This window comes from Zea mays, chromosome 6 (genome assembly GCF_902167145.1).
Source record: "Zea mays cultivar B73 chromosome 6, Zm-B73-REFERENCE-NAM-5.0, whole genome shotgun sequence".
NCBI lineage: Eukaryota > Viridiplantae > Streptophyta > Magnoliopsida > Poales > Poaceae > Zea > Zea mays.
This window is the reverse complement of record NC_050101.1, coordinates 111,818,431-111,890,519: the sequence shown is the minus strand read 5'-3', so window position 1 is coordinate 111,890,519 and position 72,089 is coordinate 111,818,431. Positions and strand designations below refer to the sequence as shown.

The 72,089-nt window shown below is 44.8% G+C and overlaps 1 protein-coding gene, 1 long non-coding RNA gene and 1 pseudogene across 3 annotated transcripts; 2 read left to right on the top strand and 1 right to left on the bottom strand.

Annotated features, from left to right (window-relative positions):
* The first annotated feature begins 20,014 nt into the window (after positions 1 to 20,014).
* Positions 20,015 to 20,494, top strand: LOC103629765 (uncharacterized). The gene is made up of 3 exons (XR_554615.2): positions 20,015 to 20,160; positions 20,288 to 20,345; positions 20,435 to 20,494. It is a non-coding gene; the product is annotated as an uncharacterized lncRNA (long non-coding RNA).
* Positions 20,495 to 20,903: 409 nt separating this feature from the next.
* LOC109939400 (inositol-3-phosphate synthase-like) lies at positions 20,904 to 22,912 on the top strand (annotated as a pseudogene).
* Positions 22,913 to 40,043: 17,131 nt separating this feature from the next.
* Positions 40,044 to 44,236, bottom strand: LOC103629764 (uncharacterized). Of its 2 annotated transcripts, none has more exons than XM_008650878.2 (12): positions 44,117 to 44,236; positions 43,713 to 43,963; positions 43,418 to 43,577; positions 43,275 to 43,299; positions 43,049 to 43,135; positions 41,896 to 42,058; positions 41,708 to 41,781; positions 41,525 to 41,591; positions 41,354 to 41,419; positions 41,115 to 41,245; positions 40,928 to 41,001; positions 40,044 to 40,727 (listed from the first exon to the last, which is right to left on the bottom strand). In XM_008650878.2, the coding sequence occupies exons 2-12, from the start codon at positions 43,884 to 43,886 to the stop codon at positions 40,231 to 40,233; spliced, it is 1,518 nt and encodes a 505-aa protein (XP_008649100.1). In that variant the 5' UTR covers positions 43,887 to 43,963; positions 44,117 to 44,236; the 3' UTR covers positions 40,044 to 40,230. The 2 variants fall into 2 exon arrangements, with proteins under 2 accessions (XP_008649100.1, XP_008649099.1); XM_008650877.2 differs by having other exon boundaries at positions 43,713 to 43,960.
* Between the last annotated feature and the right edge of the window lie 27,853 nt (positions 44,237 to 72,089).

Here is a 72,089-nt window from a genome sequence, read left to right as displayed (position 1 = left end):
TCCAACCGTAGTAAACTAGGACTTTATGGAAAGCTTACAAAGTCCACTATACCCTTGGTATTATCATCACCACAAGATTTGACACTTAGAAAGGACAAACAATGCGAAACGTAAATTTTGTCCAGACTTGGACAGAATTCAACTACTCACTTAAAAAAATCCATAATTGGAGTCTCAGTCATCCAATTTAGGCGCTCCTAGACTTTTTTGAAAGCCAGTAAAATTGTCTATATTTCATTTATAAACATATCAGGTTAATTCAATGCATATCAAGGTCAAAAGACATAAGAAAGGCTTTGCTGTCCAAATTTGGACAGATTCAAAGATTCCACTTAAAACAGCTGTAGCTTAACTTATAGGTCACCAAAAAGGGTGACCCAATATTTGTTGGAAATCTTAAGGAAAGTACTCCACTTCTTTATAATTTATAAGAACTGATTCAAAGTTTAACTTGGGCAAACAAGGTCAGTTTCAAAATCTGTACAGAATCTAGACAGATTCCAAGACTAGACTTGAGAAAATCATAACTCCCAAACTACTAGACCTATGGTCATGAAATTTTACACAAGTAAGATGAAGAAGTTGGCTACAACTTTTATATACAACACCTCTACAGAAAACATGGTTTAATTCATTGAACTAGCTGCATAACCAAAACTGGTCATGTAGTCCCAAACAGCAAGCAATAGATTTATTCAGGTTCTATACTCTTCTAAGATTAAGCGTTCATCGAAGGACTAATAACTTTAGGTTCTTCATTACGAGACACTCAGAGCCAACATAAAGATAGAAGCCATATGCTAACTTTTTAAATCATTTTAAGCCTTATCTCACATCATGGAAGCAAGAATCGATTTAAGCATACTACGCCTGCCCATATATCCATCCAAGCATATTCTATACATTATATCATTCCATCGAAGAACACTTTTTTTTAATTATACTATGCATATATATCCATCCAATAACTCACCCAATCTGCATCTAACAAAATTTTGCAAATACAAACTCATTGGAAAGGTTATAACATTCCCTAAAACTTTTATTATAATGAGTGTCTCAGAATTGGTTTCCAAACCGATAAAACAATGCAACTGCTTTGTTGCAGAACTGATAGGATAGAAATATTGGACAACTAAAATTCAAAATCCTATAACTCCTGCTATACTCAACTTAAAACTACAACGAACATGCGTTGGAAAAGTTTGGAAATTGTCCACGACTTTTACAATAAAGTTGCACCCAAATTTATCTTTATAACCCTCAACTCTGCATGACCTACAACTAAACTCAACCTGAGATACTGCACATCAGAGATTCGACTTATATCCGGACAACCACCTCTCCCAATCTATTTAATAGGCAATTACAAGTATATACCCATTAAAAGGTACTTAGAAAAACTAAAAGTTTTTCTTAAAGAGAATTCCCAAATTTGGGCTCTAAAACTATCAGAACACGGTCGATTTATTGGTGGTTTTAACGACACCTAAAGTTCAGACACAACGGTGTAACAACTTCAGAGTAGCCTAACTCCAATTATATGCAATGAAAATTACAAACCAATAATCTTTGGAAAGATCATGAAATTACTAAAACTTTCATAATCCAACAAAAACCAAAATTTACCGTCTTCAATGTCTATACTTCCGTACAAAATTAAGGCTGCTATAGGAAACCCATAACTCTCCAATGTTTAGACCAAACTGGGTGATTGAGCATCCTATGCAAAGATGAAGAAGCCTACTACAAAACATTCTAGATAAGTGAAGCCTGATTCAGCCTCCAACTAATTTAAAATGACTCCCAAAACCAAACAACACCTTACCCATAATAAAAAAAAATAATATAAAATAAAACCCAAGGCATTGGCAGGTGCGATCAACACTAGGATTTTCCACTACCAAATGGGGATGCAACTCCCCAAAGCCTTTAAGCAACACTTTACCTAATAGGTTAGAACACTAAGCACAACAATCAACGAATTAAACAACCTCGTTTGTTAATGCCACTAAGGTCAAACATCCATGTATCGACAATGTATGAAACACCTGACATACCCGTCTCCAGCTCTATAAAACATGGTTGTTATTACACTAGAATCCAACTACTAGAAATCTCCAAAACTATTCTGTTGACGTGAAGCAAATGGTGCTCATGTCATATAACATCTTTTCCCCCTCTCAAAAGAGATAAAATTTGCAATACTCATAAAGCAATGGAGGGATAACAACAAGAAAAAAACTAATGTACTTCTTGACACAGACTCATGCAAAAGCTTCATAAATATTACTTTCAACACTAAAATAATAACACGATACTATGCTCAACAGGAGTAATTGGACTTCAATAAGATAATCCACCTAACCCAACTACTTTGATTAACCTCACATACAACAATACCTCCTATTATTGCACTTGAACAATTTGTACCTAGTGATGTCATAGGATGAATTCAAAGTAGTAGACATACATGATCTATCAAACCATCATTCATATAATAAAAATCTCCATCTAATGCAACAACCACATCATTATAGAGATAGATTACTAACAAACATAAGCAACTCCCAGTTAAGCATTGACTTCGTTTAAGATAAAGCGGTCCAAATAATGATTCAACAAGCATGCATAGAGAAACTGATCATAAAAAAATCAAACTACCATACAATGTTGGCAAATAAAAAAATAAAATGGGTTGTCAATATCGTCCACATGACTAGCCTGCAACAACTAAAAATTATGCATAACCTTTATGGCTATTGAAACAAACCATAGAAGGAAAACATGCACGACATAAAATCCACTTGAAACCACCCTATTTATTGTTAAAAAATAAGGTTGCACATAATAAGAAAACCTTTCAGGTAAACATGGTTGGACTTATCAATCTACGTCATCTTACAAATTCACTTGAGTTCTACCAGTCTCAAGATTTCATAGACATTACAATGTTGCCTTTGCTCTATAGAGACAAACCAATTTTATACTAAGATCAAGTTAGCAAGTAGCCACACTAGCCAAAAAAGTGAGGTGCAAAGCATTGCACCCACGGAAATATTATATTGATAAGTTGGGTTGTAACCCAACAGTCAATCAAACTCAACAACACCATAAAACTACATTATATAGTGTTTTCACACTACACCAAGTCGGATTAGACCCACTATAGACAAGCTCAATAAACAATCGGTCCTACAAGTACTAGAACCCAAGAATCCTTTTGGAAAAAAAACATCCACAGTCAAGCATATAGAAATATATGATAGTAATAGCTCAGAGATTTGAAAACATTGCATCAAAAAACATCATGACAATATGTATATAAAACAAGTACAGTAGTAGCTTCACTTGCATAATATCTTCAATAACAACCACATCAAGAAACCAATATTAAATAGAAATAACATATCATATCAAGCATTACGTCATTAATGACGTACCCCATCAAACCATAAAGGAATTTGGAGTAAGGAAGTTCTAGTCATCTATACAATAAAATACTAATATGAAAGATATACGAACCCATACCCTTCCTATATGTGCAAGTGTGTCAAATTTATCTTCAAATTGCGTAGAATCTAAAGCCTATGCTCTGATACCAACTGTAACACCCCGGGGTCCACAAACACCCCGGAATGCTACTGAACTACACTTCTGACATCTATATAAAATTTTGGCAGCATCCCCTTTGCAAGATTGCATAAAAGAGGGAGCAACAGAGTATAAACATATATCATGACTAAAACATACTAAGTATTATTACTCGGCTAGCAAGGAAAGATAAACATACGACCTGAACTGAATTAACCAGTGCGCACGACCATATAATAAAAATAAACAAACTTCCTTTGACAATAAGTTTCTAATTAAATCATGACTGCGCCTGGGCAGCGTTATTGTGAGAGTGAAAGTGGACGTGCTGCTACTCCCCTCATTCCCAACATGTATCAAGTACCTGCATTGAGTAATGCAAGAGTGAGATGACACATCTCAGCAAGTAAAATAATATCAAACAGTTTAACCACATAAGAACATTGTTTTACCACCACTTAATTCCACAACCTTCTTATTACCAAGGTGCAGCACGTATACAACGTACAACGCACCTAGTTACCACACCTCGCAGGTAGAAACCACAATAGTAACATAGTAATGTCACACTTCAAATATTCCTCATGAGTGCAAATGTCTGCAAATGCAAGGATGACTTCTGCCTTCATACCTCTAAGGATATGAAGCCGCATCGTACCCCTCCTCGGGCAACGTACGATGCTAAAAATGTACCGGTACGGTCGGACCATAAGATCACGACATAACTTCAAAATGCAAGATGGATGATGCGATGTGCATGTCATGCCTACAACACTTCATATAACAGGATTCAAAAAGACACTTCAACTTCATCCAGATGGGAATCAACCACATATATCATTACCAAATTATGATCATCCACAATATTAGACAATTGAGAATTAATACTTCCAAACAAATAAACTTCATCATAGAATTCAATGATTAACATATTTAAAACTTATGCATACTCAATGACAGGGAATAGGATGCAAACCAAACGGTAGCAACCACCACTGTATTTACTTGCCTTTACCGGAAGTTTGGGCAAATCCCTAAGTACGATCCGGAAGTCCACCACCTGTTTTTGACACACAACTTAGTGCACCAATTTCACATAACCAGGCTCATAAATGACGCCGCACCTACGCACAAACTCAAACCCCGCCGCGGGTTACATCTCTCCCCAGACCCACCAAACTGCAGCGGCGCTGCTTAATAATTTCAAAACTTCAAAATTATGACAACATTGGTAACAAACAAAAACTCCAGAGGCATCTACATAGAATTCCCCACAAGTTTTGTATACAATTTATAATTAAATTCCAACATCTAATTAGCCCAAAACAGTTCACAAGATGAACCCTGTAATCTGTTTTTTTCTCTTTTGGACAGCGACATACCCGGATTCAAACAGCGATATCTTTTAAAATATAATTTCAATTCAAGCGCATAAGTACTCATTGGAAAGATAAGACAAAGTCATACATGATTATCATACTGGTTAGCACTAATTAACCACGAAAAATTCCCAGAAATTGCTAATACTACTGCTGTTCACCCACCTGAAAAATCTGTTTTTTTTTGACAGCAACATACCCGGATTCAAACAGCGATATCTTTTAAAGTATAATTCCAAATCAAGCACATAAGTACTCATTGGAAAGATAAGACAAAGCTCTACATGATTATAATACTGGTTAATACTAATTACCCACGAAAAATTCCCAGAAACTGCTAATACTACTGCTGTTCACCCACCTGAAAAATCTGTTTTTTTTGGACAGCAACATACCCGGATTCAAACAACGATATCTCCTAAATTATAACTCCGAATCGAGCGCATAAGTACTCGTTGGAAAGGTATGACAAAGCTCTACATGATTATCCCACTGATTCCCCCTAATTACCCCACGAAAATTCCCAGAAATCCCTAGAACAACTGCTGTTCACCCACTCACAAAAATTCCTGGACAGCACCTCTACCGATTCGCAAAGATAAACACATAATCCAATTGATTGCAGCACAAAAACAACAAGAGTTAATCACAAATTCACCTTAGGTTCTTCCCTTCCTCCTTCCTTCTTCCTCCCTCCAAACTCCAATTGAGATCGCAGCCACACGACGGAGAACCACACGGGAGGGCTGCACCTTGGAGGAGGGGGGGAAATGGGGGGGGGGGGGGCGGCTAGGGTTTTGGGTGGTGAGAGCTGCAAAGGTTTGAGGAGGAAGAAGATGGGAGAGGGGGGGCGTCCAAGAGAAAAGGGGAGGGGAAGGGGCGGCTGCAACAACCCAAGGGGGAAAAAGGGGGGGGGCGGCTAGGGTTAGGGGAGGGTTAGTGGGCCGGATTGCGATTCACGGCCCAACTCGCTTGCACGACAGCTCCCGACCAACCACTCTACTGCTATACTGGTGAATGTTTTCCACAAATTCTAAATTCCCAAAGCGCGACACCCGAATAAGAGAAAAAACAAACAAAAAGAATAACCTTCAACTTCTCTTCTTTGCAAACCGGGTATCACGGGTATCACAAGAGGTCTACCCATCACATATTGTTTAGGCACATTTTTATAATCTGCCTTAGTTGGGATCTTTATAACCTTGATGGCTGTGGAGAAGGTGGTGGTGTCCTAAATGTTGATGCTTGTGGCGTAGACGGTGGATTAGAAAGAGGATGGGGAGCAGCATGGGAAGATTGTGGAGGTGATGATGGATGTACAGGTACTAAAGTTTGAGGAGGAGGAGATGGTTGGGGATGAGACGCCGACGGCGTTGGTGGATCAACCAATTTGACATCCCTTCGAGGATAAAGGATGAAATTTTTGATGGCTTGTCGAAGTGTCTCGATTCCTTCGGGCCCAGGGATGTCTAGCATGTAGTCACGGAATCCTTGGACGACCGTCGTCACTTCTACCCTGCAATAATCATCTGGTATGTCGCTTCCATGAAACTTGCATTCTGGGATCACAACGCCTGTTCTTACTTTCTTCGTGTGATTATTGTTAATACCATATCTTATAACTAGTGTGCACATCACTGGCCTTGTTATGTCATCAAGTAGATAATGGACCTTATTTGCCGTTGACGCGATAGAGCTTGGGACGGTTGTACAATCGGTGGAAGCTGGTGGTTGAGCTGCTGGAATTATTTGCAGATGTGGAGTGGTCATCTGTTGAACAGACATCGCACTCGCCAACTGCTACATCAATTCTGGTGGAGGATTTGATAGCATTTGAGACATAAGGTCTTTGAACTCTTTCTTTGCCTCCTACTAATAATAATCCAACAACTCTTCTTTGTATCAATCACGTTTCTTGTACAAACCTTCTCACTGTGGTCTGAATCCTTCCTTCCATCCTTCCTTAGACGAGATTCCTCGTACACGGTCAGGATGCTCAGGGTTACCAAGACAAGCCGTTAGGATGTCTCTCTCCCTTTATGGCTTAAATGATCTTGGCTCTCCTTAGCTGCCATTGTATATATGTTTTTCTCAGCTTCTTTGAAATTTGGATCATCAAAAGATACATCCGCCTCAGTTTCTCTGGGTTTTCTAGCATGGATCCAATTAGCCATCCTTTCACCAAGTTGCTCGGAAAGCGTCGGCAACCCTGCGGCCTTCTTCTCGGTGTCTTCTTGTCTCCATTTAGAAACTTGACGCTTGTAACCACCTGTGCCTAAGTGGTGGTGGTACTTGTTATTCTTAGATAGTTCTGAATATGCCTCGCTTGTGAATTCAGGGCTGCTCCTCTGCTCTAGAAATACTGCCCACTGACCTTCTGAGATTTTATATTTTTTGTCAGGTCTAGGCCTTTCTTTGCAAATTTTGTATTCATCTCAGACCTCCAGTTTTGGAAATTGATTGCAAGTTGCTTCATCGTGTATTCCTTCACGAGTTCTTCTGAACCTCGAGGTAGAACAAACCTCGTTAATAGCTTATTCCATATTTGATTCTTTACATCAACCGACACATCTTTCCAATGTCGGATTGTGATGTCAAGATTATCCCTAACTAAGAACCCAAGTGCATTCCGGAACTTAGGGAGTGCCTCTTCTGGAGCTAGGGGCTGACCTTTCGGCTCACATCTGAGATTTTATATGTTTTGTCAGGAAACTTGTTCAGTCCCCTATCACCTCTTTTCCGGTCGCTCTGCTTCCTTTTCCTTGACCTCTCAGTGGTTGTATCGGTCGGTACCGGTGCGTCTTTGTCTTGGTTCAGCCCCGGTGCGTCTTAGTATTGTGCCACGGCTTCATCAAGTATCGCACGATATTAAGACAAGACCTCCTATTCATGTAATGAAATGCAAAACATGCATGTGTAATAGACATTGTGAAATCAACTAATTTGGTACACACACGAAACTAAAGATGTGTACTTTACCTCACACTCTTATGAATCATAATTAGGGTCACGTTGCAAACCACGCCGAGTGGCCCTATCTATGCTAGGACAAGGGTCGGTAGGCGTTTCATATCCTTCATCACTTGAATGTTCTTGAGAAACACCCTTGTTCATGCGGTCGGGCATTAACCCTTGGTCCTTGTTTAGAGAACTCATTGAGCTATATATATATAAGATTGCATCAAAGATTCAAAAAAAATTGAAGACAAAAATTGGAACAGAAGATTAGAACATAATATATATAAAATCACACTAAGTTCTTACATAATATGCAGTTCATCATACTAAGTTCTTAGATAGTATGTCGTCCATCATACTAAGATTAGAACATATATCATAATTTCTACTCGTCGTCGTCCATCAGTGTCGTCCAATTGATCTCCCCTTCTTCATCGTTGGAGAGGATGATGACTGGCGCTACCGGCTCCACATGCACGGGCACGAAGACAACCTCACGTGTAGTCGTCGAAGCCGAGGAGCCCACATCATGGTGGTGAGTAGATGGGCCCACGACGGTGACACGTTGACGGTGACGCTTCGAGAGAACTCTGCAGGCGCACATGAAAATACGGCGTACGGTGTCTTGATGATTGAGCCTCAACTGAGCTGGAGCTCGAGGTGGCGACGATGCATGAGCCATGCCGTTGCCAGCCGCTCCGCTAGTGTACGTGCCTTGAGACGCGCTGCGATGGCATCCACTGGGTCCATTTTGAGGCTGCGTCAACAACGGAAAAGTCTAGCTTGAACTATATACTACAGGCTGGCGAAGGGGTAGTAACCGGCGGCGGCCACCATAGCTAGCGCGTCGAGTGCATGATGGCCATAGCACGCCCAAGCTAGGGTTTGCTAACCGGCGGCGCACCCTAGGGTTTACTACCAGCGGCGAGCATGACGACCGGCGCGGCTGATGATGGTGACGGCGGTGGCAGAGGGGAAAGGGAAAGAGTAAAGAAAGGGACAGAGGAAAACCTGACGGTGGCGCGGGGGCACGGGTCGGCGTGGAGGATCGCCGGCGAAAAAACCCATGGGGACAAAATCCAGCATCCTGACGGCGTGATGAAATGAACCGGCTCTAGGGGACTTGTAAATTTTTTAGCTCCCGCTCACCACCCGTTATATAGGCGCAATTTCTACTAGCGGTTGTCATAGAGGACCGCTAGTACAAATTATTTCCACTCGCGGGTGTCATAGAGAACCGCCAGTATAAATTGTTTGCCACTGACGGTTGTCTATGAAAACCGCCAGTATAAATTGTTTTCCACTGGCGGTTGTCTTTGAGAACTGCTAGTATAAAATATTTACAATGGATTGTATTTCCATTGTCTAGTGTACCTATATATATATATTACATTAAGTATACTTTTATATCTTCTACCACAAGGGCAACTTGGTCGTCGAGAACCGGCAGTATGAAATATTTACAATGAATTAATCGAGTATTTCCATTTTATATATTACATTAAGTATACTATAGTATATATAAACAGTACACTATACAATGGAAATACTCGATCAATCCATTGTAAATTAAGACAATGGAAATACGCTAATTTTATATATTCTCCCTCCTCCCCTGTCGCCCTCTCTCTCTCCCTCGCTAACGGAATTAAACATCTTTCCTTGGCCATGAAAATTGAATTAAGACAATGAAGAAATATATATATTGATCTCGAACTTATAGTAGAAATGGTTCTAACAATAATCAATTACAAGACAAGTTTATAATCTAGGGAGCTATTATTCTGCCTTGTCCATCGTGGCATACCCAGGGCAACAATTTACGTGGGATGCTTCGCTCAACGTTCCTTATCTTGGTTGGATGGTCTATGAAAAGAGACATGTCGTTGAATTGGTTAAAATCCTCCATATCAGATACACCATCAACTCTTATAGCTTATTATTTTCCAGGAAAAACTACATGCTTCGATTTGTCGGTGCTTTTCTTCTCATTGTTAGAAATGATCTGTTCAGCATAGAAGGCATGTGCAACACGATTAGCAATGATCCATGGGTCATCTTTGTAACCTACCTTACGTAGATCAAGAACTCTCACCCCGTATTTGTCTATCGTGACATGTTTGTCTTCAACCCATTGACATCGGAAAACTGAGATATTAAATGTACCACAGTCTAGTTCCCATATGTCCTCAATAAATCCAAAATATGTAATAGTCTCAACAGTTTCATTGTCTATGGCCTCGCATCGAACACCGCTGTTTTGTGACATGCTCCTTTTGTCCTTGGACTTGGTAAAAAATGTAAATCCACTAATGTCATAGGTTTTCCATGTCGTGACCTGGCGTGATGGTCTAGATGCCAACCTCTTGATGGTTTGTTCGTCTATTGTATCTCCGTGTGGAATGTCCTTCACCATTAGCCATGTGTTGAATCGCTGCTTATGTTGCTTCATTACCCAATCATTTGTATGCCCAGGATTTTGCTCGCGAAGCTCATTGATGTGTTGTTGGATAAATGGCTCCATTATCGCTAGCTGATGTAGGATGTTGTGATGTGCCTCAAGTACTGTATTGTAATCCAGTGGGACGAAGGATTTCCATCCCATCCTACCTCTTCCATATAGTCTACCCTCGTGTCATGACGGAGGAAAACCTATTGTAACCTGGTCTTTTAGGATACTATTGCAAAATGGACCTCCAGACTCAATGGCCTCTTCGGTACAGTACCCCTCTATCATGGATGCCTCGAGACGAGCACGAGTTTATACATAGCCATTAAGTATTGACATGAAACACTCATACGTCCACATTTCATGCAAGTGCATAGGACCAAATGCCTCTATTTGTGGTACCAAGTGCACCACGAGGTGCACCATAATATCAAAGAACGATGGAGGGAAACACATCTCAAACTGTGATATTGTCTCCACTGCGAATTCCTGAAGAGATGCCAACTCATCACGGTCAATTACCTTTTGTGAAATTCTATTGAAAAAGTAGCACAACCGTGTGATTTTCATCTTTAAAAACAAACGATTTGTAGCCCTAATGGCAATAGGTAGAAATGTAGTCAACATGACATGATAATCATGTGAGTTGTAGTAGGTGACCGTCAGGTCTTTTATTGACCAATACTCCATATGCTAGAGCAGAATCCGGATGGGACTCTCAAATTCTTGAGCCAAACACACATTGCATGTTTCTCTTCTACATTAAGATTGTAGCTTGCTGCCGGGTGTAACACCCTGAATTTGGGGGTATAAAATTTCTTTTTCCGATATTCAGGTGTTACTCTCTTTCTGTCCTTCTTTTCTACTCTTCTTTTTTCTAGATAGTGAAGAGTTATTGTGTTATATATATATATATATGTGTGTGTGTGTGTGTGTGTGTGTAAGCCTAGTAAAAATAGAGCCCTAAAAGAGTCCTTGATTATTGCATAGCATGTCGAGACATTTTATTGTATGTTGAATTGTTGTTGTGGTGCGTCCATTCAAACTCATGAAGTATATTTGAATTTTGCATTCAAAAGCTATATATAAATTCGAATAGAAATTGATTAAAGAAAAGGAAACAGGCCCAGCCCCTCTTTTCCTTGCGGCCCAAGACCGTCCCTTCCAGCCAGCCCACCTTCCCCCCCCCTCTTCCCCTTCCTGGGCCCACGCTTGCATGGCCCAGCCATTGCGGCCTCTCTTCGCCCCCATCCCGCGGCCCGACTCAGCCCAGGGGACGCGTTTCCCCCAGCAGGCCCAACCCGCTCCTCCCCCTTCCGCGCGCCAGCCCAGCGGCCACCCCAGCCGGCCCACGCCCGCGCCTCGGCCCACCCCGCGCCCCCCTACGGCCTGCCTCCGCGGCCCGGCCGCGCGCTGCGCCTTGGCTCAGGTTACCGCGTCGTGCGCCCAGTGACCCGCGCGTGGGCAATGCCCAGCCGCCACGGCCTTCTCCCAGCCCCACGTGCTACACTTGCGCCGCCGTCGTCACCTAGCAGCGGGGCCCACATGTCAGCCCGCCTCCCCCCAAATCTCCAACTGCCCCTTCACCATGTCCACCCCGCAGCGCATGCCCATGATCTCCTGCCGAACCGCCCCTCCCATCCCACGCGACAGCGCTGCCCAGCGCCTCGTCATCGCCGGCGTCCAAGCTCGCCTCGCCGGAGTCGCCGTTCATCACCGTGGTGAATTCGCATCCATCCTCCCTTCTCCCCTTTCCCTTTCTCCTTCTTCCCCGGCGTGGCTGGCCTCGGCATAGTAGTGCGGCCTAGTCTGCGCGCCCTCCCTCCTTTCCCCGGTGCAGCCGCGGCACGCAGCGTGCCCCTGCGTGCGGCAAGTCTCGCTGGCCCAGCGCGGTCAGGCGTCGCAGCCATGCCGGCCGGCTAGCAGCGCGAGGTCGAGCCCACCAGGTCACCCGACCCCTCCCTCGGCGCGACGACCAGCGCCCTCACCGGGCGAGTCCGAGGTCATGTCCCCTCGCGCGGCGACCAGCAGCCCCTGCCCTCCCGTTCATGCACGAGTTCGCGGCTCAGCCGGCCAGGGCACGGTCCCTGGGAGCTCGACGCCAAGCCCCTGCTCTCCTGCTCGTCGTTACCCTCCCCGTCCCTCGGCCAGTGTCCTGGTCGGCTTCGGCGAACAACCAGCAAAGCCGTCCCTGTGCTAAGCCTCAACGACACCGGTTATGAGTGGTCATTGCGCAACCTGTGCGCCCTCGATCCAACCCTTGTGCGTGTCGCTCGTTTTTCATCGTCTAGCCATACACGTATCCTCGCTCGTCGAGTTGGACAACACGTGTCTACCCCTACGCACGGCCCCCACACGACGTGATTCGCCGAACCGCGCGCGCTGCAGCCCCAAACACATCCTCGCAGCTAGCGCGCACTAGCTTTCGCATATGCGAGGCACGTCGTCGTTACTCAGATGACGTCCGTCTACCCCTCATCTACCCCCCTACGTGTCCATAACCCCGCCATCGCACCCATTGTTTGGTCGCGCGTCAAACGTGTTGTCTATCCGCGCCATCGCGCGTGCTAGCTCGCGCGCAGCATGCTTATCGCTCTCGTGCGTTGCACGTCTCGTCGCGCTTCACTAAACCATCCCACATAGGATCGGTCGTGCTAATTAACTACATATTAAAACAGCGATTATTCGAGTACCAACACAATCAAAGTTAAGTAATGATTTTATTGGTGCTTACAACAATTGCTTGCTATTATGGCTAAGTCGAATACAATAATATAATCAATATTCGCGTAGCGCGTTTTAAGTCAGCGTGTGTCGTTCGCGCGCATCGTGCGTGTCGTTCACACGTGTCGACGCGCGTTGTCGCGTGTGCCGTTCCGCGCACCTTGTTTAGTGGGTTGCATGTCCTGTCGCACGGCAATAAACTATTCCATATAGAATCACTCACGTTAATTAATTTACGTAATTGAACAGTGATTAACCAAGTGTTTAACCAATCTCTACTACGCCTTAAGGATACAACGAGGGCGTCCACAAGCATCACTGTGCCCCCGCACGACGTCTTCCTTCCCCGCATCCAACATGCCGCACGCACGCCAGCCATCGCCGCCGAGAATCCCGCCCATGAGCCCGCACCCCCGCCAGCCCCTGTGCCCCTGAGATCTCGCATTCGCTCCGTCTATGGAAGGCCACCACGAGTCATGCCCAGCCATCCTCGGATTCCGCCACCTCCTCCTCCTCCTCGCCCCTCATGCCGCCAGTGATGGATTCCGCGCCCCTGTGCCCCGAGATCTCACATCCGCTGCGTCTATGGAAGGCCACCACGTGTCGTGCATCCTCGGATTACGCACCCCTTCCTCGGACACCATGCCCCCGCATCCCGCCTCGAGATGCCTATGTCGTCACTACCCTCAGCCCCCGCCCCATGCCATCAACGCGCTTCCTTCCTCCCCCGAAATGCCGCGCCCGTATGTCTTCTCAACCCCCGCGTGCATCGTCATCCCCTCAGGGACCGCCGCACCCGTCCCCCTTGCCTACCCGCCTGCGAGACAGTCGCCGTCGTCCACCTACCCGACGCCGCTCGCGATGACCCCCTCGATTCTCGGGTCTTCACGACCCACAGCACGACGCTCTACGCCGACGATGGAGGATAGCTCCATGACCACCTTCTCCATCGGGTAAGCTTCAGAGATCCCTGTGTGCGGTGTGCCCGATTCGGATCGTCTTGTTGAGTTGTGTTGGCCCGTACTTTGCAATGGTGATGATGTAGGAGAGTCGCCGCCACCGCGAGGGCCAGATGCTCGACATCCGCAAGGCCAAACGCGAGGAAAGCCTCCAAAAGAAACATCACGATGGATTCCTTACCTCTACCGCTGACACCGTGCCACCGATGGGCCACTCCATCGCACTCCGGCAGAAGGTGTGACACCCCTTGCTTGCTCTTTCTAGCTCTGATCTGATCCGCCTTGTTGGTTAGGGTTTGCGTGATGGAGTGATACTCGATCTAGCGGATTCGGATTTGATTTTCTACTTGCCTTTTTGTGCAGCTTGATGGCTTGCCAGAGATGGTACAGGTCGTCCTCTCCAACGACCCCATTGTGCAGCTCGAGGCCACCACACAGTTCAGGAAGCTGCTCTCCATAGGCGAGGTTTGGATCTTATGTGCACTTCCTAAATGTTTCTAGCAAACCCATCGAATCTGAGAAGTTGTACATCCTGATATGCATGTCATATTCATACTGCTTATCTTTTATTTTTCACTTTTGGGGGGCTCTACTGATCAAAATTTGAGCTGCATTTTGGGCAAGCATGCCTTTTTCTATGGGACATGGTTTTTGATCTTCTTGGTTAATGGCACATAAGTTTCTATGATTCACCAATATTTGAACTAGACATTATGGAATATCCTGGATGTAGGAAATGCATTATGTTTTAGGTGTTAAGGGAGCCACCAGGACCAGGTTTTGTTTTTTTTTGAAAAGGCAGGAGGTCTGCCAAGATATATTGATAAGAAGAATAACAAGAGGTTTAAGTCAATACAGTGACCGAAGCACTAGGCAAAGGTCCAACCCGAACAGAAAAAAAACAGACCCCACTAAATAGCTGTTAAAGGGGTAGCTAGGTGCTTGGCCCTTGCCAAATTCCAGGTTGTCGCCTCACTCTTGATTTTGGCAATGATTTGTTGGCAGCTCGATAATCTGCGATCAAAGATTCTCACATTTCTTTCTCGCCAAATCTCCCAGTTTACAAGGATCAATAGTGATCTGATGCCTTTTCTATTGCATCCCGGCAAAAAGCCAGATTTTCCCACCAATGCCACAGCGAGGGGGGTCGCCCCCAGCTAGACGGTTTCATGCCCTCAACAGCTACCCAAACAGCAGCTTCCTCCCAAATTCTTTTGGTGAAACGACATTCCACAAAAAGGTGAAGCCCCAATTCTAGGGCAGCACGACACAAGACGCAAGTTAGTTCATGGGGCCAATTCCTGGCGGCTAAACGATCTGCTGTCCAAATGCGATTTTGAATTGCTAACCAGCTGAAAAACTTGCATTTTGGAGGCGCCCAATTCTTCCAGATGATGAGGTCATAGTTTGTGCGAACAGAGCCCAAAAATTGGGCCTGATATGCCGATTTGACTGTGTAGCGATGATCCACAGTGAAATTCCAGTTGATTGCATCATCACGTTCTGGGTGAAACTGGATCTTTTGGACTTCAGACCAAAGAATGCAGAACTCATGAATGTGGTGGGGAGTAATCGGTCTGTCGAACATTGCAAGATCCATGATCCAGGCATTGTTTGTGACCGCCTCCGCTAGAGATTTCCTCTTATTTCTTGATATAGAAAAGAGACTTGCCCCCTCACCCAAGCGCTGCCCCAAAAGGAGATTTCAGAACCATCACCAATCTCAATGTTCGTTGATGCCGCAAAAAGCAGTCTATCAGCATCAGAGCAAGGAATCTCTAAATTGTCCCAAATATTCCGTGATGAGGTGCAATTATGCCAGAGCCATCGCGCGCGCAAGGCACGCGCAAAAGCACCCAAATCAAGAACTCCCAAGCCCCCAAGGGCTTTTGGCCTCGCCACCCGTTTCCAATTGACTTTGCACTTTCCGCCCGTCAGTCGTTCAGAACTAGTCCAAAGGAATCGTCTTCTTTTGGAGTCTAGTAGGCTAATCGTTGCCTTGGGAGCATTAAGGGAGGTTAATAAATAAATTGGTTGTGCGGTAAGCACTGTTTTCACCAGAGTTAAGCGCCCTGTCACTGAGAAGTTTCTCCCATTCCAGCTACTCAGTTTGTTCAATACTTTGTCCACCAAAAACTAGAAGTGCCCCTTCCTGAGTCTAGTTGGGGTGAGAGGGAGGCCCAGGTATCGGATCGGGAAGGTTGCTCTTCTGGCTGGAAAGCAACTAAGAATGTCATCAAGGGGTAGCCCCTGGCAACGGATTGGGATGATCATGGACTTCTGAAAATTGGTCATCAGACCAGATGCCTCGCCAAATAAGGTGAGGAACCTGACAATGGTCTCAATATTCTCTTTTTCGGCTTAACAAACAAAGTTGCATCATCAGCATATAGCGAGAGCCTAATGCTGGGCAAGCTGTTTCCCAACTTGTTCAATGCTCCAATGTCCGCGGCGATCTTTAGAATTTTTGCAATGGGTCGATCGCCAAGACGAATAGAAGAGGGGAGAGAGGATCGCCTTGCCTGAGACCTCTCTCATGATGAATAGGAGGGTTAGGGACCCCGTTAATGAGCACTCTTGATGTTGAGGTGGAGAGGATAGAAGCGATCCAGTCAGTCCACCTCACAGAGAATCCCAAATTGCAGAGTAAGGCAATCAAGTAATCCCAATAGACGGAGTCAAATGCTTTTTCAATGTCTAGCTTGAGGAATAGCATGGGCGAATTGATACGCTGGAATCGTCTAACAGTGCTTCTAACTGCAAGGAAGTTTTCATGAATGCTCCTTTTTTGAATGAAGGCACTTTGGCAAGGTGAAACTAACTCATTCATTCTCGGTGCCACACGAAGAGCCAGAGTTTTGGTGATAATCTTAATGAAAGAATGGATGAGGCTTATAGGTCTGAAGTCCCCAGCTACCTCCGCACCTTCCTTTTTGGGGATTAGAATGTTGTTTGCTGAATTGATTAGTTGGAGGTTGAGGCATCGATTATTATAGAAAGCATTCACTGCAGCCATGAGATCATGCCTTATAATGGTCCAACAAGATTTAAGGAAGGCACCAGTGAAGCCGTCCGGCCCCGTGAGCTGCAGTTTGTAGTACAACCTATGAAAAGGCTCGCGATGCTGGGTCGGTGCCAGCGAGGCTTGCTCAATTGTATGCTGGAAAACTGGTAATTTGGTCCAGAAATTCTCAATTTTAAAGGAACGTGGACGCCTCGGCATAGTAGTATTGGATAGGAGCAGCGGGCAGTGGTCAGAGATCGAGGATGATAGTGCATGTAGTCCAAATATTCCGAAAATCTCCTCCCACTCAGAGTTGCAGAAGAATATGTCTAGTCTTACGAGAGTGGGGTGTCGTCTCTCATTGCTCCAAGTGAACTTCCTGTTTTGCAAAGGAATTTCTTTCAAGTCACAAATGTCGAGAGCTTGCCTGAACAGAAGCATTAGGCGAGGGTTGATTCTAGAATTGTTTTTGTCGCTTGCTTTGTATGTGCAGTTGAAATCCCCAAGGACCAACCAGGGGGAAGGTGAAGGAGGCCTCTGTGCACTCATCTCTCTTAGAAAATCAGGCTTGCGGCCTCTGCAAGATGGTCCATAGACGACTGTCAGGTAGAAGGAAGCATGACGATCCTTAAGAGAGACATTTGCGGATATGTGGAATTCTCCGATAGTAAAATTGGACAAATCGAGTAGGTCGCTATCCCAAAGTAAAAGAATACCACCCCGGGTTCCACTATTTCCTTCCGCAGGTTTAAAACTGAATTTATTAAGCTTTGGTCCTCCAAGCGCCGTCACAATGGACCTGTCGACCGTTGATAATTTAGTCTCTTGCAAACAGGCAAGATGGCAAGTGGTGGTGGAGATCATCGCGCGCACTGCATCTCGGCGCGCCTGCAAATTTAAACCCCTTACATTCCAGCACAGGATGCTAAAGTCATACATGGAGGAGGAAAGGGCCCTGATTAATTACCAACAGCTGGATGAAACTGTAGCACTGCACATTAATGACAGTGAAACTTAAATGGGTCAGCAGGGCCAACACAAGCATGGCTGTTATAGGTCTGAAGCAAAACAACAACCCAATACAGTCCAGGGTGCTCACAAAAGTAGTAGAAACTGAACTGAGATTCATTGACATAACAAAAGCAGTCCCACATCATCAAACATGGAGCTAAAACAGCCATCAATCAAGCCGAAGCAACTGCTCTGGCCTCTGCACGCATGGCGTCCACCTCCTCTTGGATCTCAGCTATTCAGAGAACGATATACATTTGTTTCAGTTATATTGAAGTTTAGAATGACATTCACATGTGCCGCTGCTTAGCTAAATGTGTATGTCTGTCTTGTGCTCCAAATAAGTTCTGTTTTGACTCCATATTTAAATGTAGTAGTATATCAAGTACAAACAACAGAACTTAGATTAGTAGTAAATGAATGTATGAACTAAAGAGTGCTTGCTCAATCGGTAGAACGAAGATGTTGTCAACTCCTCAGCCCACGATTTGAAGTCTTGTTGACTGGGTGTCCACTATTTCTTTCTTAATAAATTGAAATCATGTTTCAGAGTTTTATATGTTGAGATCTGCAGTGTTTTCCTGTGTAAAATTACCTTTTGTTTCTGTGCTAATATATAATTTCTGAACATCAGGTGCGACATAGCCCTGAATTTCATGATTGCACTTTGGTAAATGAGGGTACCGAAGAAAATCGGGATGCATTGGTGGTGCATTTGTCTGAACATGACCAGGGCTTAGTAGCTGGTCAGTTTGCAGCGTTCTATAATGAAAATTTATGACATAATTTTAGTTCTGTTACTTGACAGAATTTCAGTTCTAGCAGACCCATACACCATACCTTTGTAGTCACTCAGGCTACAGCTAGACTCAATTGATCACATACAATAAATCACAATAAATCACAAAAATAAAATGTAATCACCATTAGAACATATTTACTTGTTTTGTGTTATGTTTTACTAATTTTTTGTTATGACGACCTATTAGAAACTTATGTGCCATCAACCAAGAAGATCAAAAACCATATCCCATAGAAAAAGGCATGCTTGCCCAAAATGCAGCTCAAATTTTGATCAGTAGAGCCCCCAAAAAGTGAAACATAACACAAAAAATTAGTAAAACATAACACAAAACAAGTAAATATGTTCTAATGGTGATTACAGATCAAGACTAAGGATCCACTTTGCTGCATTCAATTGACTACACAAAAAACATATAAGAAATGATATTTAGTATCAAAAGGGGGCAATGGATATGCCCCCAAACATCATGGCATGCTGTTGTTTTTTAGCAGAAGTTTTTTGGTAGTCCAGAATGCAGTGTCTAAACAAATTGGATAGAACATAACACAAAACAAGTAAATTAGTTTTATTGTTGATTATAGATCAAGAATATGCACCCACTTTGCTACATTTTATTTTTGTGATTTATTGTGTTTACATGTATGTGATCAATTGAGTCTAGCTGTAGCCTGAGTGACTACAAAGGTATGGTGTATGGGAAGTACTAAAATTAGAACTGTAAATTGGACTGTATTGTGTTGTCTGCAAACATGTGTACCTGAAATAGTTGCTTTCTTAATAATGAAAATTTAGTTGTCCTCCTACCAGGCTTGTCTGTTTTCTTTGCAACATCAGCTGGTCTGCTTCTCTTTGGCTGGGTCTTGTTTGTCAGGAACATTTCATTTTCGCAATTTGTGAGGAATAAACACATTTTCAGAGGTTTAGGAGTTTTGTTACATAATTGAAATTGTTAGGAGCACACATTTTAGAACTAAATTTTTGAGTTGCACACACATTTCTTTTGTTTCAGAACTGAATTTTGGAGGTGCACACACATTTATTTTATTTCAGAATTGAATTTCTTTTGTTTTAGAACTGAATTTTCAGTGAAGAGCACACATATTTAATAGTTCCAGAGCACAACATTTCAGAACTAATACAAAACTGAATTTATTACAGAGCACACACATTTCACTTTTTGGTTGCTTGCTAGAATTTACTCTATGGAGAGGTGCCATTGCATACGGCAAAAGTTGAGAGCAGCTTGTGAACGGAATTTACAGAAATGTTTTTTTGAGGTGCACACACATTTCTTTTGTTTTAGAACTGAATTTTTAGAACTGCACCTACAACTTCCTTTATGTGAGAATCATGTCTCTTGTTGCAAGCAGATATAAATAGGCAACACTAACAATTTATCTTTAGGCTGGTAGATTGTCATTCAAGAGCTAGGAAAACTTCCAAAACAACTCATTTTGACAAGGTAATAGTTTCCCTTGTCTAAATAATTTATCTTTTTTTGTAAATGTGTGCACTTAAGACTGTTACTAATGGATCTACTTGCTGGAACAGAATGCCGACCATTGCTGCAATTACTTCACCCTTGGCTCCCGCACTAACTTTGACGGCCGACTACAAATCTTCTTCGACATGTACGTCATCAGTGATTGATTGGTTTACTGCTACTAGCTAGGAGTAATATATTTGCTTTAGAATTAGGCCTCAAGTCATTCGGTCTATGCTTATACAAATTAAGCTGGACAAAAAGAAGAAGATTATCTCCATTCTGGATAGTAGCAGTAAACCAAGGAAGATCTTATTAAGAACTTTGGAACGATTGCTATGTCTAGCACTTAAGGCGCTACTTTTTCATCTTTCTAATTCTGGCCAATTGCTACACTCCAAGATTTGTTTAATATATTAAAGATTATGCTCTCAAATAATTTGAACTGTTTGCTATTTTTGCAACTCGAAAAAATATAGTCTGGAGGTGACCTCAATCTTATTGGACGAAATAATGATCGCAACTGTACAGGTTACTGTGAACAAACAACTGCTTGTTTTCCTACACTTATTTTTTGTTGATTTCTTAATGCCTCTTTTTTATCCATTTCTATCCTTACTGGAGCAGATCATCAAGGATATCAGGTATTCGAACATGGATGCTAACATGCCTTTGTGCAATTAAAGAAGTGTCCTCAGTGCAACCTAACATGCCTTTGTGCAATTAAAGAAGTGTCTTCATCGCAACCTAAAACAAAGAAATACTGCTATGAATTTAGTACATATACATACATATCAGAACACATTGTTTCACTGGTGCATGTAGAGGTCTCTATGGTATGTTAAACAATTTGACATTGTATACAGTAACCACTCACACTTCCATGAGGACTCCACAAAGAACTGAAACTACTTAAAAGTTAACAAACTATCCACGATTAATGATGTATTTCGGTGGACATGGTTTGGGAATCTAGATTAACATGGTTGAAGCAACATGGCTCACTGGTATAAGTAATCCGTTATAGAAGTTATGGCTTATATGTAGCCAATGAAATAGGGAGTTTAAGGAGAAGAACAAAGTGGACAAGGTAGTCGTGCTGTGGACTGCAAACACTGAAAGGTACAACAATGTATGCGCTGGTCTCAACGACATAATGGAGAATCTGCTGGCATCTGTGGACAAGAACGAGGCGGAGATCTCGCCATGAACACTACATGCCATTGCCTGTGTCACGAAGGGGGTGCCATTCATCAATGGGAGCCCCCAGAACACTTTTGTGCTTGGTGTGTTTGCAAAGTTTTATGGTGTTGCATTTCTGTTCAAAGACTTATTATACTTGTTGCATGTTTGTAGGGCTGATTGATCTTGCTACCAAGAACAACTACCTGATTGGTGTTGATGACTTCAAGAGTGGGCAGACCAAGATGAAATCGGTCCTAGTTGATTTCCTTGTTGGTGGTGGAATAAAGGTACAATTTATCAAAGAAACCTGATATCCCCCCTTCGAAATGTTTTTGGCAGACGGCATACTTACAATAATTCTTGTATATGTTCATGCAGCCCACCTTGATTGTGAGGTACAACCACTTGGGAAACAACAACGGCATGAACCTATCTGCCCCTCAAACATTCAGGTCTAAGGAGATCTCCAAGAGCAACATGGTGGATGACATTGTCTCAAGCAATGTCATTCTCTATGGGCCCGGCGAGCATCCCGATCATGTTGTTGTCATCAAGGTCTTTTGGCTGATCTTCCACCTCTTTAAAACGTTGGCACGTGCAGCAGTTTAAACTTGCCACTCATTTGCTGCATGAAGTATGTGCCGTACGTGGGAGACAGTAAGAGGGCTATGGACGAGAACACATCAAAGATCTTTATGGGCGGCAAGAACACCATCGTGTTGCACAACACCTGCGAGGACTCGCTCCTCACCACACCGATCGTCCTTGATCTGGTGCTTCTGGCTGAGCTTAGCACCAGGATCTAGCTAAAACCTGAGGAAGCGGTAAGAGCCCACCAAGTGAATAACTCGTAGCATGGTAGGTGATTCAGCGCTTCAGCACCATCATCTAATGTCTCTCTCATTATGCAGGACAAGTTCCACTCCTTCCACTCGGTGGCCACCATCCTTACCTACCTCACCAAGGCACCACTGGTAAGCCTTTTCGTCTGTATTAATTCTGGCATCGTTGCACCGCATCTTCCTCCAATCCAGTCGCTAATCTTCTCTTACAAAACCTGAACGACAGGTTCCGCCCGGCACACCGGTGGTGAATGCTCTAGCAAAGCAGAGGGCGATGCTGGAGAACATCATGAGGGCCTGCGTTGGCCTGGCCCCAAAGAACAACATGATCCTGGAGTACAAGTGAGCGAAGTGGTGTGGCCTGCAGCTGGATATGCAGGAGGCTGCACGAAGGGAACTAGAGAGGCGAGATTAGATGTGGGATTGTGTTGGCTTCTCGTGTTTTCTTTGCATTCTTTCCTGGTCATTGTTGTCGAGCTGTTGTATTTTATTTGGACTCTCGTGCCAACAATATCATCAAGCGTGTATGGTGGTTTGTGCCTAAGACTGACGATGTACGAGGGAACTTCTACCGGCAGGTGTGACACGTACTCTGCAATGATGAGACAATGCAAATTGTGGCATATATCGAAGTCTGCATGATAATGATGGTTGAAATTAGTAGTGAAACGGCTAAATTAAAATAACAAAAATTATATATGGCCAGGATCACAAATGTATTATGAAACATTTTCTTATAACAATATAAGACACATTTTGTATATTAGTTACCATGGTATTATATGTTTCCGTTGCAATGCACGGGCACTTACCTAGTCAGAACTAAGTGTTGATTCTATCGATACATGCGATAAATACATGTTATAGTGGTTATGCCAATTTAAGTGTTGTATTTAATATTTGTTTAGCAATATAGATTGGTAGTATCGTGTCGCACTGTTTTCGCATGTCGCTCGTTGTTTGCGCGTCGCCGTTACTCGTTCGCGCGTTCTCACCGCGTGTCTGGTATATGTATCGTCGCGTGTTGTTCGCGCGCAACGCCTCGCGTCCTTTGCTCATGGTAACACGTGGCCGCGCGCGCTTTCCATGTGCTCCTTTGCACGTGACGCGCACGCTGTTCCCACGTGTGGTGCTCATGGTCGTCGTGTCGCATACTGTCGTTCCGTTTCGCGCATCATAAACTCGCCTCGCTGAGAATTTCACGTGCTAACTATATTACTTATTTACCTGACAACTGTTAGTGTAGCAGAATAACCAAAACTTAATAGCAGTTATAATTTATGTTTGATAATGTCGAATTAAATGTTATGATTAATATTTGTTTAGCGTAAACGCGCTAACTTCTTGACCGTAGCTCCGACTATCGCGTTTCTTTTCCTTGCGTGACCATAGTAGCGAGCTCTATTTTGTTTTGTATATTTTATTACCTTGCGTGACCATAGCTCCGACTATCCCGTTTCTTATGATTAATATTTGTTTAGCGTATAATGTTCTTATGCATATACATATGAATGTTTGTTTGTGCCTGTTGGTATTCGCTATGTGACGTGAATAGAATGCGATCCATTTCGGAGCTTCGAGGAATCGACGATCAAGACTTGGTGAACCACTGGTCTCGAGATCAAGCTCTTCGAGTTCTACGAGAATGAAGACCCTAAGCATCTGTTTGGTGAAGGCAAGTGTCCTCCGACCCATTATGTCCCATTTACTTTATAATTCATTGTCCCGCATACTATGAATAACATAAGGATTGAGTAGCTTTCTATTTACCTTGTCCTTGATTACCTTTTGGGTTACTATGGTTAGCTTCATGCTAGCGCTTTACTTTAATCAATGAACATGGTGAGATACAATGATGATACTATGGTTTTATTCTGGATATGATGATATACTTGTGGCATTTAATGGGACTCGAGCTGTTTCTCGAGTGCCTCTCCGTAAGGACTGGTTCGTTGGATGACCGCCCAGGAAAAACAGTGCAACCATGAGGGTGGAATGGGACGCCCTTAGCTGAATAATTAGAGGAACTGGGGTGTAGTTCGCTTCGCCGTCATGCCGTCAAAGGGGCTCGGTGTATGCGACTCGCTCTACCGAGGGTGGATTGCCCCTTGGGGAGGAGTGCGGTACATTTAGGAAACCTAACGGGCGGCTACAGCTTCAGGGAATCTTTGTAAAGGCTTCGTAGTGAATCCCTAGTCGTTCACCTCGGGAGTGAATAAGGGTCTTGCAAGCCCGGGCTAGAGAGGGAATCACGACTTGTGGATAAAGTGCGCAACCTCTGCAGAGTGTTGTTAAACTGATATATCAGCCGTGCTCGCGGTTATGAGCGGCCAAGGGAGCTCCATTGATTAGAGACACATTGATTAGAGACACATTGATCAGAGATGCTTTGGTTACAGATGATGGTGAGGATAATTATGGTTTTTATGATTATGATTATGGTTTCTAGTATTCTTTCCATTTGGAAAGAGTACTTTTGGGTTAACAACTTGGGTTAATGTTAAAACCTGGCTCTCTACTATTAATAATTACCTGACCAACTAAAAGCAACTGCTTGACTTTAACCCCACATAAAGCTAGTCCACCTCAGCCAAACAGGACATTTGCTGAGTACGTTGATGTGTACTCACCCTTGCTTTCACAAAACACCAGGTTGCCTTTGGTGCAATCTATGCTCAGGTAAAGAAGAAGGTGTCGAGGCGGATCTCCAGAAGTTCCAGGACTTCGACGAGTTCGAGGATTAGGCTAGCGACCTCCCCTAGTCAGCTACCTGTGGTGGGTTGTTTACGTTGGCTACGTTTTGATTCTGTGTACTTTGATTTAAATTATGTAAATGACTCTTGTCTTTAATATTATTACTTACTCTTTATTGTTATTCGAAGCATTGTGCTATGATGAGTCATTTATGTAATCGGTGTGTACGTGAATTTCTGATTCTGGCACGTACATGGTTCGCATTCGGTTTACCTTCCAAAACCGGGTGTGACATAAGTGGTATCAAAGTCGTGCTCATTGTAGGACCGCTATCCTAGAGTAGCATTGGCCGTTTTAAGGACTTATTGATTATTACTTCACCTCATCCTTGATTCTGCTTCAAAATATTTGTCAGCTCAACTAATTCTATGTTGTGCTCCTATATGCCCCCTTGCCAAAAGTATTTTATTCTAGTATGGTCTATACTTCTCTCAATCTATTAGATCTGATCTCACTCTTGTCTTGCGACATCTTTGTAGATGCCCCCTGACTTTTGGGTCCCTTCCTCTTTAGTCATTAAATTGCTACCATTTCACAATCTTTATTTCCCTTGGTATTGACATGCTCGTATCCCTGGATTCTTTAATACTCTTGTTTCAATACCTACCTCTAATAAAAAAACTATGCTACCTATTTAAACATTTCAGTTTATATGTCCATGATTTTACTATCTTTTGAGACCCTTTCCTATTCTATTGTTAAGTCGCTATCTTTTTGGCAATTTGTACTCTCTTGGTCTTGGTATGCTCGTACCATTGGAATCTTGCATACTCTTATTTTTATATATGCTTACCTTTATATCCTAATATCTGTTTGAGAAATATCAGTTAACATGCCCTTGACCACCCTTGTTTCTCAATAATCCATGAGCGGTCATTTTATTTTGCACATCCTTGGTGATCTCGTTGTTCCCTTGTAACATCCCTCGGTAATGAATTTTAACTTCAACCATTCTGTTGCAACCTTACATATCTTACCCTTGATTGTTTTCTCCACTTCGCCACCTAGCGAGTCTTGCGTGAGCTCTATCCTTATGCTTTTCATTACTATCACCTTTACCTTTGACACCTCTATATCTTACATTGATGTTTATCTTATACCTGCCCTTTAAATTCTCCTCTTTTCCATCTCAATCTGGGAGTTATATTTTACCTATTTTTCCCTTGGTCGTATCCTCCTCTTTGTCGCTTGCCAGTTCTCAACTCCATCCTTTGTTGTGCTTCTGTTTAGTGTTGCCTTTACCTTTCCCGTCTCTCGACCATACCTTGGTTATTACATTATGTCTGTTATCTAAAATCTCCAATCTCTTATCCTAATTTGAGAGTGGTGTTTTACTTATCTCACCCTTGGCAATATCCTCTTCTTCACTGTGTGTAAGCCTTGACATAACTCCATTCTTTGTTGTACTTATACCACTAGCTCTTCAATGCCTTCGTCTTTTCCCTCATACCCTTGTCTGTTATCGCCTCTGACCCTTGTGATATTTATGTCTTGTACCTAAATTCTTACATTGAACTTATCCTTTAAAAGCCTTCCCTTTCTTTCCACTCAGTTTGAGAGTTGCGGGTTACCTATCTCTCTCTTGATTTCTTTTCACTTCTTGTCGCCTTACAAGTTTTGTCTTAATTCCATCCTTTATTATGTGTTTTATTTGCTATCACCATCTCCTTGTCATCCATCTATCTCGCCTTGATACTCATCTTTATTCCTACTATTTAAAAATCCCCTCTCTTCCACCTCAACTTGAGATTGACAATTTACTTATCTAGTCCTTGGACATTTCCTCTTCTTTTCCACTTGCAGGTCTTGTCTTAACTCCATTCTTTATGGCACTTATATCCTTTGTCTTATGCCTATTTACCTCCTCCCCTACATCCTCGTCCGTTATTACCTTTAAAACCCTTGTGATATTTATGTCCTTGCCTTCCTGCTTACCTTGAATATCCTCTTTGAAGCCTCCTCTTTTCCATCCCTGTTCAGGGATCATGCCTCATCTATTTCATCATTGATTGCTCCCCCTTCTTTGACACCTTGCAAGTTTTGACTAAAGTACATTCTTTGTTGTGAGTTTGCCTGTTATCACCCTCACCCTTGTCATCCCTGTATCCTTACCTTGATGCTTATCCTGTACCTGTATTTTAAAGTCTCCATTCTAGTTTTAGTACGAGAGTGTTGTCTTACCCCTCCCCGCTCTGGTTCGTTCCCTTTTCCTCTATCGTGCGTTGCAAGTCTTGTCTTAACTTGATCCTTTGGTATGCTTTTGCCTGTTACCTCCTTTACCTTGGTAATCACTAGATCTTTCCATGATGCTTATCTTATGCCTACCTTTTGACTTATCATCTTTCCCATCTCGATTTGAGAATGGTGTTTTACCTATTCTGACCTTGATTTCATTCTCTCCCTGTCGGTTCCAATCCTTGTTTTAGCTTCATCCTTTATTATGCTCATGCCCCTATCCTGCATGCCTTATCATTCCCCTTGCCTTTCGATGGCCTTAAAGTAGTTATTGATGTTTCAAGAAAGACCACAATCTAGTTAACAGGAACATGTAGCAACGAGATGTTTGTTGTTGTATGCTTGTGATGTTTGTCTTTGTGTTATGACTGATTTGCTTCTTTGAAATGAGTGTTGATGTGTTGCGGCCCTTGGTCCGCAATGACATCAGTTTACTAGGTGGGTGTTATGGAGTTAGGTAGTTGGGTTCTCTCCCCTGCTCTCTTTAATCCATCTATGCTTACCTTTTCTATCTATACCCTTCCCTCTTGCACCTGCCCAGTTGGCAACCTCCAACTCCTCTTAATCAGTCAATATCAGAGTTGGCGGTATCTTCACCAAGTGCATATCAACGCTCCTATTAAGGGGGTTAGCCGCTAACCCCAATGAAGACAATGCGATCAACATCAGCCAGCAAGATCAAAGTGGCGCAGCGGAAGCGTGTGTGGGTCCTAACCCACGGGTCCAAGAGATCCTCAAGAATTGTATCAAATGGTCTCGAGCATCCGAAAGTCAAAGCATCTAGTCCACAAGTAAGCTGAAAGAGTTAAAGTTGAATCGACGAAGCTATGAAAGACTAATAAACCAATCTCTTTTTCTTGCTAGCCCCTTCTTGAATCTCGAGGGCGAGATTCTGTTAAGGGGGTTAGATTTGTAACACCCTGAATTTGGGGGTATAAATTTTCTTTTTCCGATATCCACCAAATTCAGGTGTTACCCTCTTTCTGTCCTTCTTTTCTACTCTTCTTTTTTTTCTAGATAGTGAAGAGTTATTGTGTTTTATATATATGTGTAAGCCTAGTAAAAATAGAGCCCTAAAAGAGTCCTCGATTATTGCATAGCATGTCGACACATTTTATTGTATGTTGAATTGTTGTTGTGGTGCGTCGATTCAAACTCATGAAGTATATTTGAATTTTGCATTCAAAAGCTATATATAAATTTGAATAGAAATTGATTAAAGAAAAGGAAACTAGCCCAGCCCCTCTTTGCCTTGCGGCCCAAGACCCTCCCTTCCAGCCAGCCCACCTTCCCCCCCCCCTCTTCCCCTTCCTGGGCCCACGCTCGCGTGGCCCAGCCATTGCGGCCTCTCTTCCCCCATCGCGGCCCGACATAGCCCAGGGGACACGTTTCCCCCAGCAGGCCCAACCCGCTCCTCCCCCCTTCCGCGCGCCAGCCCAGCGGTCACCCCAACCAGCCCACGCACGCGCCTCGGTCCACCCCGCACCCCCCCTACGGCCTGCCTCCGCGGCCCGGCCGCGCGCTGCGCCTTGGCCTAGGCTGCCACGTCGCGCGCCCAGTGACCCACGCATGGGCAACACCCAGTCGCCACGGCTTTCTCCCAGCCCCACGCGCTGCGCTTGCGTCGCCGTCGTCACCTGGCAGCGGGGCCCACATGTCAGCCCGCCTCCCCCCAAATCTCCAACTGTCCCTCCGCCATGTCCGCCCCGCAGCGCATGCCCATGATCTCCTGCCGAACCGCCCCTCCTAGCCCACGCGATAGCGCTGCCCATCGCCCCATCCTCGCCGGCGTCCAAGCTCGCCTCGCCGAAGTCGCCGTTCATCACCGTGGTGAGCTCGCGTCCATCCTCCCTTCTCCGTTTCCCTTTCTCCTTCTTCCCCGGCGTGGCTGGCGCTCGGCACTGTAGCGCGGCCTAGTCTGCGCGCCCTCCCTCCTTTCCCCGGCGCGACCGCGGCGCTCAGTGTGCCCCTACGCGCGGCCAGTCTCGCAGGCCCGACGCGGTCAGGCGTCACAACCATGCTGGCTTGCCAGCAGCGTGAGGCCGAGCCCACCGGGTCACCCGACCCCTCCCTCGGCGCGACGGCCAGTGCCCTCGCCGGGCGAGTCTGAGGTCGTGTCCCCGCGCGCGACGACCAGCAGCCCCTGCCCTCCCCTTCGTGCATGAGTCCACGGCTCAGCCGGCCGGGGCATGGTCCCTGGGAGCTCGACGCCAAGCCCCTGCTCTCCTGCTTGTCGTTACCCTCCCCGTCCCTCGGCCAGCGTCCTGGTCGGCTTCGGCGAACAACCAGCGAAGCCGCCCCTGTGCTAAGCCTCGACGTCACCAGTTCTGAGTGGTCGTTGCGCAACCTGCGCACCCTCGATCCAACCCTTGTGCGTGTCGCTCGTTGTTCGTCGTCTAGCCATACACGTATCCTCGCTTGTCGAGTTGTACAGCACGCGTCTACCCCTACGCACGGGCCCCGCATGGCGCGATTCGCCGAACCGCGCGTGCTGCAGCCCCAAACACATCCTCGTAGCTAGCGCGTACTGGCTTTCGCATATGCGCAGCATGTCGTCGGGACTCTGACGACGTCCGTCTACCCCTCGTCTACCCCCCTACGTGTCCATAACCCTGCCATTGCACCCATCGTTCTTTCGCACGTCGAACGTGCTGCCTATCCGCTTCATCGCGCGTGCTACCTCGCGCGCAGCATGCTCATCGCTCTCGTGCGTTGCACGTCTCGTCGCGCTTCACTAAACCATTCCACCTAGGATCGCTCGTGCTAATTAACTACATATTAAAACAGCGATTATTCGAGTACCAACATAATCAAAGTTAAGTAATGATTTTATTGGTGCTTACAACAATTGCTTGCTATTATGGCTAAGTCGAATACAATAATATAATCAATATTCGCGTAGCGCGTTTTAAGTCAGCGCGTGCCGTTCGAGCGGATCATGCGTGTCGTTCACACGTGTCGACGCGCGTTGTCGCGTGTGCCGTTCCGCGCACCTTGTTTAGCGGGTTGTGTGTCGTGTCGCGCGGCAATAAACTATTCCGTATAGAATCACTCACATTAATTACTTTACGTAATTGAACGGTGATTAACCGAGTGTTTAACCTATCAGATCTAAGTGTTGATTCTATCGATACATGCGATAAATACCTGTTATAGTGGTTATGCCTATTTAAGTGTTGTATTTAATATTTGTTTAGTATAAATACAACATAGATTGGTAGTATTCGCATGTCGCGCCGTTTTCGCATGTCGCGCGTTGTTTGCGCATCGTCGTTACTCGTTCGCGTGTTCGCTCCACGTGTCTGGTACGTGTATCGTCGCGTGCTGTTCGAGCGCATCGCCTCGCGTCCTTTGCTCATGGTAACACGTGGTCGTGCGCGCTTTCCGTGTGCTCCTTTGCACGTGACGCGCATGTTGTTCCCACGTGTGGCGCTCATGGTCGTCGTGTCGCATACTGTCGTGCCGTTTCGTGCATCATAAACTCGCCTCGCTTAGAATTTCTCGTGCTAACTATATTACTTATTTATCTGACAACTGTTAGTGTAGCAGAATAACCAAAACTTAATAGCAGTTATAATTTATGTTTGATAAAGTCGAATTAAATGTTATGATTAATATTTGTTTAGCATAAACGTGCTAACTTCTCGACCGTAGCTCCGACTATCGCGTTTCTTTTCCTTGCGTGACCATAGTAGCAAGCTCTACTTCGTTTTGTATATTTTAATATGTTTTTATTTGAATCGTGTAATGTTCTTATGCATATACATATGTCTCTTTGTTTCTGCCTGTTGGTATTCGCTGTGTGACGCGAAAAGAATGCGATCCGTTTCCGAGCTTCGAGGAATCGACGATCAAGACTCGGTGAACCACTGGTCTCGAGATCAAGCTCGAGTTCTACGAGAATGAAGACCATGAGCATCTGTTTGGTGAAGGCAAGTGTCCTCCGACCCATTATGTCACATTTACTTTGTAATTCACTGTCCCTCATACTATGAACAACATAAGGATTGACTAGCTTTCTATTTACCTTGTCCTTGATTACCTTTTGGGTTACTATGGTTAGCTTCATGCAAGTGCTTTACTTTAATCAATGAACATGATGAGATACAATGATGATACTATGGTTTTATTTTGGATATGATGATATACTTGTAGCATTTAAGGGGAGTCGAGTTGTTTCTCGAGTGCCTCTCCGTAAGGACTGGTTCGTTGGATGACCGCCCGGGAAAAACAGTGCAACCATGAGAGTGGAATGGGACGCCCTTAGCTAAATAATTAGAGGAACTAGGGTGTAGTTCGCTTCGCCGTCGTGCCGTCAATGGGGCTCGGTGTATGCGGCTCGCTCTGCCGAGGGTGGATTGCCCCTTGGGGAGGAGTGCGGTACATTTAGGAAACCTAACGGGCGGCTACAGCCTCAGGGAATCTTTGTAAAGGCTTCGTAGTGAATCGCTGGTCGTTCACCTCGGGAGTGAATAAGGGTCTTGCAAGCCCGGGCTAGAGAGGGAATCATGACTTGTGGGTATAGTGCGCAACCTCTGCAGAGTGTTATGAAACTCATATATCAGCCATGCTCGCGGTTATGAGCGGCCAAGGGAGCTCCATTGATTAGAGACACATTGATTAGAGATACATTGATCAGAGATGCTTTGGTTACAGATGATGATGAGGATAATGATGGTTATTATGATTATGATTATGTTTATGGTTTCTAGTATTCTTTCCATTTGGAAAGAGTACTTTTGGGTTAACAACTTGGGTTAATGTTAAAACCTGGCTCTCTACTATTAATAATTACCTGACCAACTAAAAGCAACTGTTTGACCTTAACCCCACATAAAGCTAGTCCACCTCAGCCAAACAGGACATTTGCTGAGTACGTTGATGTGTACTCACCCTTGCTTTCACAAAACACCAGGTTGCGTTTGGTGCAATCTATGCTCAGGTAAAGAAGAAGGTGTCGAGGCGGATCTCCAGGAGTTCCAGGACTTCGACGAGTTCGAGGATTAGGCTAGCGACCTCCCCCAGTCAGCTGCCTGTAGTGGGTTGTTTACGTTGGCTACGTTTCGATTCTGTGTACTTTGATTTAAATTATGTAAATGGCTCTTGTCTTTAATATTATTACTTACTCTTTATTGTTATTCGAAGCATTGTGCTATGATGAGTCATTTATGTAATCGCTGTGTACGTGAATTTTTGATCCTGGCACGTACATGGTTCGCATTCGGTTTACCTTCCAAAACCGGGTGTGACACCGGGAGATGGTACTTCCCATTTTCTTGAAGAACAGGATGTAGTTCCTTTTTATGCCTAAATTTACCAAGTCCACGCGTGAATTGAGCCCTTCTTTTCTTTTGCCCTTTATGTCTAGCAAGGTTCCAATTATGCTTTCAAACATGTTCCTCTGAACATGCATACCATCGATCGCATGCCGCACATCTAACTCTTTCCAGTAAGGCAAGTACTCAAAGAAAATAGACTTCTTTTTGAATATAGCCCCTAGAGCTGGTTTGGCATCCTTCCTTGTTTTCCCGTCTTTTGTCTTCATCCCGAAAACAAAGTTGATATTCCATACTATTTCAAAAACTCTATGACCTCTATTGTTACCCGATGGAGGAGTAGAATGTAGTTCACCATTATTGTCGTAGTACTTATCCATCTTTCGCATGTGGTACCTCTGTCCTTCCAATAAAAAGCGTATGTGCCTCATGTACACTATCTTCTTAGATGTAGTAAGGGACACGTAAGTAGTTCCATCAATACATACTGTGCAACCAACCTTTCCCTTAAACTGGCCTGATAATGTGAAGAGAGCAGGGTAATCATTGATCATAACAAAAATAATTGCTCTTAGTGTGAACGAACCTTTACGATACTCATCCAACATTTGAACACTTGTCCCACAATATTTTCATATCCTCCATTAAGGGCTCCAAAAATACATCCATGTCAACTTCAGGTTGTGTAGGTCTAGAAATAAGAATGGTTAGCAAAATGTACTTTCGTTTCTGCATCAACCATGGAGGAAGGTTGTATTTGGTGAGGATCACTAGCCATGTGCTATGCTTGCTGCTCCTCTCAGCAAATGGATTCATTCCATCAGTACTCAGTGTGAACCTAACATTTCTTGGTTCATCGGTAAAGTCTCGTGGTTGTCATTGAAATCTTGCCACCGCTTCCCATCGATTGGATGTCGAAGCTTCCCATCGTTTTTGTGCTCATCAGAAGCATGCCAGCTCATAAGTTTGGCATCCTCAGGGTTAGCAAACAAACACCTCAATCGATCGACGACGGGGAGGTACCACATCACCAAAGCAGGAATCTTTTTCAGCACATAATAGTCTACTTCTTCTTTTTCTTTGCTCATGGATTTTGAAGTCTTCTTTGGGGGCTTTCTTTCACTTCTTCCCATTACACGGATGCAACACACTCTTCCTCTCGATAGTCTTTATTCATCTTGTACCTACTTGCATTGCACTTTGGGCAGCTCTCCAAGTCTTTATAATCATAACCTCGATAAAGGATACAATGATTTCTACACGCGTGGATCTTCTCCACATCCATAGCGAGCGGACTGATTAGTTTCTTTGCATAGTACAAGTTAGCAGGCACTTTGTTCTCCTTTGGAAGCATGTCTGTGATGATACTCAAGAACGCATCAAAGCGAGCATCAGACTGACCATATCTAGCTTTTAACATCAACAACTTTAACATAGACCGGAGCATCGTGAACTCTTTGGTACAACCCATAGACTCATCGTACAAAGGCTCTTCTGCTACCTTCTTTAGGGACTCCATACCTTTCTTGAAGAACATCGATGGATCCGTATGACGACGCAACATTACCTCTAACAACTCTACATCTTCCTCATCCATAACATTTGGCAGAACATGAGTTCTATCATGTTCATTTCCTCCACAGTAACCATGATCAGTAACATTTGGCACTACATGTTCGCTCTATGGAAGAGGTTGGTGTGTCTCGTGAACAAACTGAAATCTGTCGTCCTCAGGGTTTCTAGTCGTATAAGGCGAAGAGCTATGCTTTGTCCAAACTGTGTAATCCTTCACAAATCCTCGGCATACCAGATGAGATATGATTTGGTTTGTGTCATCAAATACAACAACATTTTTGCAGTGCATGCATGGACAATATATGTGCTTTGTCTTTGCTCTCCAAGCATGTTTCGTAGTGACATCAATAAACCTATGGACCTCGGATATGTATGATGGATCTAGCCTTGATAAGTTATACATCCAGGATGTCCCCTCCATCACTACCTGTAAAAAGTAATATAAAACACACAAGGACACAAATTGGCAAGAGAAAAAACTAACAATTCCTAACAACTAAAGAACGAAACCTACCACTTGTATTTTGTGAAATATATATCTAGCATTTCAATGAAAGTTGGCAAGAGAAACATAAGCCAAACTTAATTTCCTAGCAACTAATAAACAAAAAATCTTAATACCCAATTAACATATCTCTAACAAAAATTGGCACTTCAAACATAATTAATAAATCACTCATAACAACTAAACTTAATACCCAATTGACATATATCTAATAATAATTGGCAATTCAAACATAATTATAAACCAATTACCTCATAACAACTAATAAATTAAAAATAATCCATAATTACCAAACATTTCTCCCTCTATCCCAAACATGGTGAAACCCTAGATACAAAACGTGCTACACTCTTCTCTCTCATATGGTAAAAGCCTAGGTCCAAATTTGGCTAAAATGAGAAATAATATGAACAAAAATTAACAAAGAAACATAAAACCAACCTTTCTTAGCAACCTTCCTCCAAAAAATGAAGATCAAAACATCCCCTTGTATTTTATGTAATCTAGACCTCCAAAATCGCCTCCAATGGAAGTTGGCGGTGAGATTCCTGTCGGGGGAGAAAGGGGTATTTATAATTCAAAGTTCACAGGCGGGTTGCTTAAGAAACCGCCAGTGAAAATATCACTAGCGGTTGTCTTAAGGAACCGCCAGTGGAAATGTTCTTTCCACTAGCGGCTCTCTTAACTCAGCCGCCAGTGGAAACCATTTCATGTTGAACAGTTGTGTCTTTTCAAATGTCCCTGTAGAATTGAAACGACAATTATGCTCGCCGAACACGAAGCGACGACTTTGAACGCCTCTTTGCTCCTCGAAGTTCGCGTAAATGTCGATCCAGTTCTTGATTTGAATCTATTTAAATGCTCAACGGCCACATTTCCACTATTCATCGCCTACAAACTTAGAAAAAACTCTCTTGCTTCAGCTTCCACCCATAGCGACATCTCCGAGTGATTCCTCTGCTTCTTTTGTCTCCCATTCCTCTAGCCGTGAACCAACCTCTGAGTGGGATCCTATACCGGCATATGAGAAACAGGCCCCTTTGCACTGGGATGAAGATAGATGGGACTTTGAGGTTGCATCGGAATCCGACGACGACCACACCGACGGGGATGACCTCCAGTTCCTCTTTGACGGGAACTGGACTCCGACACCAGCACTGGCTGGTCTTAGACGTACGACGGAGAATCGTCAGATGTGGAGTCCTTCGACAACGATGACGACCCGATGTCTAGACATTGGATGGGCATCGGCTCCTCAGACGACGAAGACGACGATGACGAGAACGACGACGGCAGCAGGGACTACGGTAGCAGTGACTACGGTAGCAGTGACGAGGACAGCGACGGCAGTGACGACGATGACATCGATGATGATGGCGGGGCAAGCCGACGTGATGAGATGCCTCCCAGCAAGCGTCGTCGGGTGCTGCATGGTAGCTTATTCTGGTAGGAAAAGTAGTAGTTTGTACTAGGATAAAACAATCATTTTAATGAATAAAGCCTAGTTCTTGTTAACTAATACTTTTCTGATGAAATCTGATGATTTAGAACCCGAAAATACTTTGCACTGGCGTTTCTCTTAAAGAACCGCCAGTGAAAAAATTAACACTGGCGGCTGGCTTAAGGAACCGCCAGTGAAAACACTCAATTAACATTGGCGGCTGGCTTAAGGATCCGCTTGTGAAAACGCTCAATTAACATTGGCGGTTGGCTTAAGGAACTACCTGTGGAAATCATTTCTACATGCGGTTCTTTGTAAGAACCGCTAGTAGAAATCATTTTAAGTATATACGCCTCAATTAACTCCTCGCAGTCCACCGCTCCAGATGCCCTAGTACTGTCTCTACTCTCCATTCTCGCTCCAGCCGCCGACGTGCCACCTCGCGCCTCCCCTTCGTGGTCGTTGCCGGATCCGGCCTCCCTCCGTCGTGATGTAGGCAGCGGGCTCGGCCGTTGACTGCACACCGCGCGCCAGACACCAAGACGTGGATCTAGGTCAACTGCTTAGTTCCTCCATTTTACTGTTGCTATATTCCCTCATGCCTCCATTTTAATGTCTTAAATCACTCTACTTTTCGGCGCAGTTCCGGCAAAAGGTTGCCCAATCTGGCACCTTCATTCACTGATTCTTGTTCCTCGGACAAACCTACTCAGTACAACCTACGCCAGAAGCGTGCCAAAACAACTGCCACAACAAGTTCTTATGTGCATAACTTATCTTGTTTCTTTACTACATGTCCTCTATTTCAGAAATTGTTAAATGCGCCTTTGTATTCATTGACCTACAACAAGTTCTTATCTTGTTTATTTTACCACGACAAGTTCTTATTTATTTTACTACATGTCCTCATTTCCAAACAGTTACGTGCATGTGCAACTTGCCCACAGATGAGTTCGGACCGTGCCAGCTGGGATGCAATGACAACTAAAATATTCATTAACCTATGCATCATTCAGAAGAACCTTAATAACTTCAATAGCATGGGCTTAACTAAATATGGATGGCAACAAGTGTATCGTAGTTTCAAAGAGCAGACTGGTCTTGATTATGAAAACAAAAAACTGCAAAACAAATTTAACATGCTCTGAAGGTCTTTCCATCATTGGCAATACTTGCAGAACCATACTGGGCTTGGCCTTGACTCAACCACTAGTGGTATAGCGGCTGATAATTCGTACTGGGGGACCCAGGAAGGGGTACATTGCTCATGAATTGATTACACTTTCTTTATTTTATGGACCAATACTAAATCTGCACTATGTTCAAACGCAGGATCCTAGTACTCAGGGCAGTCAAGGAAAACCACCACCCTTTCTTGATGAGCTTTACACTTTGTTTGGTCGAACCACACACGACAGGGGCAATTTGATTAATGCTGGAGGTGTCCGTGAGCCCCCGCGAAGCTATGGCAGCTAGGATATTCCTGATGACGGTGTGGGTTGCTCCAATATTAGATCATCGTCCAAAAGTCCAATGAGGGAAGCTATAGTGGATAGCCCTCCTAAGAAAAAGATTATTTTGGAAGAGCACATTGCTAATATTTCTGAGTCCATTTGCATCATAAACCAGAGAACTCTTAGTCGTGGCCAAGAAGAAGTTGACGTAGTTGTGCGAGTCTTAAAGCAAGATGGATTTGAAGAAGACTCTGATTTGTACTGCATGGCAAATATTTTATGCAAAAACGATATAGATACGAGGTTTTTCCTTCATTTGAATACTAAAGAGGGGCGCCTCCATTGGATTAGATTCCAATGGAATCATATTTTGAAGTAGCTTGTCTGTGTGGTCTTGTAATAATGCTTTGACGTACACTGTTAAGTTTTCCAGTCTAGTTTTGAATGTGTGTGTTGTAATAACTCTGGGTCGCTTTGATGTTTGCGGACATATTGCAGTTCAGTTTTATTTATGTGCTTGTGCACTTTAGTTTTATAACATACAAGTTAAGTATTGCATTTCTGTTTTGAATGATTTATAATCAAATTGGAGATGAGTATTGCATTTCTGTTAAATGTAGGCAACTCCAAGATGAGTAGTGCAGAAGACTCCAGGCATAGTGACATGACAAGTGATGATAGCTCCATCATATTCTAGCAAGCTGTTGCAGCGGCAGTTCTAGCTGCTTTCGCTTCTCGTTCGTATAATCTTGCTCCTATGATTAATCTTCCTACTCCATTAATTGCCACACGAGACAGGACGGCAATGGGTGGAACTTAATAGGAGGAACTTCAGGAAGTGTCATGACAATTTTCGTATGACTCCAGATTCTTTTATAGAATTGCATGCTACTTTAGTGAGGTATCATGGGTTAAGGTCAACACAAGAGGTGGAGTCATGTGAGGCATTAGGGATGTTCTTATGTACATGTGGGACACAACAAGCGACACGCCAAATTAGAGACAGATTCGAAAGGTCTTTGGATACCATTAGTAGAAAAATGGCTATGGTGGCAGATGCTATGTATGGTTTGCACAAACCATTATATGTCCAAAGGATCCAACATTTTCTAAAGTGCATAATAAGCTTAGACCTTATGCCCCTTTCTTTGATGGGTGCATAGGAGTCTTAGATGGTACACACATTCCAGCTCATGTATGTCATGAGTCGAGGCTTGAACACATAAATAGAAAAGGGTGGCCTAGCTACAATGTATTAGGTATAGTGGAAATGGATATGCGGTTCACTTTTGTAGGTGCTGGGTTGCCTGGTTATTGCCATGACATGGCAGTGCTCATGAGTTGTATGGGAGAAGCGAACTATCTACACCCACCAGCAGGTATGGTGGCATGCATGTTATGTTGGCATTACACATTGTATTCATGCATTACGATCTAGTAAATCTTTTTCTGAGTTTATTTGTTTGTGTATAGGGAGGTATTATCTAGTGGATGTCGGTTACTCAATTCGTGAAGGTTACTTGCCACCATATCGAAATCAGAGACATCACTTAGAAGATGTTAATCGAACAGGAGTAGAGACTGTACAGGAAAAGTTTAATTTGCACCACTCGAGTCTATGAAATGTAGTTGAACGGGCTTTTGGACTTCTCAAATCAAGGTGGCATGTGCTACGAGGACTCCCATTTAACGAAAGAAGCATGCAAGTGAAGATTATAATTGCTTGTTTTGCTTTGCATAACTATTTGTTGGACCGAGGCCACATAGGAGGATCAGGGAGTAGTTCGCATGGCCAAGCTGATTACGATGTGTCAGATTGGGTGAATGTAAATGCAAGTCAAGAAATGACATTAGTGAGAGATTGTATCGTTGCTGGAGTATCATTGATGTAGTGTATGTAATGAAGTAGTTATATGTAATGAAGTAGTAATATATTTATATAGTGTATCTCAGATTGCTGGGTAGAATGTGTAATCATGCAATGTATTAGGGTAATGACGTTGGTAGTGATCACCTCTCTGGTATTCAGAAATCATGCAATGTATTGGGGTACCGATCATTCTCTGTACTGAGTAATCATGCAATGTATTGGGGTACTGATCACTCTTTGGTACTGAGTAATCATGCAATGTACTGACGGTTTTATTAAGTAAACTGCCAGTGTATATATATTTCCATTGGTGGTTCACTTAATACAACCGCCAGTGTTAATATCTGTTTTACACTGACGGTTTAGTTAAGTGAACCGCTAGTGTATATGATATTTACACTGGCGGTTCACTTAACTAAACTGGTAGTGTAAATGTATCCTTTCCACTAACGGTTTAGTTAAGTGAACCGCCAGTGTATATGATATTTCCACTGGCGGTTCACTTAAAACAATCGCTAGTTTAAATATTTTTCCACTTACGGTTCAGTTAAGTGAACCGCTAGTGTATATTTTTAGACTGGTGGTTCCTTAAGGCAGGGCCACCTGTTTATTTTCACTAGCATGCTGTAACTGAAACCGTCAGTATAAATTTCTACATGCCGCCACCTTAGAGCTCTTTTCTACTAGTGGATGTCGAAATACAAGTTGTTAATTACGGAGCGACCAATTATTCACTCTCCCATTCTCTAATATGGTCATCATCGTCCTCCTCTTCATTCATGCCAGAGGTACCGATGTTTGGTATCTCGAACATTTGCAGTTCTATGGTGTGAGGGGAGGACGATGAAGGCGGTGGCGGAGGAGGTTGATGGTCAGTGTTATTGGGCGGTGATTGCTCGGGGGAGTAGTAGAGCGAAGAGGGCGACGCTGTGTGATACAAAGAGGACGACGATGTGACATGCGTGTTCGTCGTCTCGGATTCATCACCATGCACGGTCGTCGTCTCGGATTCATCACCATGCACGGTCCTCGTCTCGGATTCATCACCATGCACGGTCGTCGTCTTGAATTCATCACCATGCACGGTCGTCGTCTCGGATTCATCACCATGCACGATCGTCGTATGGGATTCATCGCCGTGGAGCTGGTCATCTGTTCCAAAGATCTTTGCGAGGAAGTGTTGGAGCCAGTCTACTCCCAAAATTCTGGCCAGCAGTATCGTTACTGTAAATGCAAACATTAATATAAGCCAGCATAATACACACAACATATGTAATGCTATTACATGTAGTTGGTTTTTGTTTGCAGCATTAAGACAAATATTAATGCATGCATCTTGTCTTGTATGTGTCCAACCATTTGATGATTGTTTGATGAGCTCGGTAAGGTTAGGTTGAGGGTCTTAGGCACAGTAGCTCACTTACAGTAGGATACTACCACCAGAGCCTCGCTAGCGATATGGATCCATGTGCTGATCCACCCAATATCTACGTTCCATCTGAGGTGAAATGCAAAATATTGTATCAAACACGCATGTGTGCCTAGAAAAAAAAGAACAAACTTAATTTACATCTTATAGGACTAGGTTAATTTGTGAATCTGTGAACTTACTCTTCCATGGTATGATGTGTGTCCCAGGCAACAAACATCATTCCAAAGTACATGCAGCCCGACATGAAGATGAAATGAAAAAAACCGTACCCATATGGTACATTGTCTTCCGACTCCAACGTGTTTCGTGTCTGCCATAATTATTTGAGACATTTTGAATTTATAAAGCATACAATCCTCAGTTTCGTTAATAGATATGATTAAATTGTTGAGTTGGATCGAGTGAACAATCAACATACACATTTGTAGCCGGTGCCCATAGTAAAAGCAGAATAAACAGTGCCGAGGAGTCCAGAAACAAAAAACTGCAAGTGTCAAAATAAAGGTGAACGAAATGATTTTTGAAATATCACTCGTGGTACTAGATAAGAAGCATCGATCTTGGATCGAAATAGAGAATATATACTTACGGAAATGGTTAACCAACCAGCAACTGAACCTGCTTTGCATTTTATGTCGCATCCTGACTCAGGTTCACTGATGGAGCAAAATATATGGCAAAAACAATAAAAAATAATTTATGTTTGTATATATATTGTGTGGCCTGAACCAGGCTAATCAAATAGTCGCTTAACGCAGTGTGAATATTTTACCTTGTAATCGCTAACAGGCATATGAAAGTAGCGTACCCACCAATTAATGCAGGCTCCATGAAAAATTTGTTAGCCTAATAATTTTAAATTCACGATCAATCATCTCAATTTCATAAGTATTTTGCTTGAACATATAGTTCAATTGTACTACTGTGTGTGTGCGTGTGTAAGAGCATTTACTTAATTACCTTGGACATTAGTGAGACTCCACACATGATGAAAAATAGCACCATTGTGATGACAATGAGCTCCATATTGTGCCAACACTGTACAAACTTTAGGCTCAAGAATACTATCAATCCCAAAAATGTGAGGATGGCAGTACCAGAGATTGCGATGACACGGATGTACCTGCAAGTTAATTCGTTATAAGGATTGGACCGACGAGGCGATCAAACAAGTTGAATAAGAGCCAACAGATATTCACACTCTAGGTGATTTTGGCTTACATTTTTTATTTAATCACGAGCAGTTACATACAAAAAGGAGAATAAGCATACTTATGCTAACTTGTGGCGAAATGTAATCAATAATATTAAAAAACACAGCAGAAAAGGCCAGAATTGAGAAGGAGAAGAATCAGTAAAACAGTCACAAAATGCTGAGTAAAATAGACTTGATTGGGGCATATTATCGGACCTCCTGGCCGGTATGACAAATCAACCCAGCAGTTTTCAGCGTGAGCAGTTTTAGGTAAAAATCTCAAAACCCTATCAAATGGTGTCTACAAATCATGAAGTACGAACCATATATATACTCACAAGGCCAAGTAAGCTGCTCACCAAAAATCAGCTCAAAATTCAAAGGTCCTCATATCAGACCACTAGAATATATTTTAACCATACCAGACCATCCGCACCTTAAAATTGATCTAAAGATCAAAACTACATCAAGTTAAATCCAGTTGATCTCAAACTTTGCACACTAATTACTTGGGATGTTTTTCTCAAAGCACCAATGCCTAGAATAACTTGCAACAGTCCAGATATGAGAATCAATCAGACAAAATGAGGTTTTCTCAAATTTGATCCAACGGCTGAATCTATGTGTGCTTGTGAGAAATTGGCCAAACTATTTGGTACATATGACCTTCAGATGTCCTAGCATATATGCATCCAACTAAAATTTGATTGGCATGTCATGATTAGTTTTCGAACTTAACCAAATTAAAACCGACCATCTGCTTGGCATGCAGTCATTCATTACACTAGAACATACATATCAATCAGGTGTTCGTCACAAGCTAGTTTTATACGATAGATATTAAAATAGTGGTAAACATATGGTTAAACAACTGCTGTATTTGGCAGGATACATAAATCAAACAAATCTGCTACATACCTTTCTTCAAAATTGGTCTCGCATAATTTGTAGTTCAGCTGTGTGATAAATCTTATGGTAGACATAAGCTGAAGTACAAGAAATACCCTGTTCTCGCAAATACAACACAGATCAACATCAAATGTTAATAGCTAGCCAGTGACTCAAAGGGCCGGAAGGGCTAGCTAGAATTGTGAATAATGAATAACTTGAAATTGGAGCAAGCTGGGTTGTGAGAGGAACATACCCTGCTCCAACCTGCGCAACTTTCCCTAAAAATACAATTCAGACAAGCATCAGCTAGCATATCAATGGCACAAGCTAATTAAAGCAAGTAGTAAGTAAGATATATAGATATTGCGCGTCTTAGTAGGGAAGAAGGGGACTGACCGTAGGTTTCGATCCAACCGGATGGAACAACCTGAGAGAAGAAGAAACAACCTATAATCAGGGCAACCTTCACCGGCCACCACCCGCAGTGCCATGAATTTCTGCGGTCATTCAACTTGGTCGTGGTCACAGTGGATATTAGCATGCCCACGAAAAACATCTGGACATTTCGTTAAGGACCGACCAACATAATACAGTACACACTTAGCTAGTAAATAATGAAAACAGAATTGAAGGATAATTAGAAAAAAAACTGTTAGATGGGAAAGAAGTTGTTTATAGTAGTAGAGGATACACAGAAAGTCTGGCTAATTGTCAGCACGCTCTGAGCCGCGAGACAGCCCTGGTCACCGTGACAGCGGGCGTTGCCCCGCTGCGCTAAGTAATATGATATACGGTTCTCTCGCATGAGCCACGCACACAAGTTGGCCAGTAGAAAGAGCACTGCGTAAACGTAACGCGCTTTCATAGGGCTGGGACCCTGGCAAAACAACAACCAGAGTTCATTGCCATCCTGCTTGTGAAGTGGTGTCTGCTGGCTACCTGCTGCATGCAACGGGTATTTCATTAATTATTCATCGTCTTGCTATATACTATAATATAGAAGTGATGTGATCGAATAATTAATTACTTGTAGATTTGCATAAATTAACAAACTAGCTAGCTTCAGATTGATTGATAGATAGATATGGTGCTCACCTGCAGAGACGATGGATTATTGAAAGCTAAACGTGGAGAAGAGCTATAGCAGCTAGCTAGAGATGCTAACTGAGGCTCGATGGCTGAAGGGGGTGTGCTTGCTATACCTGCCAAAAGCAACGAGCGAGCAAGCGATGTGGTTGTGGTTACTGCATGCGCGCTTCATATATAGGCCAACGCTAGCACGCACACACGCATTACTTGTGTCTCGATGTGCATGCGCAAGCGCATCGGCCGGCACTAACAGACCCGCAATGCAGCAGGCGATCGTCCCTTCTCCTCTACTTGCATCCATATGCACATATGCTCGAGTACGTACGTAGTATAGGTGCACGCGTTTGGTGCGCCGTCGCCCATCCATGCATGCACCCGCCAATGTCCCTTAGTTCTGTATCTACGTGATTGGTTGCCTGAGCAACTAACGCATGGCGCGCGCGGGCCTGGTTTGTGGCAGACTTTATTTTTCTGCGTTTCTGCGCATGCAACAAAAATAGTCTGGTTTGGTATAAGATGCATCCACACATGCAGGCTCAACTATTCTCATGCAAGCATCCAATCAAAAGCTATAGCATAGTCAATGCATGCGCAGAACCAGGTTGGGGAGAAGCAGGCAACCAATCAGACCGTATATGTGTAAGCGGAGGCCGAATTTGACCTCGATGTGTCTAACTTGACTACGTCAGATATTTTTTACACAGGTGCATCAGACGAAGGAATGTAGCAGTTAACCGGGGGCATAATAGTACTTGGGACCCACTACCCCTCCTCATTACCTATAAATACTCCTACCCTATACACAGACGAGACCTGCATAACAAGACGCTACAGTTCTCTGCCTACTGTCTCGTTGTGCAGCTGAATCCTCTTGTCTCCTAACTGTTGGGCCCACCTGACCACGTGTCAGGACAGATCCAACATTTTATGCTCACCGTTCGTGCTACAAAAGAACAAACCCGCGATGGCCCCTTAGAAAGTGACAACCAGAGCCAACACCTCAGTGGAAGATGTTGCGAAGGCGACCCTCTCTAACAAGAAAGGCAAGGCAACCCTCGCTGATGACGCCCTTCAGGCAGCCGCTAAGAACGACGGAGTCATAAACAGCCAACATCCTCGAACATAAAACCCACCCACCCTAGAAGGCATCATTCGCACGTGCAGCTCTAAAGACCTCCCTCGAGATGCCCCGCCAGGCTTTAACCCCCTAAAGCCAAAGACATCATAGAAGATGGTGAAGTCCTAGGAATCTCGACCGAGGACCAACTCAAACTCTGAGCACTTCGCATAAAAAAACTTCCTGCAAAAACAAAGGGAGATACTCGCAGCCAAGAGACAACGAACCAATATGCAGGCCAGAGCTAGGCAAATGATCCTAGATGCGGAGTAAAAGGCCGGGGAGCTGGAATAAGAAATTGCTCACATGCAACATGAAGACCCTCGCCACCACCAGCCGATTTGCATGGTCAATCAAACCTTATTACACCATCTCGCACCAGCTGCCTTCCAAGGGCTCAACTACCTCGGCGAGTGAAGCCCTCTCTCCCCTCAGCTCCAGGCCACCCCTGGCCACAAAATTACAGTGCAGGTGCTTATCTAAAGTACAATGGTAACATAGACCCAACCTAGTATATGAGCTATCATGTTGCAGTCGCATCATCAGGGGTCAACGCCACCATGGCCAAGTCATTCATCATAGCCCTCAAAGTCCTAGCTCTAACATGGTACTCAAGATTACGACCACTATCAATCGATTCCTGGAAGACACTCCACGATAAATTCCTGCTAAATTTCCAATGATACAGACCAAAAATAGACGCTCTAGCTGAGCTCTCACTTTGCAGATAGGAAGAGAAGGGAAGTCTTCGCGACTACTACAAAAAATTCCTCCTACTAAAATCATAGCTGCCCTCGGTTGATGACCAGATAGCCATCCATTATGCAATCAGTGGCCTTCGGGCAGGTGTCTTATACAGTCAATGCACAAGGGACCCTCCGACCAACCTTCAGGAGCTATATCAACTCTTCGAGAAATATGCCCGTCTAGAGGAGCTCCACCAAAGCAAAGTCGAGCCACTTTAGAAGCCAAAAGAGACTCCGCAGACCAGCAGGAAATGGACCAGGCCCCCGCAGCAAGACATAGCCAACCACGAGCACGGCCAGGTACAAGTCAACAACATTGCAAACCAGCAACAACCAGGAGAGGTCCATCCAGATGCCAAAACTACCCTCTGCAACAAGGCCGCAACAGCAACCCAACCAGGGGAAGAGGCAGAGGCCAGGGCCATCTATAGCCAAGAACATTTTACTATGTTTTCCACGGTGAAGACTCAGATCACCCAACAATGAACTGCCTGGAGACTAAAGTAACCAATGACCGAATGGCCAAAGCCGCCCGAGCAGACAACCAAAGATCCATCGCTCATACATAGCAACCACACCCATACCACCACCACTACTACCAAAACAAACACCCATACTACCCTCAGCACAAACAAAACCACAATCTAGTCTTCCCCATCAACCATGCCTGCAGCACCAAGACAGATTAGACCTGCCTCCTCCACCATAGCAAGCAAACCAATAGCTTCCCCCACCACCCAAGCAAGAAGAGTTTGTTGATGTACCCTTTAGAGGTGTAATTCACATGATTACTGTAAAAGAACCCTCAGTCGAGAACATTAGTCAGGGAACCTTTCAGCTCTAATATTAGAGCATCGTCCAAAAGGCTAATTAGGGAAGAAGCGGTGGATAGCCCTCCCAAGAAAAAAGATTAGTTTGGAAAAACACATTGCTAATATTTCTGAGAACATTAACATCAAAAACTAGAGAACCCTCAGTCGAGCACAACAAGAACTTGATGAGGTCATGCGGCTGTTAAAGGAAGATGGAATTGGGAAGAAACTGATTTGTACTGCATGGCACTAATTTTGTGCAACAACGAACTGAGTAGGAGGGCTTTCTTTTCAATGCAAACTAAACAGGGACGCCTCCATTGGATTAGGTTCAACTAGGCTAACAAATAAAGAGTGCGAGACATTTTTCCAAGTAGCTTATTTTAAGTATTGCATTTTAGTTTGGATTGTGTGTGTTGTTATAATAATGCATTGATGTATGCGTGCACTGTTATATAATAAGTGTGGTCTTTGGCCCAGATCGAGTTTCTTACCGAACTTAGTTTGTTGTGGCCTCCGGGTTTAATCGAGATTGTTAGTGAACCATGTTATGTATGAATAAGTCTAGTCAGCGGGTGCAGCAGCAGTTCTAGCTGCTTTTGCTTCTGGTTTGTCTACTCCTCCTCCTTTGGTTAATCCTCCTCCTTCATTGCCGCATGTGACGGGACGATAATGGGTGGAATATAATTTGAGGGACTTCAGGAAGTGTCAAGATAACTTCCGTATGACTCCGAGTGCTTTTCTAGAATTGCATGATACTTTAGTGAGGTGTCACGGCTTAAAGTCAACACAAGAAGTGGAGTCATGTGAAGCATTAGGGATGTTCTTATGGGCTTGTGGGACACAACAGTCGACACACCAAATTAGAGACAGGTTTGAAAGGTCTTTAGATACCATTTCTAGGAAAATGGCTCATATAGCAGATGTTATTTATGGTTTTGCACAAACCAATATATGTCCTAAGGATCCAACGTATTCTAAAGTGCATAATAAGCTCATGTTATATTCCCCTTTCTTTGACGGGTGCATTGGAGCTTTAGATGGTACATATATTCTAGCTCACGTGGGTCATGAGTCGAGGTTGGACTACATAAACAAAAAAAGGGTGGCCTAGCTACAATGTTATAGGCATAGTAGACATGTGTATGAGGTTCACTTATGTAGGTGCGGGACTGTCTAGTTCTTGTCATGACATGTCAGTACTGAGGGATTGCATGGTACAAGCAAATTATCCACATCCACCAGCAGGTATGGTGGCATGTTATGTTGGCACTACACACATTGTCGTATGTATGTTGTAGTAAATGTTTTTGACTTTATTTGTTTGTTTATATGGAGGTATTATCTAGTGGATGCTGGTCTTCCAATCCATGAAGGTTACTTGCCCCCATATCAGAATCAGAGATATCATCTACAAGCTTTTCATCTAAGAGGAGCAGAAACTTTGGAAGAAAAGTTCAATTTCCACCACTCAAGTCTACGCAATGTAGTTGAACGGGCTTTTGGACTTTTGAAATCAAGGTGGTATGTGTTGTGAGGACTCCCAATGTATGAAAGAAGCGGGCAAGTGAAGATTGTAATTGCGTGTTTTGCTTTGCACAACTATTTGTTGGACTGAGGCCACATAGGAGGATCAGGAAGTAGCTCGCATGGCCAAGCTGATTACGATGTGTCAAATTGGGTGGGTGCTAATGCAAGTCAAGAAATTACACTAGTGAGAGATTGGATCGCTCCTAGAGTGTCGTTGATGTAGTCATCAATGGGTAGTAGTGTTAGTGAAGTTAAGTTTGTTTTCTTTTCATATTTGGTGGGTTTGCACAAATTACTAACAATTTTTAACTATACACAGATTATTGATAAAGGAATCAAGAATAATGAAGCTATTTTGGAATTTATGATTGAACAACTATGGGTAAGTGTGATGTTCCTTAGTGGATGTTATGAAGTAGTTGGATGGATGTGTTTGTGTTCTAATGTATTGTGGTACTGAGTAATCTTTGTGGTACGAACTAGCTTTGCAGTAGTTAGATGAATGTGTATATGTATTGTACTTTGCCCATAGGTATTTGTCGGAGGGTAAATCTCTCCGACCGGGTGGCGGATTGCACCTGCCCTAATTCCTAAAATGAGGAGGGGCCTAAGCGTCTTGCTTGTTACGAGGATGGTGGATGAACACACGAGAGCACGCGCGAGCACACGAGGGTTTAGAGTGGTTCGGGCCGCCGGAGCGTAACACCCTACTCCACTTTGTAATGTATTGTGTGTCTGAGATTGGATCTGTGTCTGTGTCTGTGTCTGTGTGAGTCGTGCGTTGTGTGTTGTGAGTTGTCTTTGTATCGCCGCATGCCTCCCCTTTTATAGTTAAAGGGGGGCATGCATAAGGACACTGAGCCCTGACATGTGGGCCCAGGGACATAGAGAATATAACATTGGGACTATAAATATTTGCTGCCGGAGTAATCCCCTTGTGTCCTGTCGGCCAAGATCCGTGTATCTCCGGCGTGTAGGGGAAGCTTTCAGCAGAAGGGATATCACTGTGCGCTACTTGGCACGGGCGCACTGTTCGCCAGCAGGCCTAGCAGGCGCGCCGCCTTCTGCGTGACCTTGACGTTGCCTGCCAGCGGATGGGACGGGACGCATTAAATGCTGAGAGGGCACGTCGCCTGTCAGCGCAGTGGCAGGCGACGCGTCCCCTCCTCAATAAATGCAGGGGCTACACGGCTTCGCATCAGGCTCGGCTCGATGGCTTATGTCATGGGCCACGAGCAGCGGGTCTTTGCCTGAGCGGGAAGTGAAGGGCAAAGCCCGGACATGTGTCAGCGTCGGACCCCCACCTGCGCTAAGGTCCACCTTGTTCCGGGACCTTGCTGAGGTTCGGATCTTACTCGGAGGCTCCGGACTTACACGTACTGGGATGTGTCCTTCTGTGGCGGTCCGGACCCCCATGATACGTACTGGGATGTGTTGTCCTTTCTTGCCGCGTGGCGCCCTTAGGCCTGCCCACGCGATGAGGTCAGGCGCCATTCTCCGTGTGGCCTAGAGTCATCGTATGGGTGCGGCGTCTTTATGCTCTAGAAGAGGGTACCCCTAATTTAGGGTACTGACAGTGGCCCCCGGGCCTGCCTCAGGAGAGGATACGATCCTATTGGTGGGGCCAGAGTCTTATTGGTGGTTGGCCTGCTGCTCCTGCGCGCCTGTTGATGCAGTTGCTGCCGGCCCGCCTATGGTCACGCCGGCGGCCATGCCTGTTTCCACGGTTAACTGGCCCGTGATTTTCGCGCTTAATGCCACTGCTGGGTCATACGCGGGGTGCCTCGAGTCGCCGCACTGGTTCTGAAAAGATGACTTTTCAGTCTGTTGTGACGGTTCCGAGGGGTCGCGGCATTGGCGCGAGTGGCGGTGCGATTTTTCCGCACCTGGCAACCGGCGCGCCGTTTTCATGACGTGTGGGCCTGGGCCCGCATGTTGGATCGCCAGTTGCAGCAAAGCTGAGGGGGCGCATAACCGCGGGGCGGTTGTACGCTTCCTGCGTGGCGGTTCTCCTTCTCGACCGCTGGTTTCAGCGAGGATGAGGGGGCGCTTAACCACGGGGCGGTTGCATGCTCCTTGTGTGGCGGTTCGCCTGACCGCTGGTTGCTCCGAAAATGAAGGGGCGCACAACTGCGGGGCAGTTGCATGCTCCAGTCAGTTTGTATGACATGTGGGGCCTGGCCCCCGTGTCATAGGGCAGGATCCCTGGAGTACGCCGGGGGAGACTTTGCCCGTGACGCTTCGGGGCGCGAGTGGGGAGATCTGTCTTTAAAAAGGGATCGATCCCCCGGCCAGTAACCATGCTTGGCTCCTCTTGCCTTCCTTGCGCCCTTACGCCTTCCGGGCCTCTAGATGGGATGCGCCGGTGTCTTCTGGAGAGACTTGTGTCAGGATCGTCCCCTTCGGCGATCTCACCGCTAGGGAGCTTGCGCTCGTGGTGGTGCCGACGGTCTTGTCTTCCTCTTGTTAGAGGAGCGCAACCCCGTGGGGGTTGGCGCTCTTCCGCCATTGATCGGCTTCAAGGATTTTCATCATGAAGCCCGGTTGCAGTCCCCTGCCGGTGGTTATCCAGAAGGATGACCACCAGCCTCATGGTGGGGAGAAGCAAGCCGGGCTGCGGCTTCCCTCCTGCCCTCAGCTTCAAGGATGTTCATCATCCTCGTTGGGGCAGAAGGCGAGCCGAGCCGGGGTTCTGCCTCCCGCATGGGCTAGTGGCCCGCTTCTTTCTCCAGCATTCGGGGGAGGAGAGGGGTTCACCAGCCATGCGAAGGAGGCGGACTTCGGCTACGCGGGGCCGGCCAGGTGCAGGCGCTGACAGCTGCCGCGTGTCTGGCTTTGGGCCTGGATGACCCTGTCGCCGCCTCCGACGCTGCCTCTTGCCGTTTGGTCGGGGCGTGGCTGTCCGTCCACCATACGGGCGATGGTCACGCCGTGCGTGGGTCCGCCACATCCACGGCTTCTCCCGTATCGCCGGCCGTTCGGGGGGACCGTCCAAGACGCCGTACGTTGCGGGAGTGGCAGCCGCGTCCTTGGATGGTCTTGTCCTCACTCCGTGGGGGAACGGGAGCGAGGACCTCTTCACCTGCGCCGCGGCAGCCACCGTCCACTGGTGCGGAGGTGGTCGTTGTCGCCGGTGCTGAGGTGGTCGCAGCCGCTGGTGAGGCTGTCCCTTGCAGAGGTGGTTGCCTCCGCTGCCGGGACAATCAGAGCCACCTGCTGCTGAGCCCCCGACTCTTTGGCTTTAATGGCCTCATTGCCGCCCCCGTGGGAGGACAGGGGCGAGGACCTATTTGCAGTGGCGCTCGCCCTGAGGCGATCACTGCTGCTGTCTACCCGTTTGGGCGGAGGTCGTTGTCACTGCTGATGCAGAGGTGGTCGCTGTCGCGGGTGATCCGTCAATGCAGAGGTGGTCACCGCCGTTGGCGGGGCTACCCGGAACCAGTCTTCAGCGTGACTCCTACTGGTGCAGCGTAGTCCATTCCTGCAGATATGGAGCTAGGGTCCCACTTGTAAGGGAATGTAATAACATTTGCTTGAGAGCATAATGTAATAAGATATGTACGCAGGATTTTAGTCTGGGTAGCCAAGTTGTGAGTTCGGACCCCCTGGATGGTGGCTCTAAGTACTAAGATACCTGCCGCAGGCTGGTGGAGTATGTAGGCTCACGGTACGGGACCAGGCTGAGCGGCTACACAGTTTCCGGACCGCCCCAGGAGACAAGTGTCCGTTCTTCCAGAGCCGGACCCCCAGGATGTCGGACCCTCAGAACTATAGCTCAAATACTAGGGCACCCGTCATGGAGTGGGGGAGTGTGCAGGATTTTGGGTACGGGGCCAGGCTAACCGGTCACACAGGCTCCGGACCACCCTATGGAACGGGCGCCCGTTCTTTAGAACCGTCCCCCGGGCTTTTCCCTGTTTTTGTAAAATAAACTTTGTCTATTAAACGGAATTTAGCACTTATTTGTGTACCGCCTATTTCTGCTGTGTAAGATGTTATTTTGCTGACTCCTCCCTTGGCCCCCCGCCTAGAATGCAGGCTCGGTTGGGGCTGGATTCCGGCTTGTCTGAAAAGAGTCATCAATAATTCTCGGGAGGTAGCCTCGTCAAGACCTGGATCTGTACACAGCTTTTAGCTAAGGAGCGTTAGTAGTACACCCGTAGGACCCGTCATTTAACACTATCCATCCTTTGATACATGCTCGGGACTTTTGCAGGGTCTAGTCTGGGGAGCCAAGTTGTGTGTCCGGACCCCCTGGATGGTGGTTCTAGGTACTAGGACACTTGCCACAGAGTGGCGGAGCATGCAGGCCCACGGTACGGGACCAGGCTGAGCGGCTGCACGGGCTCCGGGCCACTCACGGAGGCAAGTGTCTCTTCTCTAGTTCCGGACCCCAAGTTGTCGGACCCACAGGATTTAAAATTCTATGTACTAGGGTACCCATCACGCAGCGGTGGAGTGTGCAGGCTTTCGGGTGCGGAGCCAGGCTAAGCGGCCACACAGGCTCCGGACCACTCCATGGAACGGGTTCCCATTCTTTAGAACCAGCCCCCAGGCTGTCGGGCCCTCCTGCTTTCGCAAGGAGGTCCTAACCTGCAAGCCTGGCTGTCCAATTCGAATGTCATTATGTCTGATGGAACGAGGACTACTCGGGTGGGTTAGATAAAACAACATCCAGAAGACTGCAGGATAAGACCGTGGAGCAGTAGGACGATACTATCATAGAGGCGCATCTGAGAGGGTAGTTTTCCTTTATAACTTATCATGCATGTGTGTGGACCAACAGGCCGGGTTTATGGGGACAGACCCCGCTAGGTTGGCGTACACGTATGCGCTACCTAGTTACAAAAGGGAAACTACTCAACCCCTCAGACCTGCTTTATAGATAGAACTTACAGAGATGTTCCAGCACTGGGGGAGGCGCTCCTTCGGTCGTAGCTAGAAAGTAGCCCTTGGGTCAGAGTATTCCCGTTACCTTGGAGGGTCCTTCCCAACTGGGGAGTGTTGCGGAGCCCTAATTTGGTTTGGTACTTCCATAAGATTAGGTCCCGACCTTGGGTTTCCATCTGCATTTGACGAAGGAGCCCCCCGCCCTTGGTCTTGGTCACTCATGGATAAACCTGTCAAAAGTCTGGATCCATGGGGGATCCAGAATGGTTTCCGGAGTAAGACAGGCTTCAGCTCCGTAGGCTGGGGGACACCGGGTCCCGTCGGTGGTTTGACTAGTCGCCGTGGGAGTGGGAGTCTCTAGCGAAGACCTCCTTTAGGTCCCCCTCGGGTGACTAATACCCGAGGTCTTGTTCAGCCGTGGCTACCTCGCCGTCGTCGACCTTTTCCTTACCGGGGCAGCGACGAGGTGGGGAGCCATCCTTGGAAGACTGCTCACGCCGCTCGCTGATGCGTTCGCTGACGCATTTCGCGAGATCAATGATCTCGCGACACTCCGCGGCGCTGTGGCGACCGTTGGGGTGTACAGGGCACAAACCGTTGTTACCCCTTTGCGACCGTGGGCGTTTGTTGTGATCGCCCTGGCCCCCGGTCGTAGCTGCGACGACCAGGGCGGTGGATCGCGACCTCTGGTAGTCGCGATCCTTCTTTTTCTTTCTCTCGTCCCGGGGGTTGGCTCCCGAGCCACCCGGCTGGGTACCCCCGACTTGTGGGGCTGAGTGCCATGCACGGCCCTCGACGGCTCTGGCGCACTCGTCAGCCAGAGCAAAGAGCGTGGGGACAATTTCCACGTCATGTGTGGCCAACTTCTCCAGCATTTTCTTATCACGTACCCCTTGTCGGAAGGTCGTGATGATGGAGGCATCAGAGATACAGGGTATAGTACCTCGCACCTTGGTGAAGCGGGAGATGAACTTCTGGAGAGTCTCCCCGGGCTCCTGCCTCACCGCATGGAGGTGGGCCTCCACACCGTGTTGTTGGTAAGCGCTGGCGAAGTTCACGACGAACCACGCACAGAGTTCTTCCCAGGTGCAGATGGATCCTGGGGCGAGGTTCATGAGCCAAGTCCGGGCCGGTCTGGACAAGGCGACATGAAAATACGTTGCCATTACAGCGGTGTTTCCACCTGCTGTCGTGATGGCGGTGACGTACACCTGCAGGAACTCCGACGGGTTTGATGCTCCATCGTATTTTTCCGGCAGGTGCGTCCGGAAGTTGGGCGGGCCATGATGTTGTGCGGAGATGGTCCACAAGAGCGGCGTAGCCTACGCCGGCCAAAGGGACACCCGTTTGGGACCGGGTGCCCATTGTTGTCTACGGTGTTGCCGCAGCAAAGTCTTGATCGAGGTTGCGGCCCTCGATGTTTTGGCAGCGTTCGCGCGCCCTTTCCAAGGAGACCCGGGCGTCCTCCCCCGTACGCCTATGGTTGAGTTCCGCCCAGAGGTCGTCAATCTGTGCAGCCCTTACGGAAGGCGAGCGCACAGACGTCGTTGCTTCACGTTGGCGCCGAGAAGACCGAGGCCTAGATCTGGTCGAGGTAGAACGCGCCATACCGAGTAGCCGGTCGACGTCGTCACGCCACTGCTTCATGGCCCCTGGTGAAACCGTGGAGCTAGGGGGGTGGCGCAGCAACTCCCTGGCGGTAGACAATGCCGTAGGTGTTGCCCTTGACGGAGTCCGGGACACCTGCGCGGGTGTGTGCTGCTGCACGGCGTGCACAGCAGCAGCCCCAGACATAAGGCGGTCGGGTACTTGCGGTGCGGAAGACGTAACTTCTTGCTCCATCGCCAAATCTTCTGAAGTCTCAGCACGGTGCTCGATGATCCGCACCATCATAGTGAGCGAGAGAACAAGCAAATACTCCAAGCCTAATCCCTTACCTGGTGCGCCAAATGTCGGAGGGTAAATCTCTCTAGCCGAGTGGCGGATTGCACTCGCCCTAATTCCTAAAATGAGGAGGGGCCTAAGCGTCTTGCTTGTTACGAGGATGGTGGATGAACACATGAGAGCACGCGCGAGCACACGAGGGTTTAGAGTGGTTCGGGCCGCCGGAGCGTAACACCCTACTCCACTTTGTAATGTATTGTGTGTCTGAGATTGGATCTGTGTCCGTGTCTGTGTCTGTGTGAGTCGTGCATTGTGTGTTGTGAGTTGTCTTTGTATCGCTGCATGCCTCCCCTTTTATAGTTGAAGGGGGGCATGCACAAGGACACTGAGCCCCGACATGTGGGCCCAGGGACATAGAGAATATAACATTGGGACTATAAATATTTGTTGCCGGAGTAATCCCCTTGTGTCCTATCGACCAAGATCCGTGTATCTTCAGCGTGTAGGGGAAGCTTTCTACAGAAGGGATGTCACTGTGTGCTGCTTGGCACAGGCGCACTGTTCGCCAGCAGGCCTAGCAGGCGCGCCGCCTGCTGCGTGACCTTGACGTCGCCTGCCAACGGATGGGACGGGACGCATTAAATGCTGAGAGGGCACATCGCCTGTCAGCGCAGTGGCAGGCGACGCGTCCCCTCCTCAATAAATGCAGGGGCTACACGGCTTCGCATCAGACTCGACCCAATGGCTTATGTCATGGGCCACGAGCAGCGGGTCTTCGCCTGAGCGGGAAGTGAAGGGCAAAGCCCGGACACATGTCAGCGCCGGACCCCCACCTGCGCTAAGGTCCACCTCGTTCCGGGACCTTGCTGAGGTTCGGACCTTACTCGGAGGCTCCGGACTTACACGTATAGGGGTCCGGTGGCCTTCTGTGGCAGTCCGAACCCCCATGATACGTACTGGGATGTGTTGTCCTTTCTTGCCGCGTGGCGCCCTTGGGCATGCCCACGCGATGAGGTCAGGCGCCATTCTCCGTGTTGCCTAGAGTCATCGCATGGGTGCGGCGTCTTTATGTTGTAGAAGAGGGTACCCCTAATTTAGGGTACCGACAGTACTATACACTGTTCGTGACTGTGCTGGTAATGCAACTAAATTGTGCATTAGTCGTTTTGCAATTTTTACATTGCTTGTGAATTTGATTTGAAATTGGCACCACTTGTTCTGCTACAATGTTGTTTGTGCAGTAGTCGCTAGGGATGAAAATAGTCGGAAACAGTCGGTAAACACAAAAACCATTACCGTTTTCATATTTTTTATCGGAAACAAAATCGAAAACGGTAACTCCGGAAACGGAAACGATATCGGTATTTCGGAAACATCGGAAACGAAAGTTTGGTGCGGAAAATACACCGGTAATGGTCGAAATCTAAAATACGATCGGTAAACATATCAAACTTCACAATACAACAAAGTTGACAAAATATCACAAAAATCACAAGTTCACAATTCATGATATAACAAGTTCACAAGGATCACAAATTTATAGTATAAAAAGTTCACAAAGATCACAAGTTCACAATATAACAAGTTCATAAAGATCACAAGTTCACAGACTCAAAGTTCACAATTCAAAATATCCACTCGATCTAGCTGACATGGCATGCTTACTCATGAAATTTTTGTCCCCATATAAAGAGTTTTTTCACAGCCTCACAGGAAAACCCTAAAATCTAGTGTGTGAAAAAGGCAGACTGTCGGCTCTCTACCATTATATATTACTAATACATAACATGTGCATAGAAAAGAGTGGATTCGTTCGAGTGACCAAATTGTTAATCCTAACTGCCTTCCAACACCATCTATCCCAAAAAATCTTAATGCGTCCAAAAAAATACAAAAATAAGTAATCCTTATCTAGAGACGTACAGGCGACGCGAAAAATCGCATGCTGAAAAATTCCTAAAAAATCCAAGAAACAATTCCGAAAAATTCCGAGACACAATTCCGGAAAATTCTGAGACACAAATCCGGTAATTTTCAACAAAAACCGGTAACCGAAGGAAACGGTCGGTAAAACACCACACCAATTCCGATAGAAAATTCAGAAAACCGATTCCGTTTTCGAAAAATACCGTTACCGGTAAATCCGATCGAAAAATTTCGAAATCGGTTTCCAGAATAGCAAAAAATTCTGAAATCGTTTTCATCCCTAGTAGTAGCTGCAGTTGCCGCCTATTTTCGTGCAGCCGGATCGGGTCAGTGGTGTGACAGTGTAGATCTCCACCGTAGAGTACCGGCGATCAATGGATGGTGCTCCTTGACAAAATTAATATGTACGTTTTGATAGACGAGTGCGCAAATCTCCAGCCACCTCCTATTCTTCTCACTTTATAAACTTCTCACTTTAAGTAAACTAGCTAGCTTTGATATAAGTTTAACTTGCTCAAATTTAGAGGATATTTGAATGCACTAGAGCTAATAACGGGTTAGCTAAAAAATTGCTATTAGAATTATCTAGCTAGTAATAGATAGTTAGCTAATTATTAACTAATTTACTAAAAATAGCTAATAGCTAAATTATTAGCTAGAGTGTTTGGATGTCTTTAGTTAATTTTAGTCGCGTATTGAACACCCCTTAATATTCTGGCCGCATTTCTCTTCGGCGCCTCTCTCTCTCCATGGAGGTTATTGGACCGGATTCTGATTCAGCCCGACAAAAAAAACCCACCGATTTAAGGTTCAGATCCAGCATTTTGGTTCCTTTCAACAGATTCCTCTGTGTTTATTGCTCTCAAATCATGACATGAGCAATTGATGGTTAGTCTCTGTCATGCTAGCTCCATTTTACCAGTCACCCACAAATTTGACTCTACGGAACATGATGCCTACGCTATTGACCACGAATCTTTAATTTGATGACTATCTTACTATCATCTTTATGCGACGCGATGATGCGCAGGACTGGCTGTAGTGGGCATGCGTGGTGGATGATGCTATCAAAGTCATGCAGCTGGGCTCGTACCTGATCCATCCACGACAGCAAACGTATAATTTTTACTTGCATGCACTAGTAGGGCACTAGGCCAGGCACGTACGGACACGCACTCGTCCCTCGCTCCCCTCTACTCCCATGCATGCATGCACATATTCCCATGTACGTGGTACCGTACGTGTACGCTTTTGGTGCCGCCACGCATCCATGCATTGCACGCGCCGTTGCAGGCTGTAGCAGTTATGAATATTCTCTATGCCATGCATGCTGCTGCTGCAGCTGCCGCTGCCGTGGATGGATCAGGTACCGTACGTTCCCCCGCTTGACCTTGGTCCTTGGGAGTTGGGAGCACCAGCTGGTGCACGTGCTCACGCACCATGCATGCCCTCTAGAGCCGGTCCCCTGCAGTTAAATCTATTAAAAAATTAAAATGGTAGATCAGAACCGAAAATCGGCGGGTTCTTTTTCCTCAGGCTAAATTTCGAAACCGGCCCAACCAACATGCAGAAAAATTGAAGGGCAGAACTTAAACGTGCATGTTAAGCAACAATGTACAATTAACCATGCATGAACAAGAGGACAAAACTTAGATCATGTTTGAAAGAAAACCAGTTTTTAATAAATTTGTTTTTATCTTTTAGCTCGGAGAGACTAGCGTTCCGGTTTTTAAGAAACTGATAATCCAATTTCTATAAACCAAAGCATAAACTGGCATATTTAGAACCACCACAATTTCTGTAGTACAGTTTCTTAAAAACTGGACGCTTTCAAACAGGCCCTTAAACGTGCAGCTGGTTTGTTGTCACTTAGGGCCAGTTTGAAAGCACAGAGTTTATAAGAAACTGGTTTATATAAATTGAAGTGATTCCAAACATACCAGTTGATGCCTTAGTCTATAGAAATTGGATTCCTAGTTTCCTAAAAACCAAGAAGCTGGCCTCTATTAGCTAAAAGATAAAAAATTGGTTTCTTAAAAACGGGATTGCTTCTAAACATGATCTTAACTTATCTGGTATTAGCTAATTAACAGACTAGATTAAGGCATGTTTGTTCAACTTATGATTTTTCCATATTATATAATCTTGCTTAAATAATCTAGATGGAAAACAAACGTATATATAGATTATTAGACTAGATTATATAATCTAGACGTCAGATTATCATAATCTCATAAGTTGCTCAACATTGCTTATTTTGGCTTATGATAAAAAGACCTACTATCCACGAATTTACCCAACCACCATTTCTATGCCTTACATAAAAAATGTTTGATCTCTTTTTCCTTGCTAGCTCCTGCCAAGAGCGATATATGACTAAAATCAATAATCAAAATTTCAATAAGTTAGGTTACCAAACCGCTAAACCTCTTGTCAGTATTTTTCTTTCTAGTCAACCTCTCTGCATGGCTCGTACGAGAGTACCGCATCTCGTGTACGAGAGATTCTGCATGCACTAGGCGTGTCTTGATCTGCATGCGCAATCGCAACGCCGTATATAGATTGACCATTGCTCAGCAACACCGGCCCGGCACTAGCAGGCATGCAATGCAGCAGCGTACGTAGACGCACTCGTCCCCCCACTACCTGCGCATGCATGCACCTTTCCCCATGCCAACTACTGTCTCGCTCTGATCCGGTCCTTAAAAGTAACCCCACGGATTATGGATGTCTGTATTAATTAGGACGAGTAAATCTATACGGAGTGAGAGTTTCATGAGAGTTTCATTTTTATTAAATGTCACATAATAAGCAAACATAATGATATAACATACGATTTAATAAACACTAGTAGAAAAGAGCTCAAAGCCTGCGGCACCCATAAATTATCACTGGCGGTTTCAGTTACCGCGCGCCATTAAAAAAAACTAGGGGGCCCCGGCTTGAGAACCGCCAGTGGAAATCTATTTCCACTGGCGGTTATCTTAAAACAACCGCTAGTGGAAATAGGATATTTCCACTAGCGGTTGGTGTAACAGAACCGCCAGTGGAAATCTAGTTTCCACTGGCAGTTGGTGTAACAGAACCGCCCTATTTCCACTGGCGGCGGTTGTGTTAAGATAACCGCCAGTGGAAATAGGTTTCCACTGGCGGTTTTTCAAGCCAACCGCCAGTGAACTGTCTGTTATAAATACCCCTCTTCTTCCCCCCGACAGGAGCTGTATGCTCGCAACCAACTTCTATTGGAGGCGATTTTGGAGGTCCAGATTTCACAAAAATACAAGGGGGGAGGTTTTGGTCTTCATTTCTTGGAAGAAGGTGGATAAGAAAGGTTGGTTTATGTTTCTTTGTCAATTTTTGTTCATTCTTGCTCAATTTTAGTTAGCCACATTTTGGATCTAGAGTTTTACATGTGAGAGAGAAGAGTATAGCTAGGTTATTTTCTCTATTTCCTCAAAATGAGGTTGCTTAAGATGGTTAGATTTTGTCTATTCCCTCTCCTTTTTCATGTTTATTTCTCAAATAAGTTTATCCATGACACATATTTAGTTGCTTATGGTGAATGTGTTGTATGGAAGGTTGGTTTAATTATGTTTCAATTGCAATTATTTGTCATTTTTGCTCAATTTTAACTACATTTTGAAACTAGGCTTTCACCATGTGTTAGAGATAGGTTTGGGTATTAAGATTTTTTTGTTTATTAGTTGCTAGGAAAGTTTGGCTTATGTTTCTTTTGCCAAATTTTGTTCATTTTTCCTCCATTTTAGCCACATTTTGGATCTAGGGTTTCACCATGTGTTAGAGTTAAAGTAGTTAGGTTGCCTAATCAATCCAACCGCCTATGCTTCATCCTTCCCGACAAAAACTGTGTAGCTCGCGCGTAGCCCAACTTTTATTGGAAGGCCAGATTTCACAAAATACAAGGGGAGGTTTTGATCTTTATTTTTTGGAAGAAGGTCGCTAAGAAAGGTTGTTCATGTTTCTTTTGCCAATTTTCTTTATCCATGATATATTTAGTTGTTAGGAAATATTGGTGTATGTTTCTCTTGCCAATTTGTGTGTCTTGTGTGTTTTATGTTACTTTTTTTACAGGTGATGATGGAGAGGATATCCTGGATGTATAACTTATCAAGGCTAGATCCATCATACATATCTGAGGTCCATAAGTTTATTGTTGTCGCTACGAACCATGCTTGGAGAACAAAGACAAAGCACATATATTGTCCATGCATGGACTGCAAAAATGCTGTTGTATTTGATGACACAGAACAAATCATATCTCATCTGGTATGCCGAGGATTTGTGAAGGATTACATAATTTGGACAAAGCATGGAGAGGGTAGCTCTTCGCCTTATACAGCTGGAAACCCTGCGAACATCGACGACAACTTTCAGTTCGTTCACGAGACACAACAACCTCTTCCACAGAGCGAACATGTAGTGCCAAATGTTACTGATCATGGTTACGCCGGAGGAAATGAACGTGAAAGAACCCATGTTCTGCCAAATGTTATGGACGAGGAAGATGCAGAGTTGTTAGAGGCAATGTTGCGTCGTCATACAGATCCATCGATGTTCTTCATGAAAGGTATGGAGTCCCTGAAGAAGGCAGCAGAAGAGCCTTTGTACAACGAGTCTAAGGGCTGTACCAAAGAGTTCACGACGCTCCGGTCTGTGTTAAAGCTGTTGATGTTAAAAGCTAGATATGGTCTGTCTGATGCTGGCTTCGATGCGTTCTTGAGTATTGCGCAGACATGCTTCCAAATTAAAGGAGAACAAAGTTCCTGCTAACACGTACTATGCAAAGAAACTAATCAGTCCACTCACTATGGGCGTGGAGAAGATCCACGCGTGTAGAAATCATTGTATTCTTTATCGAGGTGATGATTATAAAGACTTGGAGAGCTTCCCAAAGTGTGGTGCAAGTAGGTACAAGACGAATAAATACTAACGAGAGGAAGAGTGTGTTGCATCTGTGTCTAAAGGGAAGAAGCAAAAGAAAGCCAAAAAGAAGACTTCAAAATCCACGAGCAAAGAAAAAGAAGAAGTAGACTATTATGCGCTCAAAAAGATTCCTGCTTTGGTGATGTGGTACCTCCCCGTCGTCTATCGATTGAGGTGTTTGTTCGCTAACCCTGAGGATGCTTATGAGCTGGCATGCTTCTGATGAGCACAAAAACGATGGGAAGCTTCGACATCCAGCCGATGGGAAGCAGTGGAAAGATTTCAATGAGAACCACCGAGACTTTGCCGATGAACCAAGAAATGTTAGGTTCGCACTGAGTACTGATGGAATGAATCCATTTGCTGAAAGGAGCAGCAAGCATAGCACATGGCCAGTGATCCTCACCATATACAACCTTCCTTCATGGTTGATGCAGAAACGGAAGTACATTTTGCTAACCATGCTTATTTCTGGACCTACACAACCTGGAGTTGATATGGATGTATTTTTAGAGCCCTTAATGGAGGATATGAAAATATTGTGGGTAACGGGTGTTCAAATGTTGGATGAGTATCGTAAAGATTCATTCACGCTGAGAGCAATTATTTTTGTTACGATCAACGATTACCCAGCACTCTTCACATTATCAGGCCAGTTTAAGGGAAAGGTTGGCTGCACAGTATGCATTGATGAAACTGCTTACGTGTCCCTTACTGCATCTAAGAAGATAGTGTACATGAGGCACAGACGCTTTTTATTGGAAGGACACAGGTACCGCATGCGAAAGATGGATAAGTACTTTGACAATAATGGTGAACTACATTATACTGCTCCATCGGGTAACAATAAAAGTCATAGAGTTTTTGAAATAGTCAGGAATATCAAGTTTGTTTTCGGGAAGAAGACAAAAGACGGAAAAACAAGGAAGGATGTCAAACCAGCTCCGGGGGCTATATTCAAGAAAAAGTCTATTTTCTTCGAGTACTTGCCTTACTGGAAAGAGTTAGATGTGTGGCATGCGATCGATGGTATGCACGTTCAGAAGAACGTGTTTGAAAGCATAATTGGCACCTTGCTAGACATAAAGGGCAAAACAAAAGAAGGGCTCAATTCACGCATGGACTTGATAAATTTAGGCATAAAAAAGGAACTACATCCTGTTCTTCAAGAAAATGGGAAGTATCATCTCCCAGCAGCAAGCTACAATCTCAATGTAGATGAGAAACATGCGATGTGTGTTTGGCTTAAGAATTTGAAAGTCCCATCCGGATTCTGCTCTAGCATACGCAGTATTGTGTCAATGAAAGACCTGATAGTCACCAACTACAACTCACATGATTGTCATGTCATGCTGACTACATTCCTACCTATTTCCATCAGGGCTATAAATCCTTTGTTTTTAAAGATGGCAATCACACGGTTGTGCTACTTTTTCAACAGAATTTCACAAAAGTTAATTGACCGTGATGAGTTGGCATCTCTTCAGGAATTCACAGTGGAGACAATATCACAGTTTGAGATGTGTTTCCCTCCATCGTTCTTTGATATTATGGTGCACCTTGTGGTGCACTTGGTGCCACAAATAAAGGCATTGGGTTCTATGTACTTGCATGGAATGTGGACATACGAGCGTTTCATGTCAATACTGAATGGCTATGTATCAACCCGTGCTCGTCCCGAGGCATCCATGATAGAGGGGTACTGTACCGAAGAGGCCATTGAGTCCGGAGGTCCATTCTGCAATAGTATCCTAAAAGACCAGGTTGCAATAGGTCTGCCTCCGTCACGACACGAGGGTAGATTGTATGGAAGCGGGAGGATGGGACGGAAATCTTTCATCCCACCAGATTACAATACAGTACTTGAGGCACATCACAGCATCCTACATCAGCTAGCGATAATAGAGCCATTTATCCAACAACACATCAATGAGCTTCACGAGCAAAATCCTGGGTATACGACTGATTGGGTAATGAAGCAACATAAGCAGCGGTTCAACACATGGCTAATGGTGAAGGACATTCCACGTGGAGAAATAATAGAAGAAAAAACCATCAAGGGGTTGGCATCTGGACCATCACGTCAGGTCACAACATGGCAAACCTATGACATTAGTGGATTCACATTTTGTACCAAGTCCAAGGACAAAAAGAGCATGTCACAAAACAGTGGTGTTTGATGCGAGGCCATAGATGATGAAACTGGTGAGATTATTACATATTTTGGCTTTATTGAGGATATATGGGAACTAGACTATGGTACATTTCAGATCTCGGTTTTCCGATGTCAATGGGTTGAAGACAAACATGTCACGGTAGACAACTATGGGGTCAGAGTTCTTGATCTAAGTAAGGTAGGTTACAAAGATGACCCATGGATCCTTGCTAATCATGCTGCACAAGTCTTCTATGCTGAACAGATCATTTCTAACAATGAGAAGAAAAGCACCGGCAAACCGAAGCATGTAGTTTTTCCTGGAAAACAACAAGCTATAGGAGTTGATGGTGTATCTGATTTAGAGGATTTAACCAGTTCAACGACATGTCTCTTTTCATAGACCATCCAACCAAGATAAGGAACGTTGAGCGAAGCATCCCACGCATTTCGATGCCCTGGGTACGCCACGATGGACAAGGCAGAACAATAGCCCCCTAGATAATATAGTTGTCATGTAATTGATTATTGTTAGGACATGTCATGTAATTGATTATTGTTAGCGACTATTGAACTAATATATATATCAGGCAGTAAGAAACAAGCATCTTCAAAGAACATGCTGTGAAAGAACTTGGAAAGATGTTTACCAGATCTGATACTTGTGAAAGAACTTCACACCAATGGTGATGAGAGACGCGAAGCCAGGAGACGACGTAGTATTTAAACACTGCAAGAACGGGCATTCTAGTGACTTTCTAGAGAGGAGAGAGAGAGAGGGAGAGAGAGGAGAGAGAGATAGGAGAAAGAGAGAAGAGAGAAAGGAGAGAGAGGAGAGAGAGAGAGGAGAGAGAGAGAGGAGAGAGAGGGAGAGATAGAGGAGGGAGAGAGAGGAGGGAGAGGGGAGAGAGAGGAGCTAGGGAGAGGAGAGAGAGGAGAGAGAGAGGAGGGAGAGAGAGAAGTAATATATAAATATATATATATTATGTATACTAAATATATATATATTTATATATTTAATATGTATAAAAATTTATATACTTAATGTATGAATATACAATAAAAATAATATACTAAAAATATTACTACTGGCGGTTCACAACGAAAACCGCCAGTAGAAATGGCCTCCACAGTCTGTGGATGGCATTTCTACTGGCGGTTCTCTATGACAACCGCCAGTAGAAATGATTTCTACTGGCGGTTGTCATAGAGAACCGCCAGTAGAAATATCTCCTATATAAAGGAGCGCGCGCGGGGCCGAAAAATTCGCTAAGTCTTTGGCGCCCTGTCTTTCACACTTCCCGCCATCAGGCTGCCGAAATTTCGCCCCGGCGATTTTCTCCGCCGAGCGCCATCGTCGTCCACGTCGTCGTCCATGCCGTCGTCCCCGCGGCGTAGGTAAGTTCTTCTCTCTCTCTCTCCCTTTCTTCGACTATGATCGCTCGGGCACGCGCTGCCGCCGCGCGTGTAAACCCTAGGCCTAGGAAGAGTGAGAGAGTGAGAGGGAAGAGAGAGGAGGGAGAGGGTTTAGGGTTTAGGGTGTAAACCCCCTGCGCGCGTCTCTGCAGAGAGTGAGAGAGAGGGAGAGAAGAGAGAGGAGGGAGAGGGAAGAGAGAGGAGGGAGAGGGAAGGGAGAGGAGAGGAGAGAGGGAAACGGAAGAGAGAGGAAAGAGAGTGGAGGGAGGGAGAGAGAGAAGAGAGAGGAGGGAGAGGGAGTGTATATATAGGAAAGAGAGTGGAGGGAGAGAGAGAGAGAGGAGAGAGAGGGAAAGGGAAGAGAGAGGAAAGAGAGGGAGAGGGAGGGAGGGAAGAGAGAGGAAAGAGAGGGAGAGGGAGAGAGGAGAGAGCAACGGAAAGCATGTTTTTTTCCATTGTATTCCATTGTAAACAACGTATTCCATTGTATTCCATTGTAAACAACGTATTCCATTGTAAAATGTAGACTAGATTCACTAGTATAAAATGTTTTTTTGGCTTCCACTCTCTAGTAAACAACATATTCCATTGTAGTACTATTAGCTAGTGAAATTAGAAGACGACGTATGACACATTTGCGTTGCTTCGATTAAGACCAACTCATCAGAACCCCACTTGACCAGAGCGAGTTCTCATCACCTGTCCTTGGTCTCTCTCACACAAAGAGTATGCATCAAGCTTCATTAGCAAAGCAAAAAAAAATCAAAGCTTCATTAGCAACGCCATTTCCTACGACTCTCCATCTCTCTCTCTCTCTCTACGTCCTATACGACTCCTCCTATACGTCCTATATGACTCCTCCTCTCTCCCTCGCTATACGTTCTATACGACTCTCCATCTCTCTCTCTCTACGTCCTATACGACTCCTCCTCTCTCCCTCTCTCCCTCTCTATACGTTCTATACGACTCTCCATCTCTCTCTACGTCCTATGCGACTCCTCCTCTCTCCCTCTCTCCCTCTCTATACGTTCTATACGACTCTCCATCTCTCTCTCTCTACGTCCTATACGACTCCTCCTCTCTCCCTCTCTATACATTCTATACGACTCTCCATCTCTCTCTACGTTCTATACGACTCTCCCTCTCTCTCTCTATACGTTCTATACGACTCTCCATCTCTCTCTCTATGTCCTATACGACTCTCCCTCTCTATACGTAACTCGATAATATTTGTATCACAATATTGCTTATGTTAATATGTGTTAGTGGTTAGTGGTTAAGGGTTAGGGTATTTGTTAATACGAATTTAATTATTGCTTATGTTAATATGTGTTAATATGTATTTGTATATATATAGCTCAATGAGTTCTCCAACCAAGGACCAAGGATTAGGGCCCGACCACATGGACAAGAGTGTTGCTCAAGAAGAATCCAGCAGTGAAGGATATGAAACGCCTAGCGACCCTTTTCCTACCACTAGGATAGATAGGGCCGCTGCGCGTGAGTTGCAACGTGACCCTACTTATGATCCACAAGACCATGAGGTAAATTACACATCCTTAATTTCGTGTGTGTACCTAATTAATTAGCTGATTTCACAATGTCTATTACACATGCATGATTTCTTGTGCATTTTATTACATGAATAGGAGGTCTTGTCTCAATTTCGTGCGATGCTCGAAAAAGCTGCGGCACGATACCAAGACGCACCGGAACCGACCCAAGACACACCGGAACCGATCCAAGGCGCACCGGAACCGACCCAAGGCGCACCGGAATCGACCGAGACAACCACCGAGAGGTCAAGGAAAAGGAAGCAGAGCGATCGGAATAGAGGTGACAGGGGGCTAAACAAGTTTCCTGACAAGACATATAAAATCACAGACGTGAGCCCGAATGGTCAGCCCCTAGCTCCAGAAGAGGCACTGCCTAAGTTCTGGAATGCACTTGGGTTCTTAGTTAGAGATAATCTTGACATCACAATCCGACAGTGGAGAGATGTATCAGATGATGTCAAGAATCAAATGTGGAATAAGCTAATAACAAGGTTCGTTTTGCCTGGGGGTTCAGAAGAACTCGTGAAAAAATACACGATGAAGCAGTTTGCAATCAATGTCCGAAACTGGAGGTCTGAGATGAATACAAAGTTTGCAAAGAAAGGCCTAGACCCGACGAAAAAAATATAAAATCTCAGCAGGTCAGTGGGCAGTATTTCTAGAGGAGAGGAGCAGCCCTGATTTCATATCGCTAAGTGAGGCAAATTTGGAACTGTCTAAGAAGAACAAATACCGCCACCACCTTGGCACAGGTGGTTACAAGCGTCAGGTTCCTAAATGGAGACAAGAAGACACCGAGAAGAAGGTTGCAGGGTTGCCGACGTTGTCCGAGAAACTTGGTGAAAGGACAACTAATTGGATCTGTGCTAGAAAACCAAGGGAAACTGAGTCTGGTGTATCTTTTGATGATCCCACTGTTGAAGAAGCGGCAAAAAACATATATGCAATTACAGCTAAGCAGAGCGAAGGAACATTTAAGCCGCAAAGGGAGAGAGACATTCTAACGGCTGGTCTCAGTAACCCTGAGCATCCTGGTCGTGTACAAGGAATCTCATCTAAGGAAGGATGGAAGGAAGGATTCGAACCACAATGGGAAGGTCTGTACAAGAAACGTGATCAATACAAGGAAGAGATGGTGAATTATTTTAAGGAGGAGGCCAAGAAAGAGTTCAAAGGCCTGATGTCTGAAATGCTATCGAATCCTCCTCCAGAATTGATGCAGCAATTGGCGATGGCGAGTGCGATGTCTGTTCAACAGATGACCACTCCACAGATGCAAATAATTCCAACAGCTCAAACGCCGGCTTCCACCGAGGGTATGACCATCCCAAGCTCTGTCGCGGCAACGGGAAATAAGGTCCGCTATCCAGTTGATGACATCAAAAGGCCTGTGGCATGCACACTAGTTATAAGATATGGTATTAACAATCAGCGTACAAAGAAAGTAGCCACAGGCCTTGCGATCCCAGGACGCAAGTTCCATGGAAACGACATTCTAGAAGAATATTGCAGGGTAGAAGTGACGACAGTCGTCCAAGGATACGAGGACGACATGCTAGACATCCCTGGGCCCGAAGGTATCGAGACACTTGGACAAGCTATCAAGAATTTTATTCTTTGGCCTCGAAGGGATGTCGAATTGGTTGATTGGTCGAATTCGTCGCAGGCCCAACCGTCTCCGCCTTCTCAAATTGTTGTTCCTATTGTACATCCATCATCACCTCCTCAAACTTCACATGCTGCTCCTCATCCTCTTTCTGACAATCCTTCTCCTCATCCTCATGGTGACCCACCGTCTCCACCACATACATCGCCCTTCAGGGATCCACCTTCTCCACAGCCATCTCCACGACCATCAAAGAAATCTAAAGTTTCTATACCAAAATAAGTGTCCCCGTTCGAGAAGAAAAAGAAGAGTAAATCCACTGCTGGCACTGTTCGTTTTTTGAAAGGGATTGGACGGAGCCTCACGTCAGACACTGTTGATTTGGCCAATCTCAAGGAGTCCGCAAAAAAGGCTGAGGCAATGGCCGCAAAGATAAAGAAGCCAACTAAGGCAGATTATAAAAACGTGCCTAAAAAATATGTGCCGGGCAGACCACTACTCACTTTTGAGAAACTAAGGAAGGTCCCGGCTAATATTAAAAGGTTGCATGATTGGTACATGCGGGCATCTTCAGTTGGCATCGACACCATCAGTGTTAATATACCAGCCCATGCTTTTATTGGTTCAAATCAAAAAGCCGTTGTTGCATTCGAGGACATGTGGTTAATGATGAACCTTCAGAGACTCGACGTGCAACTTGTAACCATATTTGCATTGTAAGTGTCACTCATACTCCACATATATGTGTTTTTATTAGTGAGTTGTATAAATTTTCAATATCTGACATGCACGTGTGCGTTGCAGAATGCAACATGATCAGCAGGAGATACTTTATGGTACCAATCCCAATGCTAGTGCCAGTAAAAGGGTTGGGTATCTCAACCCAATAAAGATATGCGAGGATAACCACACTTTTAGAATCGGAAAAGGCAACAAAGCATTACAGGGGCTAACAGACGAAGAAATTGAGGTGCGTATCTAGGATCTGAAGAAGGATTTTGAAGCAAGATACACCACCTACATAGGACATGCAATGCTTCAATTTCAAGACAGGGAATCCATTGTGGCCCCGTACAACTTTAAGTAAGTGTGATTTTGCATAAATAAAATTAATAATTTCAATACACATGTATCACAAGTTTGATTCGTACAGGGACCACTGGATATGCTTCTTCATTTATCCTAAGGTTGGAAAGGTGCTGGTGCTTGACTCCTTGCACACCGAGCCTTCGACCTATTCAAAATTCCTCAGCATCTTAGAGCTGTAAGCCTTTTCTATGCATGCATACTTATATCGATGAGAATTGTAGAATAACATGGTGATTCTATTTGAGATCACAGGGCATTTAGGTTTTATAAGCTACATGGTGGAAAGTACGACACGTCCAAAAAAGGCGTGCCACTAGACATCCATTATAACTGGCCGGTAAGTATGTGAATTTATGAATACATATCATACATGTACGTACATAGGACAATATTGCACCTAAATAACCAATCTCCCGTTATGTAGTGCCACAAGCAACCACCCGGATCGGTCCTATGTGGGTTCTACGTGTGCGAGTTCATGAGAATGAACGGACGATACATCACGAATCCTGGCAAGGTATTATTAGTAATAGTCACGTATGTATTTATGTCATTAAAGATGCAAATGTGTTATTATTGAGTATAAATAGATGATGTTTATAAACTTCCTTTACAACAATTTCAACAAGGAAGCCCGGAGAACTTGACTGAAGGTGCATTGTATGGCATAGTTGAGGACCTGTGCACATTCATATTGAAAGAGGTCATTCCCGCAGAAGAGAAATATCACGATCTTTCCGGAACATTAGCTTTGCCAGAGTTTAGAATACTAAAAGAAATTAGTAGACTATCTCTTAGCCGAGATAGTTATTAGAGCTTAAGTGAAAACTTTGATGTATATAATGTGTGATGCATACATGGTTGTAAACAAGACTTTGATGTATATAAATGTATGATAGAATTTAATTCCATGTTGCTTTTAATATCAATACTACATGTTTATCAATATCAATATATATATATATGTTTGTGTGTGTAAATATATAAATTTCAGTACGAAAATTTAAAAAAAGGCGGAAAACCTTTCCACTGGCGGCTAAATAAAACAAACCGCCAGTGGAAATATCATTTCCACTGGCGGTTTTCTTAATAAAACCGCCAGTGGAAATGCCATTTTCACTGGCGGTTGCTTAAGAAAACCGCCAGTGGAAATGCTATTTCCACTGGCGGTTCTTGAATAACCGCAAGTGGAAATGCGCGATTTCCACTGGCCCCTAGCACTGACGGCACTGAGAAACGTCAGTGCAAATGTGTTCAGAACCGACTGTATAGAGCCTCTGTGTACTAGTGAAAGAGAGACATAAGAGAGTTTTTCTCGAAGCCTAGGAGAATTCATGATGGTGAAATTCTAGATACATTGTTTCCTAGCTAGATCGATAAAGGTTGATATGACAACTTTCAAAACGGTGCAATAAAACTCTAATAGTACAATGTCCGTGTGTTGCGACAACACATAGTTTCGTCTTCTTTGAACACTGCACGAGTACAGCATGTTGCAGGAGATCAAATCGATAAGAATTGAGATCAAATTGAGTTGAATCATGCATCAGTGAATAAGGCAGCACATGCAGATACCGTCGGAACGTCCAATGGCGTCGGCGATGGAGAGGACAAAGCGCAACAGCGAGCGAAGCATTGTGTGGAGGATCACGACGACCATATCGCCCTCGAGCAAAATGAAACTCAGCGGGCCGACACTCCTGAGGACGGTGACCGTCACCAGGTAGGACGTGCACGGGGTCGCTGGACCCATAGCGGCGGCAGCCTTGCGCCCATCATCATCACCCACTAATGCTCTCGCAGCCGCAGCCACCGAATCGCATTGTAACCTGTAGGCGCGTGAACAGAATGCACATTTAGAATTTCACTTTTGCAATCAAGTATACACTAGCACCATGAAGAAGAACATACTCTTATGTACTACCATGTTCTATGAGCTGGAAACGTAGTGTGTATAAATAAAAGAAACCCATTTAAACAATAAACTAATGCAAAAAAATTAAGGCATTCCGAAAGAAGATGTATCAGTAACAGAAAGGCAAGGTAAGCTGTTTGGGACACAATGGCATCAGGGAAACAAATAAGTCGCCCCTGAGTACGTTGTTCATCAAGGGATACCATCTTTAGGAGGGCCATCACGTAGCACTTTAGCAGCAATGTGCTTCTCATCAACAAATAAACTGGTTTTTTAGAAACTTGGTGGAGTCCGGTAGGACCAATGATGAAATGTACAGATTCCTCTGAAATTTGTTTCAAAAAATCCTACCAGAGCATCGATTTCCCCTTGCGTGATGCAAGCTCCACCACG

What these genes read in the sequence shown, in the direction of transcription:
- LOC103629764 (XM_008650878.2), bottom strand. Translation starts at nt 43,886, where the DNA reads ATGAAAGCGCGTTACGTTTACGCAGTGCTCTTTCTACTGGCCAACTTG. An exon ending in CTGGTTGGTTAACCATTTCC is followed by an intron (nt 41,420 to 41,524) that starts GTAAGTATATAT and finishes TGACACTTGCAG; the next exon opens with TTTTTTGTTTCTGGACTCCT. An exon ending in TGGGCACCGGCTACAAATGT is followed by an intron (nt 41,246 to 41,353) that starts GTATGTTGATTG and finishes TAATTATGGCAG; the next exon opens with ACACGAAACACGTTGGAGTC.